Source organism: Myodes glareolus, chromosome 8, assembly GCF_982192425.1.
Source record: "Myodes glareolus chromosome 8, mMyoGla1.1, whole genome shotgun sequence".
Classification (NCBI taxonomy): domain Eukaryota; kingdom Metazoa; phylum Chordata; class Mammalia; order Rodentia; family Cricetidae; genus Myodes; species Myodes glareolus.
In genome coordinates this window covers 67,737,788-67,808,242 of record NC_142033.1, presented here as the reverse complement: position 1 = coordinate 67,808,242, position 70,455 = coordinate 67,737,788, and the positions used below count along the sequence as shown (strand labels likewise).

Genomic DNA, 70,455 nt, shown 5'->3' with positions numbered 1-70,455 from the left:
GGCTTTATGTTCAGGTAGTTGCAACAGAAGGGAGCCAGGGTCAGCATGACAGCCTTTGCTTTGTTCCATTTTCCAACGCAGAGGCAGACAGGTTCCCAAAACTCAACTGAAGCTTGATTTTCCCTCTGCTATGCTCATAGAATGTGCTGTGGAATGTGCTGGAGGATGCTGACTTCTGAATGCTCCTGGGTCTATCTTTAACCTTCCCGACAAGGTTGCAAGGAGGACTTGTGAAAGGCAGAGAATCTGAGCCACTGACGCTTATGCTCCCCTTACAGCACTGAGCAGATGGTGGGAGTTACGGATGCTGGATGAATGAGTAATTAAATGATGGAACCCAGACACGGAACAATGGGGATGCCATGGCTACTGGTGGAGCCTGCAGTTCTAGCACAGGATGGTGGAGTAAGAAGCTCCTGGACTGTTGCCAAGCAAGGGGATGGAGGCTGAAGCTGTGGCCTGTGCGCACAGGAGGGACGGACAAGCCCCTCACTTACCCCTGCCCTGTGAAGGAGTCACGGCGGGGCCGACCACCCAAGGCTGATTCTCTGCTGCCAGGCCAGCACTCAGTTCTCAGGTCAAAACTCAGCTGCCAAGGTTGAGCGTCACAGACTCTGTCCTGAAGCTAACAGCCTAGCTTGACAACACAGCTTAGGTACCTCTGATGCCTCATCTCTGGGTGCCTAGTCACACAGGCTTCGGGCACTGTTTCCCCTGACTAGACAGTCTCCTCCATGGGGACCTTTTAAGAAAGAACATTTTGGCATAAACTAATCTGTTTCCTGTAAAGCCGACTTCCTTCTGGGGCCCCAGCCTAGATGTCCGTGCTCTCCGTGAACTTTTCTTCTTACTCTCTCATGTGTCACAGAGTGAATGCCCTTGTTCTCTGCCATGGCTGTGTGAGCCCTGGTGGCCCGTGATATGATACTGGACAAAGTCACTTGAGCCACCCACAGTCCCTCACATGTGCACCTTGAGCTCAGCACTGACCTCTTTCCACAGATTTCACAGATGTATGGCTTCTCCCCAGAGTGCCGGCGTAAATGAGTCTGAAGGTTGCCTGCCTGCAAGAGGACAAGAAACACACCAATAATGAAGAACCAAAAAAGTTGTAGGCGTTCAAAGGGAGCTGACAGTTTTAGCCGATCCCACAACACTACCAGTGAAGGACAGACAGGAAGCTATGTCTAAAGCCAAGGGCAGCCACCCACTGCACAAGGACCCCCAACTGTGGCCTCACACCGGTACCCGCTCTGTGATGCCTCCTTTGTAAAAGGGCAGGTTACTCTGGGGAGGAGTAGGTTCCCAGGCCTAATTTTAAGCAGACCCTGATATAGTTAATTTAGAGCACCCACATGCAGGGTTATATGGAAAGTTAAGCACTTGTGGGGCTTATTTCAGTGTTCACAACCTCTCTCTAAAACAAATGATTTTGTTCAAAAGAAGCAAAAGGCGTTTCCAGAAAGTATGTCCTCTAACAGTAAGGTTGGCTCTGCCTGGCCAGCTTTTCATTTTTACCTCTGTGCAAGAGTGCACCTCAGGAGGACCAGAGCAGCACTGCAGACTCTTTGTGAAGCTAGCAGGGTTTCTCACATAGACTTCCATACAGTCATCAGTATGAAATCAAAAAATTATAATATTGCAAAAGCAAAGCTGTAAATTCCTCCCTGGAAATATTTCAAATTGAGGCTGAGAGGCAAAGTCTTCCCTCACTGTACCTGAACAGCTCGAGCTGTTAAGAGTGTCGTCCTGCCAAACAAACCCACGGTGACAAACAAAAATGCCTTATGGGCCACACTGCAGTGCACAGCAGCGCCAGAAAAGAGAAAAAGCAGCAGCTAGCTAATAACTCGCTCTTTGCCTCTGTAAGCTGCCTCAAGCAAACTGCAAAGACAGCTTTGGTTATAGTCCATCTGTGCGTCACAGCTCACAGATACGGAAAGACGCTGCCTGTGGAATCTGATCCGGGGAAGCCTCAGTTAGACACTACATTCAAGACTGTGATAAACACAGCTGAGAGAAAACTGGGACTTTGAATAACCAGAGGGATCTTGGCAGAAGAGTCCTATTTATAGTGACTATTAATAACAGGGCTACAGCAAACGCCAACAGCAAAATCCACATGCTGAAATTTTACCTTTTATAAGCACTGGCAGTTGGTATTCTACTTTCTAGCTGAAGAACAGATTTGGCAACTAGAGCAGTTGCTAACGGCCATGGTTGGGCTGATTACTACTGGTCTTAGGGTGCAAGTCTTCTCTGCTTTTGCAAATCACAGGAAACTGACATGTCCTGAACAGTCAGCATGACAGCCACTCGGCTACCTGGGATACCAGTCCTTAGAGAGCTGAGTTTCAAATACTAATTGCTTTGGTCAGTAACATCCAAACTTCAGAAAAAAACAATGTGATACACCCACATATATCTGAACAGCACCACCTGCTCTACTGCCAGGGAGAACCCTCTGTAGCACTAAAGGTGAAGTAAATATGTGTGAAACACAGTCTGAGACATTAATAGAAAGATACACACCCCCTCCCCAGCGGTGTTACTTGTTTCAAGGCAAATATAACCCGATGCGCTTCTAATGTACAGCTGTAGTCAATGAATGTGGTAGTACAGGCCTGTAATTCCAGCACTCGGGAGTCTGAGGTAGGAAGACTACTGTGTTTGAGGTAAGCCAGGGATACCAGCAAGTTCCAGGACAGCCAGGACTACATAGGGAGACTGTCTCAAAAAGTCAAAATATAACAAACAACAAAAGAAAGCAACAGTAACAAAATCCTTAACATGTCTCTACCATTTCACGTGGAAATACAAAATGAAAATCAGTAAATCTTTGCCACACACAGTAGCACATACTGGGGTGACAAACTGTACAAACACAGATAAAATAGGACCGATGGAATGTTCTGCACACAACACCCCAACAACCAAACCGTAGTGCATGTAGGCAATTTGTACAGAAGACCCAGGAGTCCTGTCCCTGTTATTTTTGGCATCAATCCATACTTTTATTTTTAGTAAACTGTAGCTACGCTGCTGGTATCCAAAGTGCACAGACCATGTCTTAAGAAATATCTGCAGTTGTGTTTGCAGAACTGTGCCAAGCAGGGACAATAATGTTATGAAAGAGAGCAGAGTTCTGCAGCAAAGACACACCAAGTTCAGGCTTGCAGAGCTGCATTGCATTTTACAGAGCAGTCAGCTGGAGCGCTCAGATGCCTTGAGTCACAAGACTAGGAGAGTTAATTCACCTGGGTTTTGATTTTTTTTTTCTCCTGAGACCTGGTCTCATTATATGCCCCTGGCTAGCTTGACATTCATTACATAGACCAGACTGGCCCTGAACTCATAGACATCTGCTTGCTTCTGCCTCCTGAGTGCTGGGGATTAAAGGCATGTATCACCACACTTAGCCTAATTCAAGTTTATCTGCTGACTTCAAAACCTGTGTTAATAAAATTCTGAAGATATTAGCTTCTACTTGCTTTTAAGTTAAGACAGAGTATTGAAGAGAAAAATCCCATCAGAAAAAAGAAGTAACATCTGGGCTCAGCAGGTAAAGGCAACTTGTCTCCAAGCCTGATGTACTGAATTCAATCCCCAGGACCCATATTCATGGTGAAAGGAGAAAACTGATTCCTGAGAGCTGTCTTCTAACCTCCACACACACTGTGGTACAAGTGTTCCCTAGAAAATAAATACATAAATATGGGGATGTGGGAGTCCCCTCTGTGTGCTGTGATTACCATTAATGAATAAAGAGACTGCCTTGGCCCGTTGATAGGGCAGAACTTAGGTAGGCAGGGAAGATGGTACTGAATTCTGGGAGGAAGAAGGCAGAGTCAGGGATGCCATGAAGCTGCTAAAGACAGACGTGCCGAAACTTTGCTGGTAGGCCAAGACCTCATGGTGATATACAGATTACTCGAAATGGGTTAAATTAAGATGTAAGAGTTAGCCAATAAGAAGTGAGAGCTAACAAACTAAGCAGTGATTTAATTAATACAGTTTCTGTGTGGTTATTTGGTTCTGGGCAGCCGGGACAAACAAGTGGCTCCCCCCAACAATATAAAGTATTTTTAAACGTATCATCTGAGTTGAATCACTCTTAAAATAAACTTTATGATGTAGACCCAAACCTTAGTCTTCACCCATAAAGAAACCAGGCCTCCCTTTCCTGTAGATGGCAGCTGAGTAAGAACAAGGGTCGTACAAACTCAGAGACAGAAGGCATTGCACACATTAGTCATCTAGCTGAGTTCCAAGTCTTTAGAGCTTCAGACAATAGTAAAATTTTAAAAAACACCCAGGACAAACACACACTTCCCTGGTGATGTTATGAAATAATGTGACTAGATCTACTGAAGCCTGAGAATCCCTGAGTCCCAGGTTAGCACTTCGGGACATGGTCAAGATGTCCCTGCTTCTTGTACTTTCACCAAGGATGAGGTGTGTGGTTGCTCTGGTGTCAGCCCAGCACCCGGGACTCTGCCTCTGAACTTCTCCAGAGGGCTTCCTTGGCATACTGCATGCAACAAGAGAAGCCACCCCCATCCAGACAGTACTACCAGAAAACATGGCACCCAAGACTGCCCTCTGCCTCTCAGAATGTGGTACCAGCTGATCAAAGTCTCTTCCTGGCTCTGCTTTTCTCCAAAGATAGCTGACTTCCCAACTTTCCTTTTCCCCCACTGCCCTGAATGTACTGGTGTCTTTGTGCACCATATAGGAAGCACAGTACCTAAGACATGACCATTCTCTAAGAGGATATGAAACAGCTGAGAGCATCACCACTGCAACCCAAGATGACGCTGGCTGATGTGCCACAGTGCCAGCCAGCTCATTAGTAAAGCCGCGGTTAAGTGCAGACAGACTAACTCTTCTAGACAGCAATCCTTATGAAACAGGATAAGAGATTCTTACTGGTAAATGTTTTCAAACTTTCAAATTCTCCAAAGAAAGGGCCCTTAGGAACTCAGTACTACAGCACACTCCGGCAGATCAGGAGGGGCATCCCAATCTAGTGACCACCACTGTCTACTCCAGTCATTCTCAGATGACTGGACAGCAGAAATGGGGAGTAGTGCCATCTCCTAGCAACCAAACGCAACAGCACCCTGCCCTCCACCCCCAGTCATAGCTGTCTCCAAGGCTCATCCAAGGACAGTCATGTGCTGCCCTTAGCTTGCTCCAAAGGCCATGCATGTCTGTCAGGCAGCCATGTTCTCTTCTGTCTGCACTGCTCCTAGATGTGTCTGGCACAGCATGCCCCAAGTCTCCTTGTCCTACCATCCACACAGTTATGTCTCCCTCTGAAGAACAAGCTCCTCAGAGCCTTACTCGTGTCTGCTCCATCCCAGCATGCGGCAGAGGTAAGGGCAGCTTAGGAACATGCAGCTCTTGCTGAATCAGGTCTCTAAAACAGCCCTTTGTCGAGTAACTTCACTCTTCTCTATGAAAACAACACAAGATGCATCTGAAAACCACAGTACAGCTCTGCATTCACACAAACCTAAGAGGAGCTGTGCTAACCCAGAAGGTACCAGAGCTGCCCTGGGGACAATGCAGAGGGAGGGCACAGCAGCAGCGCTGGGTGGGTGGGGGCAGGGAGGCTGACACAGATCCTGAGTGTGCAGCTGTATTCTAGTTACCAAGTGGAGCCACAGAAGGGCTCTGAGCAGGAAGTCATTACACATGAAAGGTAGTAAATCCCCTCAATAGCTCCACAAGATAGTAATGTAAGAATGAGAAAGAGGCCCAGAGAAGCATGGTGAATGCTTATTATCAATGGTCACAAACAGTTTTATACTTTACTTTTCTTAATTTTTACTTATTTATCTTTCGGGGGGGGGGCATCAAAAGCCACACGTGAAGAGTAGAAGACAACATGTGGTAACTGGTTCTTCCCTTCCACTATGTGGACCCCAGGCATTGGAATCAGTTTGTCAGGCTTGGCAGCAACATCCCTACTTGCTAAGCTATCTCACTAGGCCCAGTCCTAGGTGGCTAGGATGAAAATGGTGGTCATGGGAAGGACCACACAAGGACTGGGGTGCAGAGCCAAGAGGGAGAGCACATGCTGTTCTAAGAACCTGGCCGCATCAACTCCTTACTCCTGCACACTCTCTAGGGCAGGTGCTCCTTCATCCTTGTTTAAGAGATGAAGACACTGTCTCGTCCAGGGTAACAGGACAGTACATCTGATAGAGGCCAAGCTCTGCACTCCAGGGGCCGAGGTGGAAGGCAGTGAAGGTCTCCATGGGAACAGTGATAGAGGGACGCACACTCAACACCTGTCCAGAGCTGCAACATGAAGCTGTTCCAAAGTCATCACTCTGGGAAGACAGGGCCAACCACGAGAAGATATGGGGAGTCACCAAGAGGTAAGCGTGACCAGAGCACACTAGCCCATGCCAGTGCATGGGAAGAGGGAACTGCAGTCAGATTTGGGAATAAAAATGACTTGGTCTAATCTGCCCAATATCCTGCCTCTAGTCCAGTGAAAATAACTATTGGTCTTGGACCTAACCCAGCATACAGTGCGGCTCCAGAGAAGATCAGTGTGGACAGCTGGAAACTTCAAGACACACCAGGGCAGGACCCATCATCAGTGCAGAAAAGGGAAAGGTGCTTCGACGGCTCTCACTCAACAGCAGACTTCCTAATGCCCTGGAAATGTGGGTTCTGACCCAGCCGCAAGTCTCTAAACTGCCACTACCACACATGCTTCTCTCCCAAGGACAAAAGTGAGTCTTATTGGTAAGTAAGTAAGCAACAGAGTTCAGGCTTCCAATTATCAACAGTAAATAAGAGTATTCCCACCTGAGAGAAGTGCTTCCCACAAATGTTACATTCAAAAGGTTTCTCACCTAAAACAAAGCAAAACACAACAGTTTGTTGTCAGTACAAAAATTTGCACAATCATTTTTGTTTAAAATATTTGATCTCCTTCGTCTCTCCTTTCCAAAAAGCCCATTCTGTTCTTCTGTGTTTTATTTTAGAACAAGATCTCCCTCTATAGTCCAGGCTGATCTGAACCTCTCAACAATTCCTGCCTTAGCCTCCTGAATGCTGGGATAATATGTGAGAGCCACCACGCCAGCCCGTGACATTCTTTATCCCCAGAGTGAGGCACAGGGTATCTCTACTTCCAAATATTTATCTCTTACCCTGGGGCTCTCCAGAAAGATGATAAAATCCAATCTATAGACCTTCATCTAGAAGTCAAACTATCCTCCAAATACAAACCTAGGGTGAAATAAATAGATCGCTCAGTTTTCCTTCAGCACAAAACCAAATGGGACTTTTCTCTACTTGACCTCTGACTCCAAATAGAGTGAACAGTCCCTTCACACCATGGGGGCTGTGGACACTGGGGCCTGAGGAACAGCCCTCAGCACTGCCTGCCTGCCTTGGCTGAGACTGGGCCTTCACGGAGGAGAGAATGTGGTCTCCTGTCTGTCTGCTCCACCAAGTACAGCAACTACAACAGCCTGGAGATGCAGCTGTTCTGAATGGAGGTCTGCTGGAAGGAGTACTGGAAGGTGCTGCCTTTAGTCTGTGGGAGCCTTTGTACCCCAAGAAATGTCATTTCCTCACTTCCCCCAAGTCAAGTGGTTACCTTAAGACTCTCTTAAATATAACAACACTGTTCTTCTACTTACAGGGCCTGTGACCTTGGCAATGACCTGCAGCTATCTGGGCTTGTCTTCAGCCCTGGATGACTGTCACCATTTAAGCCTGTGTTCAGCCTTCTTTTATAATTACTGGGGTAACAGATAATGGTAAGTTCAAGCCCACACAAGAGAGATAAGTTTAAAAAAAAAAAAAAAGACAAGCCATGGGTCATAAAGGACCAAGGTTTTTAACAACCATATCCACAGGTCTTGGAAGCCGTTTTCACTATGAAAATTTTGGTCCTATGGGCTGTGATTATCAACATATACACATTAGAAATAAAACAGAAGGCACTCTAAAGACAGAGGAACACAGGTCTCCTTGGCCACCAGCAGCACATCATCCCACACCATGTGGCCACTGGCAGCTTCCACGGCACACCTCGAGGAAGCGGCATCTGCACCATTCTGAAACAGCTCTGGCCTCACAGATCCCTGGCATCCAGGCCACGCTCTGCTACCATCTCAATGCAGCATTTATGTCCGACGAAGTGTCTCTGCCCTATGACTGTATTTGACACTCACAGATGTTCTCTGGAATTAGCAATTTGATTTTGCTCCTTTAAAGCTATAACAGGTAAGTTTCTAAAAGAAAAATGAAATAAAACTGATAGTATTCCTCAGGCAGTAGAAAATTAAGCAAAAATTAATAATAATAATTTAAGTCAAGTTGTTTTTGTAGCAAGACTGACTGAGAGCTGTCTGTACCTGGTCTTATTTTGAACTACAAGTAATGAAATGACAGGCTTTACATTCGAATACACTGACATCTATAAAGGACTTTTATAACTAGTGAAAATGTCTCAACTGATGCACTGAGGTAGAAATCACTTCAGCAAAACAGAAGTCAAAAGTGCCAAGAGAACAGCATGCCAAGGCAGGCAGCTGGCGGCAGGCAAACAGGGCAATCTAGAAGCATGCTGCTGTCACTGCTCATGGCTGTGCTTCTTTTGGGGGTGGGGGTGGTTTGAGACTGAGTCTCACTCTGAAGCTCTGGCTCTCCTGGAACTATGTAGACCAGGCTGGCCCCAAATTCACAATAGATGCGCCTGCCTCTGCCTCCTGAGTAGTGGGATTAAAGGTGTGCACCATTACACCCAGCTCATGGTTATACCTTAACTGTTACTAATTCATGAAGCACTAATAATTCTATCACAGTTAACGAGGGGGAGAGTGAGACATAGGTATTGTACAATGTGTTTTGGGAAGGCAATGGTATGAATTAAGATAATAAACCATTAGAAATTCAATGTCTAAGGTGGAAGAATTTTCATTTGAAAACATCAGATGGAATGGGGCTGGCAGGAGGGGACCACAGCTCAGTGGTGGAGCAGTTGTCCAGTAGGTGCAAGGTCAATCCTTGTACCACTAAAACAAACACAAAAACAAAAAATCAAGTTGTTAAAGTTGATTCTTATTTAAGAGCTTACCTCCTGCCTCCAAAATCCTAACTTTTCAAATTAAAATTACTTCTGAGAGAAGTTTAAGAATTATTCAAATCAAGGGGCTGGAGAGAGGGCTCAGAGATTAAGAGCATTGACTGCTCTTCCAGAGGTCCAGGTTCAAGTCTCAGCACCCACATGGTGGCTCACAACTGTCTGTAGCTCCAACTCTAAGGGACCTGACACCATCATACAGACATACATGCAGGTAAAACATCAATGCACATAAAATAAAAATAAATAAATTTAAAGTACTGAATGTAATAGTAAAAAAGAATGAGTCAAATTCACTGTCAGTCTGCATTCTACTCTGAGAAAGCCCTAGAGACAACCAAGCACAGTGTCTGTCTTAGAGCTAGAACCTGAGTGCACTAAAGCAGCTGACTGTGAGCTGGACGGACGCCACCCTACAGAGAACATACGTGCACACCATCACCAAGTGCACCAAAGGGTAGCTAGCACCCTGGAGCCTCATTAGAGACATCAGCAGCTCCACTGAGAAGTCAAGTGTCTTACAGACAAGGCCTGCAGGGGGATGGGGCACTGCGGCTTCCTTTCGGGTCTGTAGACTCAGGGCAGTGTACCTGTGTGAGACCGTTTGTGCAGCTCCAGATTGCTTGGGTGTTTAAAAGGCTTCCCACACAATTCACACGCATACTGTCTCTGGGACTGGAGGGTCTGGGATGGGTCCTCCCATGTGGCGGGGGCTCCCGGAATCTCCACCTCATGGCCGCTCTCTGGACCCAATTCTTCCCTCCCTTTTTCTTCAGGAGTTGGGCTTCTGGCTCTCGGGCCCTCATCTTCCTTAGCAGCAGATTCCTCCCTCCTGATCAACCCATCACCTGACTCCGGATGTGAGGTGTGCTCAGCTGACTGTTGTGACTTGAGAAAGTTTAGTTTCTTCAGGTGCATGGCTTTCTTCAGTCTCATCTGCTTGGCAGGCAGCTGACAAAGGGCATCTGCCTCGGAGTCAGTGCCAGAGGTCCTGAGGGCTGGAGCCAGGAACTGCTCTGAAGACTCCAAAGCATCTGGGCGGCCCTCCACAGTAGGCTGCGAATCTGCTGCAGCAATGTCGGGGGAGGCACTGAGAGCGAGGGGCTGCTCTGGGGCAGGTTCCTGGCTGGGGCAGGCGGTCTGCTTGTAGTACTGCTTGCTGTATAACGTTCTGAGTTTGTAATAATAATTGGGCTGTTTGGAGGGCAGCTCTGGGCAGCTTCCACTTGCAGCATCCAGGGCTGGTTTTGCTACTTCTCCTGTGGGACGACTGAAACCTGCTGATGGAGCATGAGGACTCAGTTCAGCCAGAACTTTAGCCTGCGGGCCTTCGGTAGGGCACTCCTGCAGTGAGTGGGGCGGGTAATGCTCACTTCCTGCACAGGTGCCATCCAGAGTCACACTCTGCAGGGAGAAGGCGCCAGCACAGGGCAAGCCGGGCAGTTGTGCTGCCGAGGCTGACTTCAGAAATGTGTGGCACAGATTCAGAACATTCTGTACCTGCAAACACTCCGCGGTGTCCAGCATCACTTGAATGTTGTCCTGGTTGAGGTCAAGGTGCGATGTGTACATGAAGTCCAGGATCTGCCCTATGCCACTGACATTTTTAACATCCAGGTGGAAAACATCATTCTTCTGGCTGGAAGAATTCTGAAAGAGGCTCCTGACAAAAGAAAGAACATGTTAGCTATTTTCACATTCTGCTAGCATTTTCTTTTAATGTTTTAATTTTTAGAGTTATTTCACCTTTATTGCCTTTTTTTTAAAAAGTATTTTGGGTTAATGTGTATGTTCAAGTGTATATGTGTGTGTGTGTGTGTAGGCCAGGGGTCACCCTTGGATTCTGTTCCTTAGACACCATCACTCTGTTTTAAGAGAATGGAGTCTCTAACTGGCCCACAGCTTGCAGAGAAGGCCAGGATGGCTGTCCAGTGAGCCTCGGGAATCCCCGTCTCCATCTCCCCAGTTCTGTATTGTAAGAATGCACTACTATGCCTGGATTTTTCATGTGGTCCTGGATCAAATCCAGGTCCTCATACAAACATTCTATGAAACATGATCTACCCTGCTTGAAGTATAATTAACCACATGCACCAATTTCACACTGATCGCAGCAAAAAAAAAGGAACATTACATATCTCAGTGTTTTATATTTAGTCTGACACAATACATTCCTCACCACACAGCACACATACAAATATTTATGCCTGAAAAACTTCTGAAGATAAAGACAGCTAACCCTCAATATACACTCACTATGTAATCTATAATTTGGCTGCTAAGGTTTTTTTTTGTTTTGGTTAGGTTTTTGGTTTTTTGAAACAGGTTCTTGCTATTAGATTTAGCTGGCTGGGGACTTGCCATGTAGACCAGGCTGGCCTAGAATTCACAGAGATTCACCTGCCTCTACTCCCCCAGGGCTAGGTATGCCACCATGCCAGTCTGGCTGCTAAGTTTTGCAGAGACCCAATGGTCCGTAAACAATGGAAAGAAATGCACTTTGACTTAATGAAGAAAAAGGCACATGCGGCCCAGCTCCTTGCTCTGGTGTGGGTCCGTAAGTGAGGGAACGGTATGAAGCACAACTTCAGAGGACGACTCAGGGACACTGGCTCACAAACCTGCTGCAGACATTTTGTCACCAGTCACCTGTTTCCCCAACAGCCTTTGGCTTTTAGGCTAGCTCGAAACAGCCAATACATCACACCTGCGAGAGCTAACTGCCCTGGACGACAGCAGAGCCCAAGTGTCCAGGACAGAGTCTTTACAATGTGTGAACAGTGTACACGAAAACTAAGGTCTCTGTGATGTAGGGTTATCAGGGCAAGAGTAGACACTTTCCACACGTGGCTGACCAGAGCAGGGGAATGTGCACCAGGAGCATGGTGTCTAAAGACAAGACACTTGCTAACCAGAATACACTTCTAAAGAAAAGGCAATTGTACAAAGGCTAGCTACATTGAAACACAACTGCTTGGTGTTATTTAGTATATGTAAGTAAATCACATAAGCCAAAATAATGGCAGGGATAACTAAAGATTGAAGCTAAACTAAAGATTTTCTGGCAATATTCAAACGAAAAAAAAAAAGGTGAACTGCTTTAATTTAGGTAGGGAGGGACCTAAGGTAGGGGAAGCATGCAGAACACTCTCCTCATGCTGACTCCTCATTCTTTCTTTCTCCAGACAGAATCATCTCTATGAGGCCCTGCTGGTCTGGCACTCTCTATTCTCCTGCCCTTTCCTCCATGTGCTGGGAAAGGACAGCCAGAGTTCTTCACTCACATTTCTCATCACAGCAAAGTTCCTACTGCAGACGCAATCCCTCAATCATTTTATTTGCAAAGGAACTGAAATACAGAGAGAATACTGACATTAATTCTTTTCAACCATCCCCAGCAAACTCTAGCTAAGAGTCTCTTTCCCTTTCAGGTCGCTCTAAACACACAGTGATAGTAATTAAAGAATCAGGAAAACCCATAAACTCTCATTTTGTTTAAACTCCAAAGAGAAAGGCAGAAATATCCTGGAGAAAAATGGAATGTGGCCACAGTACTTTCCTGCCAGGTTCTCCAGGCAGGGAGGACACAGAGTGAGGCACTCACCTGAAATACTGGCTGAAGGCCGCCAGCACGTTCTTGTGGGCTTTGAAGCAGACGCCCCTCACCACCAGCATGCAGTCACAAAGCAGGCCTTGGATCCGCTGCTCTCGCAGCTGCTGGAGGAGGTGGCAGCTGTGAACAGCAACAGGGTCCATACTAGACCATGAGACCTGCAGCAGAGGATGTAGGTAAAAGACTCTCGAAGACACCACTGGGACAAAAGCGGCCCCAAATGCAAAAACTCTTGGCTTTCAGCGTGGCGCATCAAAGTTACAGCTTAAAACACACACCTACCCACTGAGCTGTTTTGGCAGCATCTAGTCCAGAGCTGTTCAGCCCACCTCTCTGCAATATGGAAATGCTTCCTCTTACTGACTAACTATGGAAGCCATTAGTTATGAGAAACCCAAAGCACATGGGTCTGCTAATATAGAAGGTGGTTGTGGTAAGAGTGTATGCATTTTGTTATGGTCAACTATGAATATGCAAATTAAAAATAAAAAACAATACATATACATGAACAAGCATAAAGGGAAAAAAAACCCAACCAGCTAAGACCAAACCCATACTTATTAAACACCTTGTAATAATTAATCTTGACCTTCAACTTCACGGAACTGAGAATCCCAGGGATGTCCCCCTGGGATTGGTGCACTTCCAGAAAAGCTTAAATGAGCAGGGAAGACTCACCCTAAATGTGGATGACATCATCCTATAGGCTGGGATCCCAGATTGAACAAAAGACAGAGAGCAGCCAAGCAGTAGCATACATCTCCCTGCTACTGTAATGTGACCAACTGCTTCCTGCTCCTGTCACCAAGCCTCCCCTCCATGATGGACAGCATCCTCAGACTACAAGCCAAAATAAACCCTTCCTTAAGCTGCTAGTACCAGATATTTTGTTATAGCAACAAATACACAGCTCGAGAATTCAAAGCTCGAGAAAATCAGGAGCCTATTTGGGGAGGTAAGATACAAGTTAAAATAACTACCATCACCACAAGGAGAGCAAACCAGTGTCACAAAACACCACGTCCATTTAGGTGTACCTCTGTGCCTCTCACAGGCATAGAGGAAGCAAGAGAATGGGGTGTACATGATCCTGGCATCTGTGACCGGCAGGTGGGGAATCTCCAGGGCAGGAACTTGCTGGGCTTCAGAATATGGCTGAATAGTAGAGTATGACAGATCAGAGAGACAGAGGGCAGATGACACTGAGCCTCGTTAGGACAACTGACTGACTGGGAAAGAGACAAGAGGCTCCCGTATGGACACAGAAGATCTGGTCATTCCTCATCTACCTAGTGAGTGACTACTACGCACTATAGTCTAGGGCAACACAGTGAGTACAGCAACACCAGGGGTCCTGGAAGCTCCAATTCTAGCTAATCGAACAATTACAGCTAGACGCGGGGGTGGAGGCACACACCTGAATCAGTGCAGCCTCTGGCATCCAGACACAGTGGGAGAGGACGGGAGGACACTGAGGGTCTAAATGGCAATCTGGTGCACTAGACAGTAGAGGACATAATGGCCTTGTGCACACAGTTAAGCACTGGAGAAGCCAGGAAAGTTAAACACATAGCTTACCTCTTCAATGGGATGAGGTACTTAGCTGTTTTTCTGGAACGCTGGGGGGAAAATGTAGTTTACAATCTGATAAGCATTGCTTCCTGTTGAGCCAGGCCCTGCCCATATCTCTCAGAATTTATGTTTTACTTATCCCAGATCCTTTCCCCTTAAAACTTTGAGCATCACTTCTAGGCCATAAAACTCATCCCTGTGAGAGATGTCATTTGTACAACAGCCTAAGTGACTTCTATGAATCATAGGGCCAGGTCAATCCCAACACCCGCAGGCATTATGTTTACTTCAATCTCCCTAGACCCTAAATCTTGGGCACTATCTCTGAGTCAACAGTACCCATCTATGTGAAAGAAACCGATTACTTTGTAAAGAATTTCAATGTGCCAGTTGGTAGTGGCACACACCGTTAATCTCAACACTCAGGAGGCGGAGGCAGGTGGATCTCTGTGAGTTCAAGGATAGCCAAGTCTATTACACAGAGAAACCCCATCTCAAAAAATAAAAAAAAGAATCTCAATGTAAACATGTCTTGAAATTATTGTGCACTTGGGACAGAGTTAATTATTATTAAAAAAAAAAAACTCCCCCCCTCAAAATTGGGCTGTGCTTAAATATGGCTAAAGTAAAATGATCTGGGTCAGACTCTAGAAGTGCTGGCCCAGGCACCAGCTACAAAAATCAGGCTGATCCAAGCTTCATTCTTCCCTCACCCTTGCTGTAGAATAATCTTTTTGTACACTGTGAAGATGCGTCTTTGTCACAGCACATTCTGATTGGCTTAATACAGTTGAATAGTCAACAGCTAAGCACGAAGAGTTTAGGAAGGACATCCAGAGAGCTCTGGGAAGAAACGGGGGGGGGGTCCTGTAGTTGGTCACAGAGGAAGCAGAACATGCAGGAGGAGCATTAAAAGCCACGAGCCAAGTGACAGCACATATATTAATAGAAATGGGTTAATTTACGTTATAAGAGCTAGGCAGAAACAAGCCTAAGCTAAGGCCAAGCTTTCATAATTAATAACAAGCCTCCATGTTTTTTTGTGAACTGGCAGCCCAAAGCAAACTCTATCTACACACCCTGATTGTTTGTCCCTGCCTGCAGAGACCTTCCCACACTAAGCATCAAAGAGGTCATGGGTTTTCTTTATTTCATATTTAGGGCAAAAACACTGCAGACAAAGTCACACCCACAAAGTCAGACTCAGAGATTCTTTTAACAGTGCCCCGAACCCTGATGGAGTTTGGATATGAAATATTTCCCAAAGATGATAGAGTTAAGGTTTAGTCCTCAGTGCAGCAGAGCTCATATGTGAGATAGCTGGACCATGAGGGTGTGAATTTCCTCCATAATTGCGAGAAAGTAAACCTCTCTCATCTGAATCACCTCGGATGTTGTACCCTGCGATGGAAGCTACAATAAACAAACAAAGCAACCTCCCTGTCACCGACAAATGCTCACCCTGGGGTTGTTTCTTACAATACTGCTCACAGCCTGTTTGACTCACTCATTTAATGAGTTGATCCACTGGCAAGTTCACAGCAGAATGAACTGCTGGGGAGCAACCTAGTGGGCAGAAGCAACAGTCTTTATGAGGTAAAGGCATGGCCCACATCTGCTTCATTCATCATTGTAGCTCTGACACCTGTGTCTGGGGCTTCATAGGCGTTCAGTAGGGTTCCTTCTAGCTCAGCAAGCTAAAACCTAAATCAAGAATACGACAGTAGAAAGATCAACGTGAAAGACAGCAAACAATGGAAATACCAAGGCAAAGAGAAACAGAAGAAGCTTGGGTGATGTGAATGAAGAGGGGGTGCCTCAAGGGAAAAGGAGCCTTAGTGGAATCTGAACCCAGAAGGGGCTCCGACAACGAAAGCCCTTCTGTGTGTGTGCGTGTTTTATGTATACATGTGTGCACATGTCTGGAGGCCAGAAGCCAACCTTAGGCATTGTTCCCTAGGAGCTGTCCACCTTGTTCTTTGAGACAGGGTCCCTTATTGAGATGAGAGGCTCACTGATCCCAGAGATCCACCTATTTCCACTCCCCACCCCCAACACTGGGATTGCAAGCGCAGGTTACCAAAATGGAGTATTCCATTGCATTCTCCAGAACCACACACGTTGATTACCTGTGAAAGCAGACTTTAATAAGGCAAGTGACTTAAAAGAGCCTATTAGGATGAGCCCTGTTTCAATCTGACTGACATCCTAACATAAGGAGATGTAGATACAAGCAGAAACGCTGGCGGTGCAGTGGCACAGAGGACAGATCATGTGAGGCTACAGCAGGAAAGTGACCGACCACCTGTAAGCCGGGACGGTTCTCTACAGCAAGTAGATTTGTTGACACCACGTTCATGACCCTCCGTCCTCCATAACTGTGAGAAAGTAAACCTCTCTCATCTGAATCACCTCGGATGTTGTACCCTGCGATGGAAGCCACAATAAACAAACCGAGCAACCTCCCTGTCACCGACAAATGTTCACCCCGGGGTTGTTTCTTACAATACAGCTCACAGCCTGTTTGACTCACTCATTTCAGCAGCAAACGGTGACCACTATCGTATACCAGATGCCGTCTTACAGGCTGAGAACGTTTAGTGAACCCTGACTAAAACTGCAGATACCCTACCCGCTCAGCACCTGACCTGCACCGACTCGTTGACTAATCCTTTAAGGTCCCCAGAAGTAGGCGCTGAAGTGACAACATTCTACAGATGGGACACCAAGGCACAGATGGTCTCGTGGAGAATGAGGCAGGGCGCGGCAACGAGGACGGCTCATAAGCGCCTCTCCTCTCTTGGGGCGACGCGGACATCAAAAGACGCACAGACCGCAGCAAGGGCTGGAAGGAAGCCCGGCTCCCACGCCCGAAGTCTAGCTTTGTGCTCGGCCGGGCCCGCCACGCGCGTTGTCAGCAGGCCGGCGCGCATCCCAGCCGCGCAGACCCGCAGCTCGCGGGAGGCCAGAGTTCCGGGTCGCCTTACCCTCGGAGGCCGCTCCCAATCGGCCGCCTCCTCGTTACCCGTCCCCGTCAGACCCTCTGCGTCAACTGCAGGACTCCAAGCGCCACGGAACCATTCCGACAACGCCCCCTCTGCAGCTCATCGGCGGCTTCCGTCGCCGTCACTTCCGTCCGGGGGCGTGGCCGCGACGCGCTTGCGCACTGGCGCGCGCCAGCCGGGCGTGAGTTCTGCGCGGGTGAGTTGGAAGAGAGAGAGAGAGAGAGAGCAGGTGGCGGCGCTGTGTTTGGTGACTGAGGGTCCACGTGCTCCCGGCAGTCGGTTAAGACCGTTGGCGAAGTCTGCTGAGAGGTGAGGGCGGCAGCTTAAAACCCGTGGCCTATAGCGGGGGCCTTGGCGGCTTGGCCTCTTTCCTTGCGGATCTGCTCGCCGACGAAGGCTAGAGTCCAGACCTCCGGGAGAAATTGCGTCCTGGTTTTTAGTCATAGGGGCAGTCGGGGCGGTCCAAATGGCATGGTTGGTTCCCACCGCACAGGGCTTCAGACCCACTGCCTGATGGGGAGAAGCTCTGTTCTGAGTCTCGAGAACTCAGTTCTGAGAAGGGACCTGAGGACTCCTGGAGCGCCAGCGGACCACAAGTGCGCGCGAATCCCCAAACGTCCATTTAGATACAAAAGCCCTCTTGTGCCCGGCTCTACGTCTGTCCAGAAGGGATACTAGAGAACCTAACTTGGGGTGTATGTGAAGATTACAGGGGTAAAGTACTTGGCATGTTGTAGTTGCTCAGGAAATGTCAGAGTTGACGGGCGGTGGTGGCACTCGCCTTTAATCCCAGCACCTGGGAGGCAGAGGCAGGCGGTTTTCTGAGAGTTCGTGGCCAGTCTGGTCTACGAATTAAGTTCCGGGACAGTTACACAGAGTAGCCCTGTCTCAAAGAACCAAAACAAAAAAACAAGAAAGAAAAAAAGAAAATGTCAGAATTTTTCTGTAAGCAGCTACCTCCTAGGAGAGAGAGGTAAGAGGGTTGTGTGTGCCTGCAGACCTAACTTCTGGCCATTGAGGGTTTAGGACACGGGACTTGCTCAGATTAGGTCAGGCACATAGTGTCTACCATAGTGCCTAAAACGTTTGGGTGAGGTTGTGGTGGGGAGGCTCGAACTGCAAGACAGGGGCATAGCTTGGAGTCCTTGAGCTTCAGTGGAAACAGGTGCCCTGCTCATGGTCTTCCAGGTCCCAGGAGGGCAGATATGTGCCTGATTCTTGTTTTGCACTATACCTGTGAATTTTGGAGATTCTCCTGGAAGGGGCTTGTGTCTAGTCAACAGGGTTGACTCCCTGTTTCATGGATCGGGAGAACTTGAAGTTTAAAGGGAGCAGTGATTTGCTCACTGGGTCTTGTGCTGGAGTTGCCAGCCTGGCCTTTAAGATGTGCTGTTTTAGCCCGGTGGTGGTGATGGCGGCGGCGGCAGTGCACGCCTTTAATCCCAGCCAGCACTGGGGAGGCAGAGACAGGAGGATCTCTGTGAGTTCAAGGACAGCCTGCTCTACAGAGTTCCAGGACGGACCGAATCCAAAGCCACAGGGAAACTGTCTCGGAAGAAAAAAAAAAAACAAAAAGGAAAATTGCTGTTTTTAGGGCAAATCTAGTCAGCATGTGTGCATAAGTAAAAAAGTATGCTGAGAACAGGGAGATGGTCCATTCTGTAAAGTGCTTGCCAAACAAGCATGAGGATCTGAATTCTCTTGCTCAGAACCCAGGTTTAAAAAGCAACGTGTGGTGATGAATCCTTCCAGCTCACTAACTGGGGGGCTGCAGATGTGGTAATTAAGAGTACTCGCTACTCTAGCCTGCTCTCCCGGGGTCATGGTTGTGATGCACGCCTTTAATCTCAGCACTTGGGAGTCAGAGGTGGGTGGATCTATGTGAGTTCGAGGCCAGCCTAATCTACAGAGCAAGTTCCAGGACAGGATCCAAAGCTACAGAGAAACCCTGTCTTGAAAAAAAACAAAAAGTACTCACTGCTCCTTCAGAGGGTCTGGGTTCAATTCCCAATACCCAAAATCTAAGAGATCCAACGCCTTCTTACCTCTGTGAGCACTAGGCACATTAACAGAGGTAAGACATATATACATAATATGTATATATCTCACAGCACTGGAAAGAAAAAGCACAGGCTTCACTTAGCCCAGGGTTCTGCTTGTAGCCTTCACATTTGTGGTGCTGTTAAACTGGCTTTTGTGATTCTGACTCTTAGCGTCCTTTATTGGAGGTGCTGCACAGCCAAGGTGACCCTGGGGCTGGATTGTCCTCCCTGGATCATGAATAAGCTCCTTACAAATCTTATCTCCTTAGCCTAGCAGGTGGATACACTGTTTCCCCTTTCCTGTCAAATAAATAGATAGAAAAGCAGTTGAGCATGGCTCCAGACTGATGTTTCAGTTGGACATGTGACCTGATTCCAACCTTCACCTGACTTGATGTGCTCACTGTGCCCTGATCATAGGGGACTGTTCTGTATAGATGCTGTGTGCATATGTTTTTTTTGACATACCATCTCTGTCACTTCCTGTATCTTGTTTTCAGTATCGTTCTTGGGCCTTTAATTCTGGTGTTGCCCAACCAACAGACCCATGGATCTCAAGGTTTGCTGAAGCCTGCCGTCTCCTCTGTTGGCCAGAAACAGCAGTCCTCGGTGGAGGAGGTTAGAAAGCTCTAAGCCATGTAACGTTGGAGGGGCGTTTTCTTCATCTGCCTCATTGTGGAAGTGCTTTCTGATTTTTTAGTGGCTCCTTTAGCTAATCGCACAGCAGCTGCTCCCTGTGCTATGATAGCAGTTTGTCTCTTGGTATCTAATCAGTGACTCTTGTCTTGTTCTTATATAAATGTGTAAGAATGTCCAGACTAGGTGACACCTGAGGTAGGCTCTTGTTCCTGTGTTTTCTCACTTGTGTGGCAGAACAGCTGCCTGGCGTTTAATTACCTCCACCTGTTTTATGCCAAATGATAGTAAGCATCTCAGAACCTAGACATTAAACATTAAGTAAGCATTAAACATAATCCCAGCTCCCTGAGCTGTGACTGTGTCACAGGTCTTTATACAAACCAAGCTAGATAACAGGACTTACATGGCCTAGAGTGGTCCTATCTACTTCATTTGACCTTTGGTACCAGGCTTTTGCTGTCCACATGCTTTCTTTTGCTCATCAGCTCTATTTGCAAGCTAAGGAGGGAGGCACAGGACATTGGTGTCAAGAACCTGTGGTTTGTATATAGCAGTGTCCAACAATGCTCCAGAAGGCAGAGGGACTTTGTACACCAGGAAGGAGATTTCCATTCAGGGCTCAATGGAAGAAAACAGTCTTGATCTTGCTTTGGCATGACCTCTCCAGCACTGTTTCATACTGAGGAAGCGAGTGCCGGGTTAAGCAGCTCTCGATATTTGGACTGAACAAAGCCCATTTTATTAAGGCAGCACTGCTTTCTTAGAGTACAGTGGTTAAAAGGCTCTGTAAGCATGGAAAGTTACCATGGCAATTGTGACACTTCAGGAATCGGTTTGCAGAGTACAGTAGCATGCATGCAACATGAACTGACTCTGTGTGTGCAGATGGTCTCCATGCTGAGTGCACAGAGGAAGGCTGGCACACCTGGGTTTAGGAGCGCCTGTGATAGGTTTTTTTCTTCCTGCCTGATGTGTATAAGTCTTAATGGAATGTGTTCATTTGTGTCTGTCCACTGAGGCCAAGGGAATTTTAACAATTGTGACTTCATTGTGCTTGTAGGAATCATTTTCAGTCTTCATTGGAATTGTTCTTTGGCTTCTCCACTTGCTAAGCCCCGCTGCTTGCCCCCTTGCTTTGTTGCTGTTGCAGTCACAGTAGCAATCCGCACTGCCCACCTGCACTGTGGTACTCTTTACCACTTTAATTTTGTGCATTTTATACGGGGGGGGGGGGTGCTTGAGATCTTTAGGAAAGCTTTATCTGTGCCGCCAATCTTCCAGGTTTAAATCCTTTTATGCTCTCCTGGGCAAGTTCCTTACTCCCTGTGCCTCTGTGGCCTCAGAAACATTGAGCCGTGACATCCTTCCCTTGTGAGGGCTCGATACATTAGTTCCTGAGCATACTTCCTGGCCTGTGCTAAGCACATAATGTTTTTCTGACACTAGTGGTAGGATACTTCTCTGAGATTACTGGCAAACTTTGAGCCTGCTCTTTTACTGTGGGATTCATTTACTGGGAGACATTTCTGCTTATTATAATTCTTTGTCTTGTTTTCTTTTTTAGGGCAAGAGTTCAAACCAATCTCTGATAGAATATTTAATCATTTAACCAAAGATGGTGTTTTTTACATGCAATGCGTGTGGCGAATCAGTGAAGAAAGCGCAGGTGGAAAAGCACGTGTCTGCCTGCCGAAACTGTGAATGTCTCTCCTGTATTGACTGTGGGAAGGACTTCTGGTAAGTTCTGATAATTCCTGAAGATCCACGGATAGAAGTCCAGACCCTGCAAGCCTGGGAGAATAGAGGAGCAAAATGAGGACAGAGACCAAGAAGGAAACCTTACAGTCTATTGCCGAAACTTGATGTGACTCTTCAAGAGAGTGCTGCTGTTTTGTTGTCCAAGGGTTTTTGTCCTGCCCAGTTCCCACAATTGTTAAGTCCCAAAGAAATCACACAGAGATCTACATTAGTTATAAACTGATTGGCCCATTAACTCTGGCTTCTTATTAACTCTTATAACTTATATTAATTAGCCCATTGTTCTTGTCTATACTAACCATGTGGCTCGGTACCTTATTCAGCGGTGTAGTCACATCTTGCTTGCTCTGTGGCTGGGACAGGACTGCGGACCAAGCTTTCCTCTGAAACAGAATTCTCTGTTCTCATCGGGCCTCTAACTTCCTGTCTGGTTGTCCCGCCTATATTTCCTGCCTGGCTACTGGCCAATCACCATTTATTTAAAATATAATTGACAGGATACAGACCATTGTCCCCCAGCACCGTTTCATTTTAAGGACTTGTGAAAGTGAAGACCAAAGGGACAGGATCCTGATGGCTAGAGAATTTGGGGCTAGTAAGGTGACTCAGGGATTCAGCTTGCCCTACAAGCTGGACCACTAAGTTCCATCCCAGGACTCAAGGTAGAAGAGAGAAATGACTCCCCCAAATTGTCCTCTCAGCTCCATGTTTACCCTGTGGCACTTAGTACACACACAGTTTGGGAGCAGATAGTTTATAGTTCAATGGCAGAGCTCTTGTCTGGTATGCATGAAGCCCTAGGTCCAATTCCCAACATCAAAAAAATACTAATTTTTAGAGAAAATTTGATCATTCAATTTCCTAACTGGTATTTTACTTCCGTTATTATTATCCAGTTCAAGGAAGTGAGCACTCAGAATAAGGGACTTTTCGGGCGGGAGTGTTATGGGGGAGGAGATGATCCTTTGTCATGGTACTATCAGATACCATTGCTCTAAAGAAAGCAATAAATAAATGGAAAGATTAGATTAAGAATTAGGCTGTTTGTGCAGTTGCCAGGTGTGGAAAGTCACAAACAGTAAGCAGCATGCTGTCGTTGAGAGTCACTAGCAAATTGTCAGCCTAGTGATGAGATGGGTCCCTCTGCAGGGGCGATGACTATAAAAGCCATGTGAAGTGCATCAGTGAAGGTCAGAAGTATGGAGGCAAAGACTATGAAGCCAAGACGCACAAAGGTGACGCAAAGCAACAGGCATGGATTCAGGTAAGGGTCTCCACCCATCCTGTCACTCACCCGGCACCTGCTTCCTTCTGGGGGTTCGGGGATAGGTCCCAGAACAGAAGTGTAAGAATGTCTTGAGAAAGATAAAATCCTGGTGCATTTACCTCTGGATGATGTGTTTTATAGATTGTGTTCACAGTGTTTGAGGGTTCCTGCTCACCTTGTTTTGACTGTAAAATGAAACTGAAGCATGTACAGGTGTGCTCCCAGTGGTAGAGACCTTACAGCTTGGCCCTGTCCGTCTGTCACATCTGAACAAAGTAAATAATTTCACAAATGCAAGGAATTTTCTAGTTAAATAAAGTGAAAATATTTACAAAAGCGGTGAGCTCCAATTTGAAAGAAGGGGAGATCACTGGACAGATGTCACCTTTGTGGAGACTACATTTTCTCGAAAATCAAATTAGTAGTTACCCCATTGAGTGGCAGAGTGTGAGTGTGAACTGGGGTGTTGGCTCTCGGAAGGCTCATCCTCCTGGCATGGCCCTCATGAAGAACTTCCAGTAGCTGAGAAGATGTGTAGAGTGCCGGCAAGATGGCTCAGCTGGGATACAGGCACTGGCCACCAAGTCCAGTAACCTGAGCTTAATCCCAGGACTCATGTAGTAGGAGAGAAGTGATTGCTACAAGTTGTCCCCTGACCTCCACACAAGCTCCTTTTCCTGTTGAGCCATTCTGCTCACCCTGAATGTTGTCTGTCTGGTCATATGTAAGAAATTGTTACCAGACTGGATCTTTTGAAAGGTTTTTTTTTCCCTCCTAAGATTTTATAGTTTAACTTTTTAAGTTTAGGTCTTTGATCTATTTGGGGTTATTTTTTATGTAACTTAACGTAAGAGTCCAATTTCCATGTAAAGATCCACTATTTCTAGCACCATTTGTTGAAAAGGGGTCCATTCTTTCATGGACTGGTCTTGACATCCTTGCCGAAAACCCTTTAACCATAGCCTCAGTACCACACTCATTGAATCATTGCAGCCTTGTAGTGAGTTTTGAATTTAAAAACAAAAAACTGATTTGGGTGGCGCAGCCTTTAATCCCAGCACTCAGGAGGCAGAGGCAGGCGGGTCTCTCAGTTCAAGGCCAGCCTGGTCTACAGAGTGAGTTCCAGGACAGGCTCCAAAGCTACACAGAGAAACACTGTCTTGGAAAAGCCAAAAAAACAAAAAACCACGAAACTATTATTTTTCAATATTGTTCGTTTGGTTGGAGTCTCTCAGGGTTCCTTGTAAATTAGATCACACATACAGCTGAACTTTGCCAGCGCTTTCAGGTTGACATCTTAATGTTGTCTCAGCCTGTGAGATTAATGCCGTCTTTGATTCTTATAACAGTGTGTTTAGTGCGTAATTCTTTCTCCTCTTTGATTGTGGTTTTTCTAATTAGTCTATTCTTTATGTTGTATTGCAAATGAAATTTTCCTGATGTTCACACTTGCATTATTTTTTGTTGGCATATAAAAATACAGCTTGCCTTTTCAGAATTGTGTATTCTGTAGCTCTATGTAATGAGTTGTTACCTCTAACTGCTTGACCCCTCTAGAGCTTCTAAATGTGTGGCTGCATTCCTTCCAGTACTACCTGTGAATATTTGACCTGATTTTTGTCCCTTTTGTTAAGAAGGCTTTGGCTTCTTTTTCTTGCCTAATAGCTTTGGCCAGCCCTTCAGTGATGTGTGAAATAGGAATATTTGTCATTATACATAGAGCAAATATAGAACTTGGCTTCAAAGGTGAGACCCCTTTGGCCGTACCAATATGTTTATTGCTTCTTCTTTTTTTAAATAGAAAATTAATGAATTAATAAAGAAACCCAATGTCAGCCCTAAAGTTCGAGAACTTCTGCAGCAAATCAGTGCTTTTGACAATGTTCCCAGAAAAAAGGCTAAGTTTCAGGTATGGATTTAAATGACATTCCCAATTCGGGGTGTGCCCCATCAGTGACCTGTCAAGGGATAACAGCTTTTTGTGTCTACAGAACTGGATGAGGAACAGCCTGAAGGTGCACAGTGACGCTGTTCTGGAGCAGGTGTGGAACATCTTTTCCGAAGCGTCCAGCAGTGTGAGTCCACTCCACTTTGATTGCAGTATGACAGACAACTAGGAATAATGGAATGGGGTGCTGTGTGTGGAGGCTGAGAAGGCGTTCCAGAGAGCCTCTGGGCTACAGCTCCTTGATGGGCAGGACTGAGCTGGGAGCATCTGGTGTGCAGAGACAGCCTTTCAACCTGTGTGCTTGGTAGTGGGACCAGTTTTTCGGAATGATTGGCATAGCAGTCGGGCTGGGTGAATGGTAGTGATCCAGGATTTGATGTCTGGCTAATCCGATTCTGGACTCTGCTGTGCTTTGTGTGTGTTTGATCATGGCCACATTATTTAGGCTCGGCTCCTCAGTTTCCCAATCTAAAACATCTGTGCTACTATACCCTTTTCATTTATTCCTCAATCACTGCAGACCTCAAATATATCCGGAGTGCCTTGGTGCTGTAAAAGAAATTTGAACTGGCTGAGGGTATTGCATCTTTCAGCCAAGAGTGTGGGGCCTCAGACCCCATGCATGTTGTAGTGGTACAGTGGGTATATAAAGTGCTTGCTGCCCAAGTGTGAGGATCTGACTTTGGATCCCCAGTATTCTCATACGAGCTTGGCATGGCATTTCTTACCTGTAACCCTGGCGATGAGGAGGTAGAGGTAGGTGGATCCCAAGGACTTGTTGGCCAAGCTGTGTAGCCTAAATAAAAAGCTCCAGGTTCTGTGAGAGACCCTGGCTCAAAACTTAGGGTGGAAAGTGACTAAAAAGATAGTCGATGTTGTCCTGGCTTCCACATGCGTACGCATGAGCAAGTGTTCCTGTGTAGATATACACCCAAAAAGGAAAAGGTAGCTTGAGCAGCAAATGAGATCAGGAAGCTCACCTTTATGGTATTTCTTGCGCTTGTCTCCACAATGCACAGATAGACGTCTTAAAACCATCTTTTATTTAATTGGCATGAATGTGACATACCGCTTTAAAAGGTTATTTCTATTATTTTTGCAAAAAATTCAAAGATTTGAAATTGCTTAGTTCAACTGTGGGGTTTTGACTTTTTTTCTAGTCCTTTGGAATTCATGAGCTCATTAAAAATTGAAGAAAATAAGCAGTAAGCTCCTGCTGTGTTCTGACAACTAAACCATGACCAGTGACATTGGCCCCCATACCTCTGCCCAGTGATTGTCTACAGATCAAAGGGCCTCTGGCTTGGTTTAGCCTTGGCGTGGGCATATCCTCCTGCCACTGCAGGTGTGACAGGGGTGGAGTTTTCTATCCTGGTGTACAGCTTCTCCCCGTGTCAGTTAGCAGGGTGCCATGGGTGCAGCCATCATCGGGTGTTCCTGCCTCAGTGGAGCTGGGTGTGGTGGAAACAACAGTGGATGAGGGGTTCCATATAAGGCCAAGTCTTGGTGCTGTGAAGAGCAAAAGGCAGTGGGCGGAGAGGAAAGGGGGTGTCCACTCAAAAGAGTTGGCCAGGGGATTACTCAGAAGCAGGGGGAATGGAGTAGGATGAAGTGGAAAGAACCGAGTCTCTAAGAACCTCTGTATACCTTTCATCCTGCAGCCATGAGCTGGTTTAACACCAGGTGGAAATTGGGTCTAAGCTTAGTAGAAGGAAAGTTGAAGACTCTGGCACTCAGTGGTCGCATGTTACTGTTTGAGTATTGAATGTCTCCAAAGGCCCATATGTTGAAGTCTCATCATCAATTTCTGGCACTGTTGGGAGGTGAGGAGATTTTAGCAAGTGGGGCTTGGTCAGAGGAAGTTAGAACATTGAGGACATGCTTCTGAGGGGGTGTTGGATGTCTCCCATTCCTCTTCCTGGGTCTCTTTCTGATTCCCATGAAGCTTCTTTTCCCTTGAAGCCTTGTCAACTCCTGAGAAATCCGCAACAGTTAGTCTGCTTCCCAGTGCTGCCCTTCCAGGCGCTGAGTTAGTGTGCCAAGGGAAGGCTTGTTTGCCTTCATTTTGGCATTGCATTTGGCATTTGACATGGCAACTTGTTCCATGTCATTTGGAAGTGACCAAGGAATGGAACTTGCTCTCATGCTTGTGGATGCCTCAACCTAGCCATTCCAGCACCTGTAGCAGCCTAATCCGTCCCTCTGCACAGGCCCACAACTTAATGCAGTTCAATGTACTGAGAGATCAGTATGGTAGGAGTATAGCAGAGACTGGACCTGTTTGCATGGACCTGTTGCCCATTCTTACTAAGTACAGAAGTAGGCAGAAAGTCTGTTGTAGCAGTGCATGTAGTTAGTGCCTTTGATTCCTGAGCTACCACAGCCTCAGCTGAGCTCTTTGTGAAGAAAAGAGGCTTGGCTAGCTTAACACTTTTTAGAGGTTGGAAGTCTAAGATGTGGCAGACACAGGTAGTATTGTGATAGGAGCATTTTGGGAGTGGTGACTTGGTTGGCAGGAAGCTAACAAGGTTTAGGATAGGTTTGGTCTTAACTCACTGAGGGCAGCATCCCTGATGACCTATCTGCCATAGGCCCTCAGTCTTGAGGTTCTGCCACTTCTGCTTCCATCACATGGGAAGCCAACCTGCAGTGCCTACCCCTGCAAGAGGCACTCAGACCCTAGCAGACTTTATTCCCCGTTCTTGACACTGGCTGTTGTCTGTGACTGTCCTGAGGGTGGCCATCTCATCAGAAGGAGGATGTGACAGTGCCTCTGTCTGTACTTCATTTACAGAACACTCACCTGCATTGTGTCCACTGCCCCACACACAAGACATATTTTTCTCATGTTAGCCGTATGTCAGCTGTACGTGGAACTCTGTCTTACAGGTGACTCAGCCATAAATGGTAGTTTCCACATGCTCTGTCCTACAGATGAAGCTGTAGCTCCTGGGAACTGGATAGCAGTGGAACTGGACCTTGAGCCCAGCTCTGCAGACACACAGCTCTCTGATGCTGTAGTTGGGTTTTTTGTTTTTGTTTTTTCTTCTTTTTTTTTTAACTCTTTGCTCTCTGGGGACCCACCACCCAGCTCTCAAATAAACACACAGAGGCTTATTATTACTTATAAGTGCCTAGCCTTAGCTTGGTTTATTTCTAGCCAGCTTTTCTTAACTTATCCCATCTACCTTTGCCTCGGAACTTTTACCCTATTTCTGTATATCTTTTCTTTCCTTCTTACTCTGAGTCTGTGTGGCTGGCCCCTTGCATTCTCCTTTTCTCACTTCTCTCTTCTCTTTTTCCCTTTCTGTTTATTCTCTCTGCCTGCCAGCCCCGCTTGTCCGTTTCCTGCCCAGCTATTGACCGTTCAGCTCTTTATTATACCAATGTTTTAGGCAGGCAAAGTAACACAGCTTCACAGAGTTAAACAATGATACAACATATCTTTGCATCATTAAACAAATATTCCACAGCATAAACTAATGTAACACATCTACAACTAATAATCCACAACATGACACCCTGCACTTGGCTGTTCTGTCGTCATATAGATGAAGGGTGACAGTGAGCCAGAATCATAGACTATCCTCATTTCACCCTTTAATAACATGAAAACAGGTTCAAGAATGAGGTATGGACTTGGGGGTGCTTTTCTTGTATTGCTAAATTTTAGATGTTGGTGTCACAGCCATAAACAGTATAGTATGGACAGTAGGTGTGGCCGGACCAGATATATAGATAATTCTTATTTTTATTTCATAAGGAGCAAGATCCACAACCACCCGGCCACATGGCCAAGCCTCGTGCAGAGATCCCCAATAAGGTTCCATCTGAGGAAACAAATGGCACCACGGAAGAACAAGCAGAGCCAAAGAAAAATAAAAGAGAAAGGAAGGAGGAACGACAGAAGAATAGAAAGAAAGAGAAGAAAGAGCTGAAGTCAGAAAACCAACAGGAAAACCTGAGGGGCCAGAAGCCAAAAAAGCGCAAAAAGGACCAGGAGGCAGGACATGAGGCTGGTGGGGAGGAGACCACAGAGGCTGACGGCCCGCCAGAAAAGAAGAAGGCCTGGGGTGGGCAGGCCCCAGAAGAGGGTGCAGACAGAAGCGGGGGCCCTGGGGAAGATGCTGATGAGGGGCAGACCAAGACAGGAAAAGGAAAGCAGAAGCGGCGAAAACACTCAGAAGGTGTGTGCCAGCCCGCACACTGGGTTCTCAGTGAGGCTGTGAGTGGGGTACAGGGAAATGTGTTAGGCCTCACATTCTGGACCAGGTGTGGAGAAAGGCAGAGGCTCTAGGGGTCCAGCTGACCTCCCTTCAGCCTTCTATTGCTCATCTCCAGCAAGCATGAGAACAACCTGCCAAGCCGGGTGTGGTGAGGGAGCTCGCATGCCCATGCCAAGCTGGGCTTTTGTAACTGGAACCAGCTAAATCTTTTTGCTTCTCTAACAGATGAGTCCAAGAAAAAAAAGATGAAGTTGCCAGGACAGCCTGAGGAGGGAGAGGCCAAGGACCATGAGGTTCCAACAAAAGGTACCACTCATTGGCTATGTTTATTCTGTGTGGGTAGGAAAAAGATGCTCCTGCCAAAGGTAGGCCAGGCACTGCCTTGCAGGGTCATGCCCGTTAGAGACACAACTAAGGCATATGGATTGGTATCGCAGTGCCTCCATCCTCTCTGAAGGAAAAGGGGAATATCTGGATTGAATATAGATTTGTTAGCCATCATTCATTGCTGCAACAATGATCAAACTATAAAACCAATAATTTTGGCTCATGGTCACTAGTCCTATTGATTTGGGGCCTGTGATAGGGCCCTGCTGCTCAAAAGGCCAAAAGGGTCCCAACGGCCTCTTACAGGTCAATTCTGCAGTGACCCAAAGACAGACTAGTATCCCACACTGTCAGGGTTACTAATATTCTCAGTGGCACCAAACTGGGTCCCAGTCTTTAGGGGACACTATGGATCCAAACCATAGCATATTGCCCTTAAGTTGGCAGTGAGCCCAATGTGGTTTCCCAAGGCTTGTTCTGTTCCCACCTTCCCCGTGTGTCTTGTCTAGCCCCCTCCTCCTGTAGAGATGACCTGAGGTCCGGGCAGTTGTAACTGCCCCTTCTCATCCTCTGGGTCTGTTCCTAGTGTCTCCCTGCATGAAGTTCCATGGCCACCTCCCTATCTTCATATATACATACATACATACATACATACATACACACATACATACATACATACATACATACATACATTCATACATTCATACACACACACACACATATGGACGCACACACACACATGCACGCACGTACACACACTGTCAGGATCCAAGAGTATTGGGCTCCTCTTAAATACCACCTTTCACACAGAGCTCCTGCCTCATGAAGCTGGAAGTTCTGTTGTGAAGTGACAAATCCACACTTGCCTTGTATATTCCCACCCTCTCTTGCCTGTAGAAATGAGCCAAGATGGGAGTTAGAGCCATTGGTGAGGGTTCAGTGACTGCCCAAACTTAGATCTCTGATGCCTCTCCGACTTTGTAGACTGAAGGCTTTTAAGGATTAAGTTGTTTTTATTGGCCTTCTGTGCCTTTTCTGGTTGGATTTTGGGTTTTTTTTTCCTCACAATTATAACTTAAAGCTTCTTTATTTATCATGTGTGTTATACATATATATTTGTTTTGTTTTGTTTTTGAGACAGTGTTTCTCTGTTTATCCCTGGCTGTTCCAGAACTCACTCTGTAGACCAGGCTGGCCTTCAGCTCACAGAGATCTGCCTGCCTCTGCCTCTGAGTGCTGAGATTAAAGGTGTGTGCCACCATGCCCAGCTACATTTCCTCTCCCCATCCCCACCTCCCCCTACACTAAGGCTTGAACAGAAGGGGCCTTGTCTGTCTGTGCTAAGCAAACAATGCATCACTGAGCTTCATCTAAGCTTCTTTTATTATTTCGGAACAAAAGTATCACTAAAGTTGTCTGGACTGGCCTTGACCTTCTCTGTGTGCCAGGCTAACTGGCCTTGAATTTGTGATCCTCCTGCCAAACCTCCAAGTAGTTAGGATTCCTGGCCTGTACCCACAGCCTACTACTTCCTGCTTTCCTAGTTTTCTCTCCAGACCTTAAGGTGGTGCATGTTTCTGCTGCCAGGTAGAGGTGGGAAGTCCCAAGTTCCCTGTTCCTTGTCATAGTCAAAGGGATTCCCCTTGTGGCCTCCTTTGTCACCGTTACTAGGCAGCTTCTTTCTCATTACCCACCAATATGGGCAAAAGCTCAGATTTCTTGTTCATCTTTGGCACTGTCCCTGTCCCTGCCACAGCCTTTGGAAGGCAGGATTCTGCCTCCCAACTAGACCTTGGCCAACAGTGGTCATCAGTTGAACATAGGCTGTGGCAGTAGCCTAGAGTTAATGGTTGTGCTGTCAGTGTTGGTGGCAGGCCAGGCCTACCCTTTCTTTGTTCCTTTACTGAATCTGTAGGTGTGGGCTGGTCTAACTTGTACCTGGTGGCCTTCTAGATCGCTGGCTTTCTTGACTCCAAATCTAGACTAGGAACAAAAGAGTCTGTCCCGTGGCAGGCCCTGAGACACTGCCAGTCTGTCTCTCACCACCTTTCCATGTTGTCTTAGGTCTGAGTCTGGCATTCAGTTGAGAGTTGGGCCTAGCAGGAAAAGCAGGAACAGACTGAGCTGCTCAGCTGCATCTTCTGTATCACAGGCTCTCTGTGGATGCACAGCTCTGTCTGTTAGTCCTTTCTCTCAGGGGGCTGTCCCTACCATGACACTTGTGAGAACCATCTCTCCTCACTGAGTACATTGCTCCAATGTGCATTTGGTCACTGGAGGCCCCTCTTACTGAGCTAGTGAAGGACTTGGGGTCTTGTTCATGGGAGAGTCATGCCATTTCCCAGGAAGCACACAACTGTGGAACATTTTTTCTTTGCCCTTTGGGTGACAAGACAAAACAAAGGGCCGTATGCATCATTCTTTGCATTGTAGGTAAATTCAACTGGAAGGGGACCATTAAAGCCGTTCTGAAACAGGCTCCAGACAACGAGATATCAGTCAAGAAGTTAAAGAAAAAGGTACAACAAATAAGGCATGGAATAGTTGGGGAGAGGTTGTTTTAAAATGTACATGTGTGTTGTTTAACCTGAAAACACTGAGACAGATAGTCACACCTACTTCCAGAGCAGCTCACTTGTGCGCCATCCATCCTGCAACCAAGCCAGGGTAGCTCTCTAACTCTGGACCTGTCTAAAGATTGCATGCATTGCGTACAGTTGACTGTACTGGAAATGACCAGAAGTGATTTTTTCCAGTAAAGAAAAGAGAGAACTTTGCTCTCTTTTGTTGATATAAATAGTTGCTATTGCTTTTTTTTTTAAAAAAAAGCTTTATTGCATCATTTATTTACTTGAGAGACAGAGAGAGCACATGAATGTCCCTTCCATTGAGCTATCTTGCCAGCCCCACCCACCAACCCCTTTTTTTTTTTATTTCTGTAGTCCTGTGTGAGATGCACTTTTGTTCACACCTGGGCAGCTGCTGGGTCTTCGCTTGTGTGACCAGATTCTGGGGTTCTTTTATTTTCTATTGTTGACCTACATCTGGACCTTTTTCAGTGTGTTTCATCCCCAAAGAACCTTGGACAGGTAGATTTGCCGAGCACCTGACATCTGTTTCTCTTTGTAAAGGTCATAGCTCAGTACCATGCAGTGATGAGCGACCATCACATGTCAGAGGAGGAGCTCCTGGCCATCTTCAACAAGAAAATTAACAAGAACCCCACCTTTAAGGTTCTGAAAGACAGAGTCAAGCTTCTGAAGTGAGCACACCATTGCTTCACACACTTGTATTGACTGCTTTCTTCTACTGTTTGTAAAATGTATAATGAATTATAACAATCGGAAATTACTTTCTGAAACTATTTTTAAGTTAATGAAAAAATATATTTTTGTTAAACTTTTATGAAAAAATAAAATATATTCTTGTTGAATTCTATATCAACAGTAAAAAATCGTGTGCTTTAAGAAAACACTGTAGGAAGCTTTAGAATGTGGTATGATGACAGGTGAAGGTGTTTCCCCATTTGATGAGGTGGGGTGTTGGTTAGGCACCTCCGTTTGCCTTGTCAGGAAGACATTGAGAAGTGTGAGCTGTCGGGGTGGCCGTCTGCGCCTGTTGCTCTTTAGCAGCGCCTGCCCCAGTGCACCCTGGGGACTATGCTGGTGGAGCCCTGCGCCACCTCCTACTGAGAGTTGGCGTTTTACTCACAAATCCCTTAAGCCTTCAGCAAGAGTTGCCAGTGTCATTGTTCAGTCACCCTTGGGGTGAGAACAAGATGGAGACAGAACAGTGCTGCAAGGGTAGAGTGTGTGTCCAAGGGAGACGGTAATGCAGAGGGATGCATAGGCTTGTGACTGAGGCTACGCCATTGTGGGGATGAATCAAATGGCGTGGCTTTGGTCCCTTACCAGTAACTCTCTCATATGGACAGTTTAGATGTAAAGGACCCTTTAGGGTTGGAATGAATGTGCTAAGTTAGTTGCTAGACCTGCATGTATCCCATTTGATGGCTGCTTGACTGTCTTGGGAATTAACTGTTGAGCTGGGAGAATCCTTAGACATTCCATAAAGCAAAGCATGCCTAATGAGGGACAAAAGCCTTATGACTGTTGAGGTCTGTAACATGACGGGCCGGCTTGTTGGGGTTTCCGTCCCGCCCGGTACCCCAACAGCCGGCAAATCCCAAAGAGAAATTACACACAGGACTCCATAAGATTATAAACTGATTGGCTCATTAGGTCAGGCTACTTATTAGTTCTTATGACTTATCTTAACCCATTATTCCGATCTATGTTAGCCATATGGCTTGGTACCTTTTTCAGCTGGGCAGGTTACATGTTGCTTCTCTGGTGGTCTGTGCAGGAGTGCTGAGGGAGCTCTGCTTCCAGAATACTCCCAGTCTCTTTGCTCCACCCCTACTTCCTGTCTGGCTTTCCCGCCTATATTGCCTGCCTGGCCAATCAGCGTTTTATTAAAATGATTGACAGAATACAGACAATTCTCCCGTATCATTTCCCTCTTTTTTTTTTTAAACAAAGGAAAATACCCATAGTCCATTTGTTGGGAATGTGGGCGTAGTATTTCAGGCTACTTCCTGCTGGTTGTGGGCGCTGATAATCTTATGGGGACCTAAAGAAAATTTAGAATTATCATCAAGTCCTGACTGGAGTATCCTGTGAGTCTTGATCATCTCAGGCAGCAGTCTTGAATCTGTTCTGGATGTAGAACTCAGACATCTGGGCCATCTGTTCCTGTTGGAGATTTCTCAGGTGGCCTTCCTTGATCATACTGGATTTTTCTTAACTCAGAATGAATCCACAACCTCTCATTTTCTGTGGAAACAATAGCAAAATCTCTTCTCCAAAGTAACAAACCTTTTGACTTCATTTTTGAAGCCAAGATATTTTCAAAATACCTATCTTGGGTTAGTTCAGCAGTATCTATAAACAACAGTCCTTTAGCAGCTGTTGCTCCTTCCTCAGCATTCAAACAATTCAAAGAGAGCATAATAGCATACAGTATCAAGATTCTCTGTGTATTTTCCATCTTTATGTAGCTTTATTTTAACCTCTACTTCTTTTATTTTTACTTTTACTTTTTGAGACTGGTTCTCTGTATATCTTTGTCCTGGAATAACTCTGTAGACCAGGCTGTCCTTGAACTCACAGAGATCCACTTGTCTCTGCCTCCCAAGTGCTGGGATTAAAGGCAAGTGCTGCCATACCTTAAACTCACAGAGATCTGTCTCTGCCTCCCAGGCATTGGGATTAAAGGCGTGTACTACCACACCTAGAGGTCACAGAGGTCAATCTACCTCTGCCTCCCTTGTGTTGGGATTAAAGGTGTGTACCACCACACCCAACTACTTTCTTTCTTCTTTTACCCTAAGAACTTTAACCTTTAGCCTGCATATATTTTTAACACTTAGTAAACCATTTAGAGGTTTTCTTCGTCTTTGAACCTCTCTTTACTGTATCTCTCTCTCTTTTTTCTGACCACATGAGTCTAAAACCATGGCTTTGACGGTTAGACCTAGCCCGTTATTTAGCTTTCCAGCATCATGGCTGAGGTACCAGCCAGAGCTCTGTTCACTGCCACAACTCTATGGCGTTTCAAGGTCCTTGCCAGCAAGCAAACTGCAACATTCTGCTCATAGACCACACTCAGTCGGACTGCCTGCCTAAAAGAGTCAAGGTTTGCCCTGGCAGGACAGCCCAGAAAACCGGCATTTTAAAACAGCACAGCTCTTTTCCTGTTACGGCTAAAACCCTGAGAAGCATGCATTCAGCTTTTCACCAACACCGTTTAAGTGTTTCGTGGCAGGACCTCCTAAAAGAGCTGCAAGGTTTTGCAGCTAAAGCCGAGTCAGGAAGCCTCTCTTAGATGAGAGCATTTGCTTGCCTCTAGCAAGCAGAGCAGACCCGAGAAATTGCTGCTACCAAGAAACCACGTGCAATGCTGTCATTTTGTTCTAGAATTACTTCCCAAACTGTCTCAGGCTTTATGTGGATACAGTTGTCCACACGTTGGCGCCATTTGTAACATGACGGGCCGGCTTGTTGGGGTTTCCGTCCCGCCCGGTACCCCAACAGCCGGCAAATCCCAAAGAGAAATTACACACAGGACTCCATAAGATTATAAACTGATTGGCTCATTAGGTCAGGCTACTTATTAGTTCTTATGACTTATCTTAACCCATTATTCCGATCTATGTTAGCCATATGGCTTGGTACCTTTTTCAGCTGGGCAGGTTACATGTTGCTTCTCTGGTGGTCTGTGCAGGAGTGCTGAGGGAGCTCTGCTTCCAGAATACTCCCAGTCTCTTTGCTCCACCCCTACTTCCTGTCTGGCTTTCCCGCCTATATTGCCTGCCTGGCCAATCAGCGTTTTATTAAAATGATTGACAGAATACAGACAATTCTCCCGTATCAGAGGTCTGCCTGAGACACTCTCTGTTCCAATGCCCAGGGAGCAGAAGTGTACCCCATTGTCCACATGAGATGGGCTTATACAAAGGAACTCTAGGGAGCCTCATAAAATGACCAAAATGCTGCAGTATTTGCCAATGTGCAATCTTATTTTACCAACTTTCCATTTCACTGTATTGTCTTTAAGGTAGTGTGTCTGATGTAACAAATTAAACTTTATATTGTGCTCCAGTAGACTTACAGGGGGAACAGCTATCCCAGGGCCCAGAGGAGCTAGAACTCCACAGGGAGGAAGAAGTAAGGTTGCTGATGTCAGTTCCGGCAGTTGGCATCATGGTGTGTTTCTCTGCTGTCCCCCTACAGCCTGTGGAGAGAAGGGCTGGCCACGCAGTGCCCTGGCATCTGGCATTACAGCCCATCATCCCATGGGCCCAAAAGTCGTCCCAGTTGCCTGCCTGACTTACACATGCCCAATCTTGCCATGCAGGGTCTTTAGAAATTGAAGCAGCCTTCCTGTCAGGGCTCAAGTCCCTGTCCCAGTTCAGTGTCAAGTCCACTGCTGCCACCTGCTGTCTGTGCTCAGGATCATCAAGGGCCCTGCCACTCAAGTGTTCCCTAACCTGCTGCCACCTGCTGCCTGTGCTCAGGATCATCAAGGGCCCTGCCACTCAAGTGTTCCCTAACCTGCTGCCACCTGCTGTTTAGGCTCATTGTCAGGGCCTGGCATTCAGGTGTCCCCTAATCTCACAAAGATCTGTTTTGATATACTGGTCTCAGCTTGATGACTTAATAATTTGTTGTTTATGTGTATGGGTGTTTTGCCTGCCTGTAAATCTGTACCATGTGCACGCCTGGTTTCTCTAAAGGCTAGAAGAGCTAGAACTAGAATTAGAGATGATTGTGAACCGCCAAAATGTGTGGGTGCTGGGAATTAAGTCTGGGTTCTCTAGAGGAGCAGTCAGTGTTTATTTGTTTGTTTGTTTTCCAAGACAGGGTTTCTTTGTGTATCCCTGGCTATCCTGGAACTTGCTCTGTAGACCAGGCTGGTCTCTTAACTCAGAGATCTGCCTGCCTCTGCCTCCCGAGTGCTGAGAGCAGCAGTGCTCTTAACCACTGAGCTATCTCTCCAATCTGCCTCATGTTTTTTATATTCATGGAATCAATCAACTGCATACTGATAATAGGCTCAAAAAGATAAATGGGGACTACTGAGGGCTAAGCTGCCTTTGCTTCCACGCTCGACTGCAATATCCAGGCTCAGGCTAATGCAGAAGTCAGAACATGAATGGTGGACAACAGAGGGGCGTTTATATGAGGAAAGCTGAGAATTTTAAAATGTCTTGCTTTTGTTTAACAAGGTTGATTGAAACTTTGGAGGAGGCAGCTTTCCCAGAGCCCTGCTCTTCACTCTGTTTAAACTCAGCCCCCAGAGCAGTGACTAGAAGTCACTATCCAGATGGATACCAATATTTTTGTAAAGTTTCTTCATTGTCTTATAAGCATCTCATTTTTCTTCCGAGCTGAAACTTGAGTTGACCTGGTCCTGAATGCTTTCCTTTGATAATTTCCTAGCCTGGGATTGCCTCTTTGCCAAAATAGATACCCAGGAACACATAATTTGTTTTCAAAATATAGATACAGATAGATTCTGTCCAAGATAGTACCCATGTTAATTTCTATTGTTAAGACAACTTTTAAACATTTTGGCACTGGAGTGTCAAATCCAGGACCTCCTGCATGCCCTCTTTTTACTATTTTTTTTTAAAAAAGATTTATTCATATGTGTTGAGTGTTTTGAGGTGGTTGTGAGCTGCCCGATGTGGATACTGAGAATTGAACTCAGGTCCTCTGGAAGAGTATCCAGTGATCTTAACCACTAAGCCATCTCTTTAGCCCCTATATATATATTTAAAATGTATCCTATTGTTTTATACATATGAATATTTTTTCTATATATATGTACATGTACCACCTGCATGCAATGGCCACTGGAGACCAGAAGAGGGCATCATTCCCCAGAACTGGAGTTACAGATAGCCTGTTGTAGACAGCCATGTGGGTGCTGGGAATTGAACCTTGGTCCTCCGAAAGAGCAGTCAGTGCTATTAACCACTGAGCCATCTGTCTAGCCACATCTTTCTAAAGTTTCTTTTCTTTTAATTATGTATATGAGTACTGCACAGAAGTACACGTGCCTGCAGAGGCCAGAAGAGACTGTCAGAAGCTGGAGCTGCGTCACAGGCACTTGTGAGGCACTGAGCATGGGTGCTGGGAACTGCATTTCAGTCCCTGCAAGAGCAGCAGGTACTCTCCAGTACTGAGCTGTCTCTCCATGTCAACGTGTTCAAGAGGGCTGTAAGAGACCAGTATTGTATTCATTTCCATAGTGGCAGTGCTGGATAGTGTATCTTGGTAAACCTGTCCTCCTCCCTGGTCTTACGCTCCTTTGTCTGCACACTGAACACGGACTCCAGCATAGATAATTGCATGTTGTTGACTCCTGCGTGGACATAGCTATGGTGATAGCAGAACCCATTGTGGCGCCTTCCCTTGCAGAAGGAAACTGGAAAGGAATTACCGGCTTCATGAAGTTAAGAGGAAAGGCATGTTCTGAGCGTCTACTGTTACTGGGTACCAGACCTGAAACTGCAGCCTTTATCCCTTCTTCCAATTTGCTTTCTGGAAATGGCTGGAATAAGCCTTCTACAGAAGTGCTTGCTGCCCAAAGGAGAGCATATTATACTCTCCACTCTAGAAGGAGTAGAAAGTGTTATTTTGTAGTGGTTTCTGAATTATGTGTGTCAAGGGGTTTGTGATGTAGTTAGTCTTTAGAGTTTGGCAAAAGACTTGGTCTGCAGGAGAATACTCATTTTCTCCATCTTAGAGCCTCTGACTGCAGCATGTGGGGGTCATGGTTGGGCCCCTGCTGTCCATATGTGCCCTGAGCTTCACTTTTCCTTTGGGGAAGCTCTGAGTGACTGAGACCCAGCCTCAAGGAATAAGGTGGAAGAGAGAGAAGAATTTCCTTTAGCCTGGACATGCGAAAGCATAGTGCACACACAGAAAGAAGAAAATTGGAAAATAAGATCCAGGAATACGTGCTATGCTTCCTGTGCAGGGTCTGCAACAGACAGAGGCCCTGGCCAGGGCAGAGTCTCCGATGCCTTGCTTCTCCCTCCCTATGTGAAGCCTTGCTAGTGATAGCACTGAAGCAGACAGGGACCACATAGCAGTGTGGGTGTTATGTTTGCATGAGGACGGCTGGAGTTTGAAATGACACTTCACTTGATAGACGGGACAGCATTTCTTAGGACACGCTGCTGCCAGGCAAATCTCCCTAGCCTATCATCTGCATCTGCCATCTTTCACCCGGCTTTGTGTGCCCCATCCCTATGCCTGAGGCCACGCTTACTCTATTGCTGTCCATCATGGATCCCCTCTGCTGTAGATGAAACTTCGCAGCCCATGCTGTCTGTTGTGGCTGAGTATGACCAAGCATTGAGTCCATTCCAGCCTCACCAACTAAGGGGTTGTCAAAGCAGCTTGCCAGCTTACGCTGCCACTCCAGCATTGAGGGAACTTTGTCCCCAGTATTTCTCAAATTTCTCTCTTTCCTCAAAATAGTTCTTGAAATATATAGCCATTAGGGAGGGGAGCTGCCACCACACTGTAAAACTGAGGAAAGGGTCTCTGAGGTTCATAGCACAGGTGTGTTGTGTAATGTTCATAAAGACAGCAAGGGGCTGGGTTTGGTAAAGTGCTTGCCCTGCAAGCATGAGGGGCCAAGTTCCATCCCCAGAAATCATTGTTTCTGTCTATGATTGGGGTTGTTTTCTCTGTCAGTTAAAGAATGAAAAGGCGGGAAAACTCTGGAGCACCAGTAGGAGCAGGGGACAGAATCAGTCAGTGAAGAAAGGCTTTATTAGAGGCGAGGAAGCACACATGTGCATTCGTGTTCGCACAGGCACACATGCATGCCCACACGCATGCACACATATACACAGCAAGCACACACAGAAAGACCCTCTGTACTCAAGAAACTGAAACTGGGGATTTTAAGACTCTTCATTCCCTAAATTAGGGTTGATCAGTTTGAACAGAGACAGGGCAGATGATAGGCCCACAACTTTGGCATAAATACATCCTGAGCCTCTGTCTCTGGTCAGGAATATGAGGAAGAAGCCAACCATCTTTGCCTACCTAGTCATGGCCCGGCCCCTATCTGCCTTGCCTGTCAAGGATCTGCCTAACTCCTGTCACTGATCATGTAAATGAAAAACAAAAGTTGGACATGGTGGTGCGGTTTGGGGAGGCAGAGAGGCAGATCCCTGAGTTCCAGGCCAGTTAGAGACCTTGTCTCGAAAGGAAGGAAGGGAAAGAGAGAAAGACAAAGAGATAGGAAGAGAGAAAAAGAAAGAAAGAAAGAAGTGGATGGTGGTCCTTTTCCATCTCCCTCAAAGAGGCAGCTTCTGTCTCTCCCCACTTCTCCCCTTTCCCCTTCTGTTTCTCTCTCTCTCTCTCTCTCTCTCTCTCTCTCTCTCTCTCTCTTCTCCCCTCCCTTTACATACCCCCCCAAAAAAAAGAAAACAAGAATTTTTTAATAAAAAAAAGAAGTGGATGATGACTGATTAACAACACTTAAGCTTGTTCTTTGGCCTCCATATGTGTGCGTGTGTGCCCAACACATGTGCACAGATGTGCACACACACCACAGGAAGGCATATGTGGCCCCCTTGCCTAAAGAATGGCATTAGCCACATCGCCTCAGTTTTCTTCATTAAGGAACTTCCCATCTCAGCTGGAGAGATGGTTCAGCGGTTAAGAGCACTGCCTGCTCTTCCAAGGGTTTTGAGTTCAATTCCCAGCAACCACATGGTGGCTCACAACCATCTGTAATGAGATGCCCTCTTCTGGCCTGCAGGCATACATGCAGGCAGAACACTGTATACATAATAAATAAATAAATCTTTAAGAAAAAGTTCTTTGTTTAAAAAAAAATCGTTTAAGCCTTATCCCCCTCTGAGGAGTGGATGAGGGATGGGGTGGGGGAAGGTGGGGGGAGCAGGAGGAGGGGAGAGAGTGGAATAATTAATTAAAAAAAAGAACTTCCCATCTCACACAGGCTTTTTAGCCTGCAGATTTTCAGCTTCTATTATTAGGGGTTGAGCCTGCCTTTTGTCATCCTAGTCACGAAACACGGGGTCTCTGAGGGAAAGTGTGCACTGGGGAGGAGACCCCTGTGCTTTCCGAGGAGAGCCAGTGTTGTTCTGCCTCCTTTTGTTATGGGATCCTGGCAAGCTTTCATGTGTTCCTTTGATACAAGGGTTTACACAGCCCCTTCAGTTGTTTAAATTGTAATTGCTGAGCAAATACATATGTTTGTGGGAGTTTAAAGGTCAGGCATCACTCAGGAGGGCAGGCCTTTGTTGGGCCACAGAGTGGCCATTGTGAGCCGCTGAAACAGCTTCCTGCTCCTCTCTACCCTTCCCAGTGACCGCAGGCTGACTTCTGTCTGAGGCCCCTGGTCACCCACATATTAGATTTCTCCTCTGCAGATCAAAGGGAGGTAAGATACAGTTTTAACAGTGCTGCTCTGGGGGTTTGCCAGTGAACTTGAATCCGGAGACAGACAGTCCTGTCACAGGACCGCCCCTCAGAGGCTCCTTGCATGGGGCAGTCTTAGGCAGCTGAGCCTGAATCAGCAATGTCTTGAAGGATTCAGAAAACTGTTAAGGTCATAAGACTTTAACAATCTCTCTGTCTGTCTGTCTCTGTCTCTGTCTCTCTCTCCCCCTCTCTCTCTCTGTCTCCCCAGGGCTGAGATCACCAGTGCATCTTTACATGGGTTCTATGTAAAGAACTTGGGTTCAACTTGGGTCATCATATTTGTGCAGAAAGCACTTCAGTGAGCCATCTTCCCAGCCAGGTGGTGGTGGCGCACGCCTTGAATCCCAGCATTGGGGTGGGGGGCAGAGGCAGGCGAATCTCTGTGAGTTTGAAGCCAGTGTGGTCTACAAGAGCTTGTTCCAGGGACAGGCTCCAAAACAAACAAAGATGCTGAGCCATCTTCCCAGTCCAGTAGTTCTTACTTTATTGTCGTTTTAAGGTTAGAACATGTGGTGGTTTAAATGCAATGTCTCCAGTGTTCTCAGACATTGGAATATTTGGTCCCCAGTTCACGGCACCGTTTGAGGAAGCTTAGGAGGTGTGGTCTTGTTGGAAGAAGTGCATCACCGCAGACAGGCTTCTAGAGTTTAAAAACTCTTGCCCTTTGGAGTTTGCTCTCTGCTTCCTGTTTGGGGTTTAAGATGTGAACTCTCGGCTTGGGGGTCCAGCTACCATGCCTACTGCTGTGGACTTTCCCACTGTGATGGTGCAAAACTCTAATTCCTCTAGAATCATAAACCCCAAATAAACCCTCTGTTCTATAAGTTGCCTTGGTCATGGTGTTTTATCACAGTAATTGTTACAAGGAGGGCCTGCTTGTTTTTTCTGGCCGCCCGGCTAGTTTACACCCCCCCCCCCAAAAAAAAAACCACACAGAAATTGTATTAATTAAATCACTGCTTGGCCCATTATCTCTAGCCTCTTATTGGCTAACTCTCACATCTTGATTTAACCCATTTTTAGTAATCTGTATATCACCACGAGGTAGTGGCTTACTGGGAAAGATTCAGCATGTCTGACCTGGCAGCTCCATGGCAGCTCTCTCTCTGACTCTGCTTTTTTCCTTCCAGAATTCAGTTCTGTCCCCTGCCTACCTAAGTTCTGCCCTATCATTTTTCTTTAATTGAGATTGAGGGGTGTCCTCAAGAGCTGGGATGCTGGTCTTGGGGCGATGAACAAAGGGGATGTATTGACCATTACATATTTACATTGTTGTGACCATAAACACCTGAGCAAGAGCTTATACCAGGAAAATTGTGGGCAGGGCTCAGTTACAGAGGGTTGCAGTGCATTATGGCTAAGAAAGCACAGGTAAGCTATTATCTTCAAAGACCCTGCGCTAGTGACCCACTTCTGACTATTCCCATGGCCTCAAGGTAGTGCCACTATTGGGGAGCAAGTACTTAAACATGTACTTTGTGGGGGACACTCTGGATTCAACCTGTAACAGGGAGGCTCAGAACCCAGTTGACTTATGTGTGTGGGAACTTATCTCCCAGTGCCAACGTGGACCACTTGAGTTTCCTAAACTTGGTGATTTCCTTTCCAGAACACAGTTCTGTATTCCATCTTTGTGGGGTTTGGTACATGTTAAAAGCAGGTGTCAAGTGTCTCAGGAAATGACACACAGATTCTCACTGGTGTAGAAGCAATCTTGTGGACACCTTCCCAGAAAAGAAATGTTGTCACTGGTGTGTAGTGTCCACAATAGGCATGAATAAGAAGGCAGTGACCCCAGCTGTCACACATAGTCAGCCCTCAGTATCTGTCAGCTTTCAATATGAGGCTGTGGTAGTGGGAATGTTATTGGTCCTGATAATCTCACAGGGAGTGGCACTATTAGGTGTGGCTTTGCTGGAGTGGGCATAGCCTTGCTGGAGGAAGTGTGTCACTGTGGGGGCAGGCTTTGAGGTTCCCTATGCTCAGGACACTGCCCGGTGTCTCAATTGACTTCCCGTTGCCTGCAAGATGTAGAACTCTCAGCTATTCCTGCATTATCACATCTGCCTGCACACTGCCATGCTCCCCGCCATGATGATAATGGACTGAACCTCTGAAACTGTAAGCGAGCCACCCCAATTAAATGTTTTCCTTTATAAGAGCTGCCATGGTCATGGTGTCTCTTCACAGCAACAGAAACCCAAACTGAGATAATGTTGTTACCAGGAATGGAGTATGGCTGTGATAGGCTTGAATATGTTTTGTTTGGGGGAATTTGGACTCTGGTACTTGGGCTAGGAAAGCAATGGGATGCTTTTAAGTACTGTTAATGGGCTATACTAACAGGAACATGGAAGACAGTGGTGCTGAGTGTGTTTTGATGAACTGTCCAGTGCTGGGTTAAGAGGTTTCAGAGAAGAAGGATTTTAGTATATTGCCTGGAGATTGTTCTTCTGATATTTTAGTGAAGAAAGTTGCTGCCTTTTGCCCTTGTCTGAAGAGTCTGCCTAAGGCTAAAATGAGTAGTTTCAGATTAATTCTGTTGGCAAAGTAAAACTCAAAATAGCCTAATATTGATTCTGATTTGTGGTTACTAGTGTTAATTCTGTAATGAAAAGGAACAAGGTGAGCAAGAAAAAATATTTGGGGAGAAAAAAGTGCACCAGAAAGTGAAATTGTGCTAAATTCTGTGTGCAAGGAGATAAACAGATTAAGAAATAGAATAAAGGGAGTGGAGACCTCAGGGCAAGATCCCACCCCGCTAAATTTCAAACTTGTGAAAAGGAACTAAGAAAAAGCTTACATAGAGTTTGGTGTGGTGGAACACATCTTTAATCCTGGCACTGGGAAGGCAGAGGCTGGTAGATCTCTGAATTTGAGGCTGTTCTGTAGGAGGGAGGAGCCGCTTGTTCATCCCAGTTGCCCAGCTAGCTTAGCCCTGAAATAACCACACAGAAACTGTATTAATTAAATCACTGCTTGGCTCACTAGCTCTAGTTTCTTATTGGCTAATTCTTACATCTTAATTTAACCTATTTCTATTAATCTGTGTATCACCACGTGGCAGTGGCTTACCAGGTAAAATTCCCAACACCTGTCTCCAGTGGATCCATCGCATCTCCCTGACTCCACCCTTCTTTCTCCAAGCATTCACTTCCATCTCCTCTGCCTACCTAAATTCTGCCCTATCAGGCCAAGGCAGTTTCTTTATTCATTAACCAATAATAAGCAACACATAGAAAGAAGGACCTTCTACACCACTGGCCTGGTCTACAAAGCAAGTTTCAGGACATCCAAGCTTAGGCAGTGAAAGCTGGTGAAGATGTAATTGAATGAGAAGCCATGTTTCATCCCCAGAACTTGGCACCTTCAGCCACATGGTTCTGGTTTTAAAGTTAAGGATAGAAGAAACGGTTATGGAATTTGCCTCCATGCCTAAAGAAAGCTGCTGAGACCAGGCATGTGTTAGGGGTGACCCTGAATGGAGGCCTAGCAGAGAGACCATTGCATCAAGCTGTGAAATTGAAGCCTGGATTGCCTTGGAGAGCCCAAGATGTTAGGGATGCCACAGCCATGGGATACCTGCCAAGGGGAGCTGCTAACAGGGAGTGGAACCAGCCCAAGAGAAAGAAGTGTGCTGTAGCCAACAAAGCTGAAAGGAGTTGGCGCTCTGAAGAGGGGTTTGACATCAGACATGAGGATGCAGAGTTTGGAGCTTGCACAGCTGGTTTCTGGTCTTGCTTTGGTCCAGTATTTCCTCACTTTGCTCCCTTCCCTGTATTTTGGAATGGTAATGTATATCCATTATATACATTATATGTTGGAAGTATCTGATCTGTTTTTTTTTTACTTTGATTTTACAGGGATTATAGTTAAGAGATTGCATGAATCTCAGAAGAGACTTGAACTTTGGACTTTTAAATATTGTTGCGACTTTTATAGACTATAATGATTTTTGGAGTTGGTCTAAATGCATTTCACATGTTAGCATCTTATGGGGGTCAGGGAGTGGAATGGGGCAGTTTGACTGTAATTGTCCCCCCTAATCTCATAGGGAGTGGCACACTATTAGGAGGTGTGGCTTCGGTGGATGGGTATGGCCTACTCCCATCACAGACCTTGTTTGCCCTTGCCTTTTCTCAGCACCGAGAATTTAATTTTTTAGCATAAAGATCTTCTAGGTGGATAGTTTTGTTTGTTTGAGATAGGGTCTCACTATATAGCTCTGGGCATCCTATGTAGGCTAGGATGGTTTAAAAATCAGAGATCTGCTTGCCTCTCCCTCCTGAATGCTGGGATTAAAAGTCAGTGCCACTTTGTCCTACATGAGTTTTTTGTTTTTTGGGGTTTTTTTTTTTTTTGGTTTTTTTTTATGACCAACCTAGGGATTTCTGGGTCACATGATAAGAAAAATCTTCTTATTTTGTTCTTGTTGGGAACTCAGGGCCTTGCGTTCCCTTACCCAGTCCCTACCACTTAAAAATACTTTCATGATGGCAGTCATTCAGGAATATGGAGATGTGTGCTGTGTTATGTGTGTGGTGTATTTACTTGTTGGTGTCTTAGTGCAGAGATGTGCATACGTGCTTGTGAATTGGCATGCATGAGGAGTCTAGAGTCAGCTGCCAGGTAGCTTTCTTCAATGGCTTTTCTCCTTTGCTTATAAAATTAATTCCCTCTTAAGTTAAATTTTAAGTTGCAATCCATAAAGATTTTTCATGCCTGCTTAGTTTTGTCTACTTTTATGTTTTCAGACAGAGCTGCTCACGGACCTGGAAGCTCACTGATTTGGCAAGGCTGGCCAGCCAATGAGCTTCAGGCATCTATTGGCCTCCACACGCCTTCCCCTCAGCTCTGGGTTGATGGGCACATGCTCCACATCTAGCTTCATACATGGGGATCCGAATACAGGTCTCACCCTTGCACGGCAGGGACTTTATCAATGGAGTCTCTTCCTCAGCCCCAGAGATTTTTTTCCTGCTGAAAGGAAAAAAAATGAATTCATTCTGTTTGGCCCCATGTACACCAGTGAGCAAAACTGGTATCAGCAGTCTAACTGTAGAGATGGGGGTGCAAACAGTTTCACCAGCATACACCACATCACCCCTAGCGTGATAGTGGCTAACAACTCAAATTGGGAAAGTTCACCACAGAAACTGTCCCTTCACAGAACCAGCACTCCCAGCTCGGCCAGCAATCTCCAGGAGCACCCGAGGACACATACTTAGGCTGCCTACCCACCAGGTGTCTCAGTCCTCAACCTGCTCCTTGCTTCCCGATGCCTCTTTTCTTGTAGCTGTAGGAATGGCACTCTCTCTGGCCAGGTTTGTTAGCTGAGATCAATACCTGTCACCTACCTGAGACAGACACCCAGGGGGTTGCCCTGTTCTCCACTGGCTGCCTGGCCTTGGGAGTGAATGGGACTGTCTATCGTTGCTGTTTGTTAGACAAAGAACTTTTCCCAGGGTAGTTAAGTGAGTAACTGTTGGGAAGTAATAACCAGGCTCATGGGTATGCTCAGGTGACAGGTATGATGTAGACCGTCCTCCAGGTGTTAGAGTGAGGGACTCTCTGATCTGTGGGTGATGCTCTAAGAGTCCAGCAAGGCCTAAAGCTGCAGTGGCATTGAAGCTCACATACATTCTGTTTTCCTGTAAATACATGCCCATGTTAACACTCAATTCGTATGTCATGCAGAGTCAGGCATTAACAATAACTACGAATCAAACAGAACAATCACAACGAATGTATTGAAATGAAAGTCGCATGAAGCCATCTGTCTCTCTGTGTGTCCGTATCTGTCTGTCCTCTCCCCTACGGGGGCTAGTGCATACAATGTAGATATTCCAAACAAAGGGGCGATTTATGTGTTCCGGGCAGGAGACAGTGGGATAACGCAAAGGCACACTACTCAGAAGGACAATTTCAAGCTTATGAAGTAGTTAGTGTTGGAATGGTCCGTTAATTCGGCTGGATGGCAGCCGGCGATGGTCAGCGACACCCCAGAAAGCATGGCCCTCCAACTGCCCTTCTCCACTTCAACCCTTCAAAAGCTGTTGTCACAGTGATAGGAAGTGAAGTGCAGGACGAAGGTATGCAGGGTGTGAAGATGACTGAACTGAAAGGTTAAAATCAGAAACATAGATCTGAGAGTCACAGATATCCATGGTGAAAATACACAAGGAAAAAAACGCTCCTGAGAAAGTTACACATTTATGTAATAAATAACTAATACGGGAAAAATTTGTAGACAAAGAAAAGCATATCAAAAGCACAATTCCCCCCCAGCTGTCTATTGGGAAACAGTTATCAAACTGACCAAGTTCATTGTCGGAGGAAATGCTAAAGCTGGATGGCTTCTTCTGCCCCCTGCTGGTGGGAATATAAAGTAAACCCTTTCAATTGCTAGCCTGCAGGATGCTAATATTTGACCTTCTAATCCATGGTAAAACTACAGCTTTTGTTGTGGAAATAGTCAGAAGAGTGTGTGAAGAGCAACACACATTCCATTAATTTTCTTGCGAGTGAGGGCATTATTTCTCACCATGCTTTCTTCTTAGAAGGAAAGACTTTGAAATGATCTATATTAACATTTATTGGGCACTTTCCAGGTGACAGGCACTTCACTAAGAGCTGGGTCTGTTTCAGTTTTCCTGGAGGTTCTCACAGCCTGTCTGCTGGTCTACAGGGCGGTTACAGGGCACAGTGAAAGAAGAGGGGTGGATCATTCTGGCCACAGGGTTGTAAGAACTAAAAACCACTTGTGTTTGTTATTCTTCTCCTCGCTGAGACAGAATGGCTAATAGAAACTTAAGGGAAGATATTTGTGGCTGGTGGCTGCAGTCTATCCTGGCAGGGAAGGCATGGTGAAGGTCCCAGCAATGAGGCTATATAGCAGGGTTCCTTACATCAGGACAGCAGACGGAAGCAGGGAAGGAGACCAGACCTAAAGCAGGGCAGGGCTACAATCCTCAAAGGTTCTGCCTCCCAGTGATACACACCCATTAGTCATGCCTCTCATCAGCAAGGCTGCACAACCTCCCCTGCAGTCTCAGCACCCAGGGACCCAGTGTCTGGACTAAGGAGTCTGGTGGGGGGAACACTTCATATCCAAATCACAACACCACTCAAAATAATGTTTGCTGGGAGCTGACGCAGACAGTAGGGTGCTTGCCTTCCAAATGTGAGGACCTGCGTTTGATCACCACAACCCATGGGAAAATGCCTGGGATAGTGGTACAAGGCTGTAATCTCAGCACTGGGGAAACAGAGACAATGTGATCTCTGGGATCTACTGGCCAGCTAGCCTTGCTCACTTGGTGAGTTCCAGGCCAAGAGCAGACCCTATCTCAAAGAAGTGGCCAGGGTTCCAAAAGATGATACATGAGTCTTTCCTCTGGCTTCCATGTGCACCTGTACATGAATGTGTATCCACCAACACACAAACACATGCATAAACATGCATTCATAAAATTAACATGTGAGCTGGGGGGTGGCACATGCCTTTAATCCCAGCATTTAGGAGGCAGAGACAGGCACATCTCTGTTCAAGGCCAGCCTGGTCTACAGAGTGAGTTCCAGGACAGGCTCAAAACTACAGAGAAACCCTGTCTCAACAACAACAACAACAACAACAAAACCCAAATAAATCAACATGTGTGTGGTAGGGAATTTAAGGAAAAAAAATGTGTAAACTCGGAGCAATGGATAATGATGGCCACACCTCCTAATCTGTCTAATCCTTCTCAAATAGTGCCACTCCCTGGCGACCAAGCATTCAAATATATAACTTTATGGGGCCATTCTTATTCAAACTACCACAGTAATGATGGCCAGTGAGGCCACCAGCTCCAGAGTTCACATTGAGAGAGATTTGCTTTTATTTGTATGTGTGCTGTGGGGGAGGGTGAGTGGTGTTCTCTTGTGTGCTGGTGCCTTTGGAGGCCAGAGGCATCAGATACCTTGGAGTCAGATCTACAGTGGTTGGCAGTGAGCTTCCCGGTGTGAGTGCTGGGAGCGGAACTTGGGTCTCTGGGAAGAACAGCAAGTACCCTTAAGCACTAAACCATCTCCACAGTCTCCTGAGGTCCACAGTGTGACCTCACAGGTGACCAACGTAACAGAGAAGACCTTCTCAATGTCTCAGCATCGATTCCTGGGACTGAGAAGCCTGGTCTGGGTCATGTTTCTCTGAGACAGGGAAAGCTTCCTGAACACTGAGTAGGACCACGGCAGAAAGGGAGAAAGGTGGGGGAGTTGTCTGTGATTAGGTGATGGAGTCCCAGATATGTGCTCAATATTTCCCAGACAAAGAAGACATGGCTACTTGCACTCCAGCCTCACTGAGGAGAATTGGCTAAGTGAAGAATGACAATCGAGCTTCATAACTCTTGGAAGGATGACATGAACGGCGAGGATCTAGAGTGCAGAGACCAGGAAACCGATGAAGAAACAAGCAAGTGGATCAGGGCTGGAAATAAGTGGTTAAAACGCTTCCCTGGCAAATGCACAACTGAAGGTTCAACCATCAACACACACACAGACACACAGACACACACACAGCACGCACAAAGGCAAGTGTCAGATGTTGCCGGCTGGCAAGTCAGATCCAGGTGTACAGAATGGCATCACCGTTTGGATGCATAGGGCCACAACAGGTGTGGAGTAACGCTATGAGAATGGAGTTATCTCCACTTGAGTGTATACAGCTTCATGGATGAATAGACTGGTACATGGCACACTGATATCATGTGACCAAGAACCCACAGAAATGGAGCAGGATTCAATAGTCTATAAACATGTGAACTTAACTAGATGGCTAACGGGGCAAACTGGGTCACAGTCAAATTCATTTTCTCCCACAGGTAATCAACGTTGAAAATGAAAATTCCTTTGTTGGCTGCAGCCTATATCACATGTCTATAATTAAGGTGTCACGGTGAGCACATTGAAGAAGTTGGGAGATGGGTCTCAGCAACGAAGATGTCATTAACTATTGGACTGGTTCCAATCAGCTTTTAAGTAGCATCAATATGGTGTAAAAGCAGTGCTGTTAGAAATATCTGTGTGTGTGGGAATCCTAGAAGGATTTCACATCTAAATACAAAGCCTCTGGAAACACCAGAGGTGAAACTTGACCTGACCCCAATATACCACCTATGGGAACTCCAGAATGACTGTGATTCTCTGGGGGAATATTTAGTTTCGGGGGAGGCCCAGGAGTGACCCTTCTTCCAGGAGACAAACAGAAGTCTGTAGTTGATAGGACAAACTGACTTTTCTGTTAACAAGACTTCTAACAACCTTGTACAAGAGAAAGGAAGGGAAAGCAAAGAGGAGCTGAATCTAGTTCCTTCGGATCCTGGAGAGAAAAGAAAACGAGGAAAGGGGACTCATTGTTGAGGACAGCCATACGATCTGCTCGGCTGTTGCTCTCTGCCTCAAAGGGTGCAGGAAAGTTAAAGTAACAACAGGAAAAAGACTCAGAGGAACTCAACTCTTTTCTCGACGATGTCCTCACCACTCCCCACAACATAAAGACATTATTAAAGACTGCTCACTGGCTAATTCGGATTTCCCTTTTGGGATGTGGTGCTGTAGTCGGCCCACTTCTCTGGCTTCCTTACACGACCTGGCAGAACACAGCGTCTGTCTTCCTCACACCCACCACCCCCCACACAGCATTTCTGTTAGGGCACCGCATTGACATCGTCTTCATCTCTACATTTCTACTGCTTTCCTCACGGTTTACTGCTAGTAGCTGGTCAGAAAACAATGGTTCGATGTCTGAAACACTTCTGGACATTTCTAATAGTCCTGTTCTATCTTCTATGTCTTGGGTCACTTTTAAACCAGGGGCACCTCAAGTGTGAGGTCAGTTCTTACTATCTCCATAGCCCGGCCTCATGCGTGAGAGTTCTCAGTAAACAGCAGGTGCAATAAACGCTTGAATGGTTAAGCACAAAATTTCTCAGCTGATGACTCACTAGGGAAAGAGTAGGAGAATAAACAATAGGATTATTGATAGAGGAAGAAGTCGTGATCCAGTGAAATGCAGATCACGGGCACTGGGTGGTAGAAGGGGCAATTGGCTGGAAAAGCAGTCTGGTTCCCACAGTCTAGACAGGGCTGTTCTTCATAAGCAGGGAGAAGAGGGCTCACAGGAGCCACAAGCCAGTGGTCTTCTTTTAAACCCAACAAGTCAGATATAGAGGTCGGTATAATGTCTATGAGACAGAAAAGCAAACTGTCTCAGAGAGGTTCCTTTCTTGCCTATGGTCATCCAGTTTGTCAGTGACACCAGACTCAATGGGTCCACCTCTTGGTAGGCGTCGAAAGGAACAAAGCACCAAAGTAGTCATGGCAGCAAAACTTATTTGCACCAAATGGGAACATGGGGAATTGCTTCCAAAACTGACTCCCAGAAACCAGAGCAAACTGAAGTTTATTTATATGGGGGATGTGGACTCTGGAGACAAAAGTGTCATCACTTGCCCGGGTGGAGAGCACCCTACAGTGTCACAGTCCGACTGCATGCTCTTTTTAAGTCCAGGTTATAAAAAATGGAACTTGGGACTCTGACTCTGAGTTATGAGTGCATACTGCCCAAGGAAGCTTGTGAAACGCTCTGCTTTTGTAAAACAACCTTAAAGGTATTTGTCAGAAAAAAACAAAAATCTTATCGTTGGGGTTCAGAATGCTGCATGGAACCCAGTCACCATCCTGCTTTCTGGTAAGCTGGGAGACAAATTCATTTTAACCTCAGTCACTTCTCCCTGCTCTTCCTGGAACTGCCTACAAACCATCGTAGACGGGCAGGGCAAATACTACAGAGCAGGAATAGTCAGGAGACGGGGCTTTGGAAGTCCAGGCTTGGACAGAAGGTTTTTTTTTTCTGCGTTTACATGCTGGAAACTGGATGTTCTTGGGCCACGCAACTAGAAGCACGGCTAATTTTGGTCGTCTAGAGCTTCCCTAGATTGGAATAACCCCCGGGATTCACTGCTCCTGGGACCAGAGGTCATTTTAAAATTCTAGGCCAACTAAAACCGCAAAAGCGCGGATTCTTTTGGGCCAACTAAAATCGCAAAGGAATACAGTTCCACTCAGAACTCCGAGTCTGCCCTAGGAGCTGACACAGGAAGTGCTGCGTGATGTCACTTCCGTCGCACTGACAGGCACCGCGATGGATGCTCCATGGGCTCGGGAGGAGCTCCGGCGGCGTTACCTGTTTCCTTCCGAAGCGGGACTGAACTCCGAGGACGACGCCAGACCGTCAGGTGAGGGTTCCACAGGCTCTGGTCCAAGGCTCACCAAGTAGGACTGCGAGGCAGTGTCCAGGGCCCGACAGGTCTTGGAACCCTAGCGTCCTCCCCTGAGCTGCGCTTCCGCCTTCTGTGGCGAGCCGATTTAACAGGGGTTTGGCTACATCCTTTAAAACTGAAACCAACCGTAGTTTCTTAGTCTGAAGAATTAAGCCCCGAACCTATACAAAGACGTGTGCAGTGCTTAATTTCAGCTTTGCCTGTAATACGGCACGAATGGAAATGCCTAGCAGAAATCTAGCTAAAATACATTTAGATTAGATGTATCTCTGCGTGGTATATCAGATAGACTCCCTGCCCCCTGAGACAGCTCTGGCTGCCCTGGAACTGCTCTGTAGACCAGGCTGGCCTCGAACTCACTGAGATTCTCCTGTCTCCTTTCCTATCCCACCCCCAGTGCTGGGATTAAAGGCGTGTGCCACCAGCTCCCCCCCCCCCCCCCAGACAGGTTTTCTCTGTAGCTTTGGGGCCTATCCTGGAGCTAACTCTTGTAGACCAAATAGGCTTTTATACATTCCTGTGAGCGATTTTCGGAGGGAAGTGCAGAACAAGTATGGCATGCTATCATTTAAGTACAAACTACAACTCATGATGTATTTTTGCTTCATGATGTAGATGCACAAAATAAGGATGAATTCCATAGGAACTGATAATGTTGGTTGCCTATAGGCTGGAGAACTGTAGGGATGAGTGACAATTCATTTTAGAGATATTTGATCTGGATGTTGTAAAACCTTTGTTCACTTATTAGCTTTTCAAAATACTGGCAATGTTGTGCCAAGACACGGCAATATATGCATTTTGAGAGTATCTTCAAGAACGGTGTTAGTACTAACTCTGTCAGAATGCTTAGTGCTCTCAGAATCCAGAGCTGAGCCTCACTTGGAGACCAGTGGTCGGCTTATGACAATACAGAGAGGGCGTGCTAGGATCCCCTCATTTTTGTTGGCAGAGAGAAAAGACTTGCCTATCATCTGTGCAGGCCGTGCTTTGTTCTGGGTCCAGAGCTCTGGCGTGCCATTCCATGTTTGAGCTGCCTCAAAAGCTGATGTCTGTGTAAGATAGTTTGGTATAACTGTTATTGCATTTGGCATTTCCTTTGTGTGTGTGTGCACTTACACTTATTGGTACATGCACTTTTGGAGCCAGAGGTTGACACTGTGTGTCTTCCTCTGTCAGTCTCCCCCTGCCCCCCCATTTTTTTTTTTTTTTGAGACCAGGTCTCCCTTTTCCCCAGGATCCACCTGTTCTGACCCAGCAGTGGGTGAGAGACATCCATTGCCATGTTTAGTTTTATGTGGGTGCCAGAGATGAACTCAAATTCTCATATTTGTGCAGCAAGCACTTTACCCCCTGAACCTTCTCATCCCCATACATTTGATATTTTTTCTTTCCTAGAGGAAATGTGAAATAAATTCCCATACTTCTGGATAGCATTGCTGTATCGAAAAGATTATGAAGGTATAAATGTGATTCCAAGATCATTTAGAAGGAATAATTAATATATTTAGTGTATTTTTATAGTGCACTCATATTAACTATTTCAGCAAATGTAAATCTGCAGTTTTTGTTGGTTCTTTGCATAGAACTCAGGACCTCATGCATGCTAAGCGTGTGCATTCTACCACTGGGCTACATCTCTGCCCCTCCATACAAACTTACCTTGACGGTCTTGCCGAAGGAGCTGGCACTATAGTGGGAGGGATTCTAGGTACTGGAATGTTCTAGGAGATGGCTTTATATGGTTTTAAAAAACCACTTAAGTTCAAAGCTCAAAATCTCCCGTGTTTTGCAGAAACCTCCACAGCTGTTGAGAAAAAGGAGAGACCTCTTCCAAGACTTAACATTCATTCTGGATTCTGGATTTTGGCATCCATCATTGTGACCTATTATGTTGACTTCTTTAAAACCTTAAAAGAAAATTTTCACACTAACAGGTAAGAGAACCTTGTTTCGTTAGGCATAGTGGTGCATGCCTTTAATCCTAGTATGTGGGAGGCAGAGGCAGGCAAATGGGAGGCAGAGGCAGGCAAATCTCTGAGTTCAAGGTCAACCTGGTCTACAGAGTGAGTTCCTGGACAGCCAAAGCCACATAGTGAGACCCTGTCTCTAATAACCAAAGAAAGAAAAAAGACAACCGAAAACCTTGTTGCTTCATGTTAGGCATCGTATAGTTTGTCAGTTGACTCTCAGAATAGTTAAAAGATGACAAGATGACTGAGTTGGAAGTGCTTGCCATTACAAGCATGTCAACCTGAGTTTGATCCCCAGAATATACATTTTTTTAAAAAGTCAGTTTGGTGGTGTCTGCCTGCAGTCCTAGTGCTGGGTAGGTGGAGTGTGGGAATCTCTGGACTTGCTGGCCACTCAGTCCAGGTGAATCAGTGAACTCCAAGTCTGGTGAGAGACCCTGTCTTAAAAACAAGGTAGAAAGTGACTGAGGAAGACACCCAGTGTTGACCTCTGGCTTACACACACACATACATGCAAACACACAACTCATGTTGACAAACTTGTAACGGCAAGTGCTTCCAACAGACACACAGCCTATATACAACACACACACACAAACACACACCAAAATCCAGTTGTTAGTTTCTGTCAGATGTGATGTTGGAACAGCTGCTGGTGATACAGAAAAGACGACGATGTAGGGAAAGGGTGCAGCCTTTCACTTTTGATAAGTTCTGGGGATACAGTGTATGTCAGATCTTTGTTGTCTTCTTCCTGTCTCACATGGCCTCTTCTATGTCCCCCTTCCCACAACCCCTGGATATATCATGTTAGCTATGTGATGGGCTGGATGTGTCAAGTAGCTGTTTTTAGCAGTCGTCTTATGATGTTGCATACAGAAGACCATCTCATTGTACCTTGAATGTATGCAATTTAAAATTGTCCCTTGTGCCTTCAGAAGGCTGGAGAAAAAAAGCCTAGAGGAGGAGTGAGAACTGTGGCCTGAGAAAGGTGTGTTTCAGAGTAGTTAAGAAGGGGGTGATTAGAGGCTGTGACTCAGAGTTGCCTTGAAGGTCAATGGGAGGAGTCGTGAGATTGTGCCTGAGTCCTGGTGTCAAATAGCCCTTCATACCCAGGACTGGGGAGCCCTGTTCCTCATCCCAGGTGTTGACCATAGAGCAGAAGTTGTGGATCGTGTGCGAAAAGTTTGGAGGCCATCAGATATCAGAAAAGAGGGTGTCAGTGGTTTTGTCACAGCTGGCACATGAGGGCTATGTTTAGTGCCAAGAGCGGTGACTGGACTTAACAGTAGGGCCATAAAAGATGGAGACTGGAATTCGGTCTTGCTGAATCATGGGAATACAGTCCTCAAGGAAGGCTTCAGGTCATAGACTGCTTGTGGGAGAAACCAAACAGGCAGAAGGAACAAGCTCTCAAGGCTGTGAGGCATGAGGGAGTTCATTTAAGTCCTGGGGAAGAGGCCACTTGTTCTTCTATGAGGAGGTGTTTCTTTAAATATCAAGCTCCTTCCCATCCTTCCGTCCTGTTCACCATTCCCTGGTGGGCCTGTGATTGTCTGAGTGAGTTGCAGATGAAGAACTGGAACCTAGCAGCACTGTCTTAGGCGTCTTCTTCCTGAAGGAGGCTGACTCTACTGGTTTCCCTTGCTTTCATTTTGCAGAGGCAACACTAACAGGGTAGAGGCTTTCATTGTGATCTGGAATCTAGGAATAAGTCTGTCGGTCTGTGGGATTTAGTGTCAGCCAAGGCTGCGTTACCACTCTCCAAAGCCATATTCTTCCCTCAATTCTTGTCAGTGACATCTCTCAGCTGGTTTCAAACCTGCTGGGAGAGAGGAGAGGACCTGAAAGCTGCCACTTCAGCAGCTGCTTCTTCCTTAATTAGAACTCGGGACAAGCCCAGGGTGGGTCTGGCGTGGAGGCGGAGGCATTTCTGATTCCAGAAGCTCATTTTCTGCTGTAGCAGACTCATTACCAGCTGCATGGTGCTGCTGGTAGATAGATGTGTATGCAGGATGTCAGGATGCCAAGGAGTGCTGCCAATAAGCCTGTGCTGGGAAGATAGGCTTTTCAGAGCTTTACATGTGTGCCCTTTTGTTAGACTTTCCTAGAAGTGACCATTAAAAAAGATTCCACACAGATGATGTGTTGGATCAGCCACAGTGGTAAGTAGGGGGCTTGGGACCAGATGCCCTTCTGTGGCAGAGACAGTGTAGATATCAAACATTGGGGCAGGGCTTTGGGGATGAGAGAAAGTTGAAACCATAGGCCTGACCTCAGTACAGTGCTCTTAGAGGCAAAGGAATGACCACACATCCAAAGACCAAGGCCGTGGAGATGTCGGCTACTTCCTCTAGTGCTGTCAGCCCTTTCTTTTCCTTTGTCTCCACAGCTGGTTTCTCTTTGGCGGGACCCTGTTGCTTGTCAGCCTGTCAGTCGCATTTTACTGCATAGTCTATCTGGAATGGTATCGCGGGATTGAAGAATATGATGTCAAGTACCCGACGCTGGTGCCCATCACAACTGCAACTTTCATTGCAGCAGGAATTTGGTGAGTGGATGTTGAAAAGTTGAGTGTGAGTTGAAAACCAATTGTTTTGTGGTCAGGTAATGATGAATGTAACCCAGAACCTAAATTAAGCAACAAGGTATCCCAGGGAAAAGGGGTTCCCACGTACTCTGTTCTTTGGGGTTGCCTCTCTTAATTTCTTTCTCTCTTAATCTGCCTTAGTTACTTTAGACACAGATGTGACCTCTGAACATACTCTGTGTTTTCTTTATTAAGGGTCTTTCATTGTGATGGGTAAGACACATGAAAGGGAAACCAAGTGCAGCTGAGTGAATAATCTTGACTTTAGCCCTGCTACAGATCTCACTTAGGCCAGGGAGGAGTGGAGCCAGTGTCCTGGCGATCACTCCTGACCCTTCACCTCAACCTTCCTGCCACATGCAAACGTTGCCCATCTTTGTGACCGTGACTTTTGCATCCAATAAGCACTGTTTTATTTGTCTGTGTTTTGAACCTTAGAACATTCGATGTGTACAGTCACCATTCTTTGACATTTAAGTGCATATGTGAAGTGGGTGCTGGTCACCTGTTTCCTCCAGCAGTTGTTCATCTCTCTGTGTCACTGAATCCTAGTGCATCTGCTGTGCAGTCACACAGTCAGGCTGCTTATAGTTTGTGTTGTTTTGAAGGATGCCATTAAGAACACTCTTGCTCTATTGCACTTCTGTGTGTGTACATCTTCCCAGAAGGTGTACATACCTCCAGCTTCACTAGCCTCACACTCTCCTCAAGGGATTGAGCTGTCTCTGTCTTTATCTATGGGTTCCATATTCATGGATTCGACCAGCCACTGTCCCCAAAGTGAAGGCCGTCTGTTGAGCACATGCAGTCTTCTCTCTGTTGTTCTCTAACCAACATAGAAACGTGTGCAGCGGCTCACAGCATGTGGTGCTGTCAGGGTCCTAGAGCTATGACATAAGGGTGCGGGGAAGGTGGATGTCATCTGCAGATATGGTACTTTTCACAAGGCAGTTGAACATTTGGAGATTTTGTATCTCTGCAAGATCTTGGAGCTATTGATCCCCAAGTTTGAAGGGACACCCGTCCTCTTTTCCCTGTATGTCTAGTGGCACAGTGTAGCCTGTCGTTGTTCCGCAGTAGAAGCAGCCTTTTCAAGGTTACATGTCTTTCACAGTGTGCACACGCCAGAGCTGCTCAACCCATTTCCTGTTGCACACACAGCTAGTTTTATACTCACACAGTGCCAAGTGAATCCACCTTTCTAAGTTCACAGGTGCTCAGTGAAGAAGAGAGGCTAGGGAAAAAAGTAATACTTGCTCACTGAAGAAAAACCTGTAAATTACAGAAAAATATCTCTCAATTAGAGAAAGCCAAGCTTCAGCTCTTCGACTTTTCTTTATGTAAAGTAAATTCTGATTTTTGTAAAAGTCTTTTTATTTTTAAATTTTTTTCCCATGATATTTATTGGGCTCTACATTTTTCTCTGCTCCCCTCCCTGCCTCTCCCTCCTCCACTTCAATCCTCCCCCAAGGTTCCCAAGCTCCCAATTTATTCAGGAGATCTTGTCTTTTTATACTTTCTACTTCCCATGTAGATTATATCTATGTGAGTCTCTCTTAGTGTCTGTGTTGTTGTCTAAGTTCTCTGGGATTGTGGTTTGTAGGCTGGCTTTCTTTGCTTTATGTTTGAAAACCACCTATGAGTGAGTACATGTGATAATTGTCTTTCTGTGTCTGGATTACCTCACTCAAAATAATGTTTTCTAGTTCCATCCATTTTCCTGCAAAATTCAAGATGTCATTATTTTTTTTTCTGCTGTGTAGTACTCCGTTGTGTAAATGTACAACATTTTTTTTCTTTAATCCATTCTTCAACCAAGGGGCATTTAGGTTGTTTCCAGGTTCTGGCTATGACAAACAAAGCTGCTATGAACATATTGAGCACATGTCCTTGTGGCACAATTGAGTATCCTTTGGATATATACCCAAAAGTGGTATTATTGGGTCTTGAGGAAAGTTGTTTCCTATTTTTCTGAGAAATCGCCACATTGACATCCAAAGGGGCTGTACCAACTTTCATTCCCACCAGAAATGCAGGAGTGTTCCCTTTTCCCCACAACCTCTCCAGCATAAGTTGTCATCAGCGTTTTTGATCTTGGTCATTCTTACAGGTGGAAGATGGAATCTCAGAGTTGTTTTGATTTGCATTTCTCTGATGACTAAGGATGTTGAACGTTTCCTTAAGTGTCTTGCAGCCATTTTAGATTCCTCTGTTGAGAGTTCTCTGTTTAGGTCTGTGCTCCGTTTTTTTTTTTTTTTTAATTGGATTATGTGTTCTTTTGGTGTCCAATTTATTGAGTTCTTTGAATATTTTGGAGATCAGACCTCTGTCTGAAGATCTTTTCCCATTCTGTAGGCTGTCGTTTTGTCTTATTGACCATGTCATTTACTTTACAGAAGCTTTTCAGTTTCAGGAGATTCCATTTAATAATTGTTTCTCTCAGTGTCTGTGCTGCTGGTGTTCTATTTAGGAAGTGGTTCCCTGTACCAAAGCGTTCAGGTGTACTTCCCACTTTCTCTTCTATAAGGTTCATTGTGGCTGGCTTTAGGTTGAGTTCTTTGATCCATTTGGACTTGAGTTTTGTGCATGGTGATAGATATGGGTCTGTTTTCATTTTTCTACATGTTGATATCCAGTTATGCCAGCACCACTTGTTAAATATGCTTTCTTTTTTTTCCTTTTGATATTTTTTGCTTCTTTATCAAATTTTAGGTGTTTGAAGATGTGTGGATTGATATCCGGGTCCTCTATTTGGTTCCGTTCGTCCTCCTGTCTGTTCTTATGCCAATACCAGGCTGTTTTCAGTACTGTAGCTCTGTAGTAGAGTTTGAAGTCAGGGATTGTGATGCCTCCAGAAGTTCTTTTATTGTTCAGGATTGTTCTAGCTATCCTGGGTTTTTTGCTTTTCCATATGAAGTTGAGTATCGTTCTTTCGAGGTCTTTGAAGGATTTTGCTGGGATTTTGCTGAGCATTGTGTTGAATCTGTAGATTGCTTTTTTGTAAAAGTCTTAAAGGTATATGTATATTCTGCATAAATGCACTTTCTTTGACCCAATTTTGGCCGTAGTTGTGTTGCTCGCCACTGTGAGGTCAGTATTACCCTTTCCGTGGTGAGGGTGAACCAACGAGGTTGTTGTACTTTGTCTCCTGTAGTGGGAGCATCCCAAGAAATGTCAGATTAGTTTTAGACCAATGGCTTGTGGTTACTTGACTTCCATATCTATCCAGGATTTTATATTAAAACCCATAGCTAATGGAAGAGCTTATTTAATTTTTTTTATGGGTTTCCGTGGTAGCTTCTGCTCGTATCAGTTCAGTCATTGAAATGCTTGCTTTTAGAAAGTGTTTTATTTCATTTGTTGACAAGAATACTGTTTTGTTTTGTTTTGTTTTTGCAATGAAGATTTCATAGCATCATGTCCACCATTTCTTTTTCATGATGATGCCTAAGATGGTAAAGTAGGCTGCTGCCATTTGAGTGTATGGTTCATCCTACATGCTAACTTGTAGTTGGAATTTTCTTTGGGTTGTCAGCCAGCTTCCCAAATAAAGATACTTACGCTCTGCCCATAAGTCCTGCCCATACCTCCTCCCTCGCTATTGGTTGTTCAACTTTTTTTTAGACCACTCAGGTTCCTTAGGCAGGCAAGGTAAAACAGCAACACATATTTATATAATTAAATGCAACACATCTTTGCATAGGTAAACAAATATTCTGTAGCATTTCCCCCTTTTCTGTCTAAATAAAAAGAAAGGTTTAAGGTTTAACATAGTAAGAGTTAATAAGAACAATTATCAAGGAAGAATTACATTTACAATATCCAGTTCATTTGCTTTGACAAATTCAGAGAAAATACTCCATTATCTATCCTATCTTGGTTAAGTCCAAAGTTGTGTATGCAATTTACTTTCTATCTTAACTTCTATTACCAACCCCAAATTATCTTTTTAGATCTCAAAACATTTTCTTAGATAAACAATTTAAGCTTTTATATTTCTCAGCCTTAAAACTTTACATCTCTTAATGTAAGTTTCTTTTCTGAATTTGGCAACAGGGAAAACGTTCTTCAACTCCATTAGAGATCCGAGAGGGATATTCTATTACCTGAGTAAACAGGAAATGCAGAGCAAGCAACTTCACAAACTACGGAAATGACAGAAATAGCTGGCTGTCTGGACTATCACTTAAGTTTCCTTTGCGACAATGGAACATCCATCTTCATCCTATGGGCCTATAATTGTAGCTGAATGTGAAAAAGTGTGGGGGGGAAACGTGAATCAAATAATACCAAGCTAACTCCGAAAGAATCCGAAATAATATTTTATTCTTTATTGCAAATGGGAAAACTCACAGAACAGAAACGAGGGTCCAGTCTCAGTGTGTGGAATGCAGGAACAAGAGAGTGAGAGCTGGGCAGGCTGGTTGTTTTCTCTGGGTACCCAAAAGGTCACACCCCAACCTGGTTCAGCTTCTTAAAGGTCATTGGCTAAAGGAAGTTTCCCATCATAGACTATCTGACAGACCCTTGGATTAAGCAGGAATATTGAAGAACCATCTCACCTTGTCTTGGCAAAGTTTAGCAGTCTTTTTCCTTTGTATCCTGCTTTTCTGTTTGTACAGTATACTCTCAACAGTTGAGGCAAGAGCAGTTTCTTGCCCAAATGGCTAGCTTTGCCACACTGAAAGTGAGCTCCATATGGAGGTTCTTGATACTCATCATTCTTTTATTAAGAAGATTGGTGCTGCTAGGAGCAAATGTGTCTCACTGTCATGAAAAGCATTAGATTGTTAAACATCTTAAATGCCATATTCTGTAGTTCTCTGAAATGTTTGAAGATCACCCATCTATCTAAAATTTATCTGCTTAACTTTGAAAAAATACCTAACATGACTACAAGCTTGATTGTTATGGATGACTACTAATCTACATTTTTAAATTATCCTAAATAGTTTGTAATAATAGCTTTCAAGGACTAGAACTTTGTAACACATTTTTAAATGAGCTGTAGAGGTACAATACCTTAAACAGCAGTAGAAACACATATATGGTGTAACAAAAATAACCTTAAATTTGTGTCAATATACAGAAATCCATACCAATGTAAAATATTTGAGATGAATAGTTGTTTTTTTTGTTTTTATCCTGTATTCCTATACCCCCACTAAATGATGGCAGACATCCCTAAACCACTGAATGACCAAAAATCACCCACTTCTCCTCATGGGAATGTGGGTGTGTTCTCTAGACTGCTTCCTGTTGTCTGGGGGTGATGGCATCCCCAGGGGACCCTGAGAAAATAGAGATAATGGTTAATTCCTAAGAAAACTAGCTATAACATTTGTTGTCCAGTCTCTGTGTAATGGAAAAGTGCAAGGCTTATCTGAAGACCTGACTAGAATAATCTGTGAGGCTGGACAGTCTCAGCCAGCAGCCTTGAAGTTGTTCTGAAAGCAGAACTCAAAGGAAACTGTAACAGAGGCACTCTGAAAGTCTGGGTCACCTGGGCTACCCATTTTCATTGGTGTTTGGTCCCCTTGCTCTGAAAACACACAAACTTTCAAATGTAACAGTCATATCTGCATTAATACAATGATGGACTAGCCAAAGATGATTTTTTTTTGTTTTATGTTTGAGCAGGTGAAAGGCATCTATCAGCTTTATAAGTTTCTTTGTACTGTATAACCAAACCTATACCCATGCCATATGAAAGGATGACATGTAATATAAGACATGAGGACACTGCAGCCAACAAGATCTATCATGTCTCACCATTGTATGGGCTGTTCCCACGTCACTTGTCTTTTTCTCGGTTTATTTCTTTATGTCTGTAGCCAAGATTTTTAGGAGGTCTCACCTAATCAAATCCGGTCTCTATTAATTTTGATGGCATCCACAACCTTTCAATTCCTGTGGAAACAAAGGCATAACCTCTCTCCAATGCAATACATTTTATGGATTCCATTTTAAAGTTAAGATATCCTTAAAATATCTAGACTAGTTTAATTCAGTAATTCCTTTTGCAATCCCTTGTCTCTCAACAGTTCGTTTGCTCATTAGGATTCAAAAATTCAAAGTCAACGAAGCACTGTACAGGATCCAGATGCCCTATGTATTAAGCTCAATGTACATGGCTTAACACTTTACTCTTTCTTTAAAGACTTTACTTAATTATTTTTAAACTGTTTTTTCCCTATGACTCTCTAAACCTATTTTCTTTTCTTTCTTAAGCACCCATGTTCACTGTAACCTGTTTAGAAGTTGGTTTTTTTTTTTTCCACTGTGCACCTCTAGCATTCTCTGACCATGTGAGCCTAACCTCAAACTGGCAAGCGGCAGCTAGGCCGTCTTCCGTGCGGCTCTGGCAGGTGTCTCCACTCCTTCCTTGTGTCTGTGAGAGTCAAGCCTTAAGACCTCAGCCCTGGCAGAGAGCTTTGTTTAACTGGATTTAACTGCATTTGCCCGAGAGCTGCATTTAATTGCCTCCGCTCTAGGAAGTTGGTACCTGCACTGTGGCAGGCGATTTTACTTAGCTTGCTGTTTCTACTTCGTGTGTCAGCTGCCCCAGGACTCTGCTGCACAGCAGTGCCTCTTAAAGGAGGCATAGCCATTTGTTTCTTCAGCTTTCTCAGGCCCTCTGTGGACATTGGGGCCCACATTGGGGCCTTTTATAGTTTCAATTTTTCTTGGGGTTGCCAACCAGCTTCCCAATAAAGACATGGAGCAGGGTGGTAGTGGTGCACACCTTTAATCCCAGCACTCAGGGAAGCAGAGGCAGGTGGATCTCTGTGAGTTCAAGGACAGTCTGGTCTACAGAGTGAGTTCCAGGACAGCCAGAGATACCCAGAGAAACCTTGTCTTGAAAAAAACAAAACAAAACAACAACAACAAAAAAAGAGAAAGATATGGAGACTTATTATTAATTATGGCTGTTCATCCTTAGCTGAGGCTTGTCCCACTAGCTCTTTTAACTTAACTGTTTTTATTCATCTGCATTTCACCTCAGGGTTTTTTTTTTTTTTAACCTTTCTTTAATTCTGTAGGCCCTACTTTCCTGTTTTCTTCGTTTTTGGCTTGCATTCTCCCTGTTGTCTCCTTTTCTTTCTCCCTGAGCCTAAATTCCTCCTCCCACTTCCTCTCCTGAACATCCTGCCTATACCTTCTCCCTCACCATTGGCCATTTAGCTTTTTAATAGCTCAGTCAGGTACCTTAGACAGGCAAGGTAAAACAGCAAAGCTCTTTACATAATTAAACAATTGCAATACATCTTTACATCGTTAAACAAATGCAACACATTTTTGCATAGTTAAACAAATATTCTGCAACAGTAACAAAGAGACTTAACATCTCTTGAGCCACACCCCTTCAGAGGCGCTTGTGATCCCAGGTCCGGGTACTATTTGAGGCGGTGGTGGCATTGTTGTCATGGTGCTGTTGTCTAAAGAGACTTCATGGATAAACACTCTGGAGCTCCTTAAATCCAGACTCTGGAGTGGAACAGAACAGATTTGTGTCATCTTCATTGGTGTTGTCAGCAGTTTGCTTTTGGTTTCTTTCAGCTTCAACCTGGCTCTGTGGAATGTGTGGTCTTTCTTCACTCCCTTGCTGCTGTTCACTCAGTTTATGGGGGTCGTGATGTTCATCTCTCTTCTCGGATAAGCTCAAGGTAAGATCTCTAGAGTGCTGTTTTTAGCGGTGAACGTGAGAACGCCCTGCGGTTGCTTTCTGAGAGTGTTCTGACAGACTGCCTAGGAACCCTTCCTACTGTGTCTGCACCAGAGCGCAGCACCACTGAACACAGCCTCGAGGACAGAGGCAGCTTCACCAGGTGTTGTTCTAAGAGCCCATTTTTTAGAGACGGCACCTCCTTTCACAGAACTCACAAAGCAGCGTGCACATCTTACTGTGGATAAGTTCACCTGAGGCTGTTCTATATTGTGTGGATGACTGCTGGATGGATGGGAGTAATGTTGATCTTACCCAATTTGGGACAAATTCTGCCATTTTCTGTAGCTATTGAATAGATGGGTACACTAGCCCTTTTTAAAAAAATTCCTTTCAGAGGCTGGAGGGGTGGTTCACTGATTAAGATCAGTGGTTCCTCTTCCAGAGGACCTGCTTCAATTCCTTGAGTCCACACTGGGCTCACAACCATCTCTAAGTCTAGTTCCAGGAGCTCTAACACCTTGGCCTCCAGAGACAACAAATACACATGTGATACATATACATACTCACTGGCAAAACATTCATGTACATAAAGTAAAAATAAATTTTTTAAAAATTCTGTTCTTTTAATACTATTTATAGAATTTATGTTCCCTGTGAGCGCCCCACCCCTGCCCTGGTTGAGAGTATTGATAAACACGTGTTGAATAAGTATACAGTACTGAGAATGGTCATGCTGTGATCAGGGTGAAAAAGACAGTCCCTCCTTTCTTTCCACTCACATCTGAATTTGGAGAAAGTCAGCTCAACAGGATGGTTTGCAGATGGAGAAGTGGGGGTCATCAGCTGAGTGATGGGTGGTACTGAGGAGCGGGTCTCCCAGCTGATGAGTGGGTATGCCCTGCAGCCCTCACGGGGGAGTGTGATCAGAAGGAAGAGATGCACTTGACCCTGCTGTTGCTAGTTGGACAGGAGTTGCTCACTACCATCATGTTGACACAGACATTGTCCTCCAGCATTGCACTGTCTAGAGAGTCATGGGACCCCTTGTCCCTGTAAACATGTCACTTTAAGAAGTTCAGGGTCCATGTATCAGCCTATTCCCACAGCTTTGGCTAACCTCGATTCCTCCCCCCCATAAAAACAAACAAACAAAACCAGAAAACCACACAACACAGTGACTGAGATCTTGGGCTCTGGATGTTTGGTTGCGTTTCCAGATGTTTGTGTCCTTCTGATTTCCCTGTTTCTGGGTGTATGGTTGGTGGTGAGAACTGTGTGGTGCTGGCAGCATGAACATTATTGCCCTTTTTTCTTTTTTTAAAATATTTGTGTATGAGTGTTTGCTTGTATGTATGTATATGCATCACATGTGTATCTGGAACCCACAGAGGCCATAAGAAGGCATAGGATCCCTTAGGGTTGGAGTTAAGAGGTTGTGAGCTTTCATGTGGGTGCTGGGAATTGAATTCCAGTCCTGCAAGAACAGCCAGTGCTTTTAACCTCTACACCATCGCTCCAGTCACGTATGCTTTGTTTTTAAATGGAAATTCATGAGCTTAAGATGTTTCACGTGATACATAAATGCTGTTTTCTTCCAGACTTAAGAACATGACCGTTCAAAGGGAGCAAAGCCTCCAGCTTGTGCCCTGACGTGAAGGAGAAGCCTAGTGGTCATGGGTGTCTCTGAAGAGTGGTTTCTGTGGGAAAATTGTGACTTTCTGAATAAATGACTTCTCTTGAGTGTTCTCAAACAAGTGATTTGTCAGCAGTTTGTGTTACAAGGAACTCAGGAGTGTGACTCCATCAGATTTTGGAGACAGTGGTGGCCCTTTACAGGAGCACAGTATGCCCACAGTTTTACAGACCCTCAGGGCTAGCTGCCCTTGTATAAGGTGACTGGACGCAAGTATGAACGAACTGTGTTGTCACCTTTAGTAGTCACTAGATAGCTCATATTTGTCCCAGCTTTTTAGGGAGAGGAAAACCAGAAACATTTTATGATTTCCTGCTACTTTGGATTTACCATTATGTAAGTTATTTGATTTTAGCATATTTTAACATATGTACTTTTAATAATGTTTCAGTATATGTAATTTTTTTCTGTAACATCAATAAAATATTTTTATAACTTTCTTGTGCATTTTGTTAATACAAATTTGGGGCTAGCTTCTGTGTTTAGCTGTTTGCAGTCAGAAGCCTCTGTTAGAGGAGGTTAACTATTCTTCCGTGACTCCATAGCAACCAGTCTTTGTGCTTTGAAGTGAGGAAATGCTCCCAGGATGCCTGTCACAAGCACGGGGACACAGAGATGCTTGTGGGTTTCTTTCCTTGTGAAGTGACTGATATGGTCCTACTGGGGCTCAGGCACACCACACACTAACTGGAGGATTTCCAATTGTGAAACTGTAAACTGGGGAAAAAATGCTTGTCTTTGGGGTTATGGAAATAGAAATAATGTGTGTAAGGCACCCATTCTAGTCCCCAGAATATGGTAGGCTCAGCCAGAGAACAAGAGTGAGGAGGGGAAGAGAAACAGCGAGGTTTATATTGGGCCACACATAATCAGTAGAGTCAAGCCACTTTGAACCTTGTGTGTGAGGAGGTGTGTGGAGACTGTCACTTAGAATAGAGAATGATCAAGCAGAGGTCAGAGTCAGCTAGCCAAGGGTGTCAGCAATGAGGACCCCAGGCAGGCTGGAGACTGCTGACCTACCAGGTGGAATGGCTGTCCGACTTTCTTAGGAAACATGACTCTGATAGTTGCTCACCCAGGTTTTATAAACTATCTTGCCTAAATTTTTAAAATTTAATCTATGGTTTAAAGCCTGATTAGACAAAGGTCAAGTACTATGGCCAACCAAGATGGTAGGGAGAAGACTCTGTTACTTAGGAACCATTTAATTCTTTTATTTGAGCGAGGCACTACTTGAAGCTGCTTGAGACATGAGAGGATCTCAAGTTCATGGCCAGTGTAGGTACCTTAGTAAGACCTGTCTCAGAAAGAAAAAAGACTAGGCCTCTAGAGTATTTGCCTGGCATACATGAGGCCCTAGTTTCAACTTCTAAAGGATTAAGTAAGCAAATACACAAACACACAGGATCATTCCTGGTATTTGCCATGCCATGTTATTTCTGGAGCTTTTAAAAAATTCTTTTACTTGTAATTGTGTATGGTGTGTGTGTGGGTGGGGGGAGGTTATGAATAGGTATCCCTAGAGGCCAGAATAGAATGTTGAAATCTCTGGAACTGCAGTTTCAGGCATTTGTGAATGCTTTGTGTGGGTACTGAGAACTGAATTCTGGTCCTCTGTAAGAGCCTTGTGTGTTCTTAACTGATGGGCCATCTCTCCAGCCCCACCCTTGTTTTTTATGATAACCATTAAAGAAATTAGTGATGTCACGTCATCTCACCACGTCTGATTAAGCCAGGGGGAGGAGTGCCCATTATGGGGGAATGGATGCTTAAATGAACAGTCACAGATTCTACTCAAGGTTAGCGCCATGACAGAATCAAGCATGCGCTCTGACTTTGACAGTCCGTGTGAAGACCAAGTTTTGACCCTGGCTCCTGGAGCCCAGGCTCTGCTTCAAGCTTGGCTGTCTTGCCTGAAGCACCTCTGAATGGGTCCAGTGAGCAGTCTGGGTGGAGGTGGCGCTGGAGAAGCCCGGGTGTTAGGGTGGGTAGGAACATAGCCAGGTAACAATGCCATTTAATTGGCACTGTTGGAAACCAGATGAGGACTTCTCAAGTCTACTGGGACCTGGCTTGGGAGGCACTGGCTTTTCTAGGAAGCCTGAAGCAAGTTCCTGACTAAATCTGCTTTCTGTAATAATAATAATAATAAATGGTTTCTGGGGCCTGGAGAGATGGCTCAGTGGGTACAATTTTTCGCTGAGCAAACAGCAGGGCTGGAGCTTGGATCAGTCAGAACCCATGTAAGAGACAGATGTAGATGGAAGTTCACCTGTAATCCCAGTGCTCAGGAGTCAGAGTCCGTGGAACAAGCTGGTTAGCTAGACTACCCTAAGTGCCAGGCTGTAGTAGGCTCGGTAGAGATGCTCCCTGCCTTAATGTGTATGGTAGAGTAGTAGCGGAAAAGACCCATGTTACTATCAAGTTTTCAGACGCACACACATGTACTCTCTACGTACATCTGCTTCTACACATGTGAACATGTATACACACACATATACTCTACACATACTATACACACACACACACACACACACACAAAACCTGGATCCCCTAAGCAAATGAACATCAGAGGCAGTTGAACCACTGAACCAGGTCTTGCTAAGGGGGGCAGGCAGGGTCATTTTGGACTTGGGCTTGGGGACTGGGCTTTTGTAGCTGAGGTTAGGATAAATGGTCCTTTAAAAGACTGACTGCGCTGGAGATGGAACCCAGGACCTCACTCCAGAACTAGCTGCATTGCCTGCCTACCTTTGCGGTTTCTTGGAGACTAAGCTCGGTATTCCTTGAAATGCAAAGAGTTATGGATTCTATAATCAACTGTCTCCAGATGCTATAAAACTGAGGTTGTGCTGGGTGGTGGTGGTGCACACCTTTAATACCAGCACTTGGGAGGCAGAGGCAGGCGGATCTCTGTGAGTTTGAGGCCAGCCTGGTCCAAGGAGCCAGTTCCAGGACAGGCTTCAAAGCTGTATAGAGAAATACTGTTTCAAACTCTCTCTAAAAGAAAACACCCCCCCCAAAAAAAACACCCAATTGAGATCGTAGTCTACATTGTTTTGGCCACACAAGGCGAGTGTTAGGATAGAGCTACATAGCTGTCGCTGGTTGGGGAAGGCTGAGAAGACAGGGAAATACAAGAATAGAGTAGAGACTATTCCAGAAAGGAACATGAATTCACAGAAGGCTTCAGGTTCTGCAATTGAGGAGCACTTTCTCCCTATACCCTCAAAGTGTGATGGTTCATTTCTAAACAGTCTGAATCTTAGGGATATCTAAAGTTTTTCTTCCCTCATTCAGTAGTTTTGAGACTTGTATAGCCCAGGCCAGCTTTGGACTTGCTATGTAGGTCACACTGGCCTTGAACCTGTAAACTTTCTACTCAATGCTAGGATTCCAGGCCCTTGCCACCATGGCCAGTTTACAAACTCTTTCATACCTTACTTGGAGTGCAATCCTCGTGCGGTGGGCTGAGCCATTCCTGCCGGCACACAAATGCATTATGCAGTCTTCCACCTATACAGAAGCGTCTTATTAGGCTTCTCCACACTTCTCCAGCGAGGCCCAATCTTTGATCCCCCTATTCACCACAACCACCAAAGAATTTTCCATCCATTTTCTATCTCTTTATTCCTCTTTTGAAAAAAATTACA

General features: G+C 45.4%; 3 protein-coding genes and 1 long non-coding RNA gene across 10 annotated transcripts in view; 2 read left to right on the top strand and 2 right to left on the bottom strand.

Moving 5' to 3' along the window:
- Zbtb49 (zinc finger and BTB domain containing 49) overlaps nucleotides 1-17,422 on the bottom strand; it is a 21,540-nt gene extending 4,118 nt beyond the window's left edge. The window contains exons 1-6 of one of the 7 annotated variants that reach the window (XM_087909070.1): nucleotides 16,952-17,384; nucleotides 12,723-16,007; nucleotides 10,619-10,781; nucleotides 9,709-10,462; nucleotides 6,829-6,875; nucleotides 991-1,064 (exon numbers count right to left, since the gene is read on the bottom strand). In XM_087909070.1, the coding sequence (XP_087765196.1) occupies nucleotides 991-1,064; nucleotides 6,829-6,875; nucleotides 9,709-10,462; nucleotides 10,619-10,781; nucleotides 12,723-12,874 (1,190 nt within the window). In that variant the 5' untranslated portion in view covers nucleotides 12,875-16,007; nucleotides 16,952-17,384. Of the gene's footprint in view, nucleotides 1-990; nucleotides 1,065-6,828; nucleotides 6,876-9,708; nucleotides 10,782-12,722; nucleotides 16,008-16,951 lie in introns of those variants that run through there. The other 6 variants (XM_087909069.1, XM_048414864.3, XM_048414856.3 and 3 more) reach the window with 6 other exon arrangements.
- A 4,162-nt stretch (nucleotides 17,423-21,584) lies between these two features.
- Nucleotides 21,585-32,948, top strand: Lyar (Ly1 antibody reactive). Its single transcript, XM_048415015.3, has 8 exons — nucleotides 21,585-21,726; nucleotides 22,897-23,011; nucleotides 24,816-24,923; nucleotides 25,006-25,089; nucleotides 28,726-29,149; nucleotides 29,414-29,494; nucleotides 31,949-32,034; nucleotides 32,647-32,948. Exons 1-8 carry the CDS (start codon nucleotides 21,605-21,607, stop codon nucleotides 32,779-32,781), a joined length of 1,155 nt encoding a protein of 384 aa, XP_048270972.2. The 5' UTR covers nucleotides 21,585-21,604; the 3' UTR covers nucleotides 32,782-32,948.
- LOC125387413 (uncharacterized) lies at nucleotides 21,658-49,053 on the bottom strand. Its single transcript, XR_015002747.2, has 3 exons — nucleotides 46,326-49,053; nucleotides 44,357-44,491; nucleotides 21,658-21,780 (listed from the first exon to the last, which is right to left on the bottom strand). It is a non-coding gene; the product is annotated as an uncharacterized LOC125387413 (long non-coding RNA).
- A 3,623-nt stretch (nucleotides 49,054-52,676) lies between these two features.
- Nucleotides 52,677-67,241, top strand: Tmem128 (transmembrane protein 128). Its single transcript, XM_087909071.1, has 5 exons — nucleotides 52,677-52,832; nucleotides 54,673-54,814; nucleotides 57,243-57,401; nucleotides 65,001-65,107; nucleotides 66,708-67,241. The coding sequence occupies exons 1-4, from the start codon at nucleotides 52,739-52,741 to the stop codon at nucleotides 65,098-65,100; spliced, it is 495 nt and encodes a 164-aa protein (XP_087765197.1). The 5' UTR covers nucleotides 52,677-52,738; the 3' UTR covers nucleotides 65,101-65,107; nucleotides 66,708-67,241.
- Nucleotides 67,242-70,455: the final 3,214 nt, after the last annotated feature.

Coding starts and splice junctions, on each gene's coding strand:
- Lyar (XM_048415015.3), top strand. CDS start 21,605: ATGGTGTTTTTTACATGCAATGCGTGTGGCGAATCAGTGAAGAAAGCG. Junction 21,727..22,896: donor GACTGTGGGAAGGACTTCTG/GTAAGTTCTGAT, acceptor GTCCCTCTGCAG/GGGCGATGACTATAAAAGCC. Junction 29,150..29,413: donor GCGGCGAAAACACTCAGAAG/GTGTGTGCCAGC, acceptor CTTCTCTAACAG/ATGAGTCCAAGAAAAAAAAG.
- Tmem128 (XM_087909071.1), top strand. CDS start 52,739: ATGGATGCTCCATGGGCTCGGGAGGAGCTCCGGCGGCGTTACCTGTTT. Junction 52,833..54,672: donor GGACGACGCCAGACCGTCAG/GTGAGGGTTCCA, acceptor CGTGTTTTGCAG/AAACCTCCACAGCTGTTGAG. Junction 54,815..57,242: donor GAAAATTTTCACACTAACAG/GTAAGAGAACCT, acceptor TTGTCTCCACAG/CTGGTTTCTCTTTGGCGGGA.